Source organism: Salvelinus fontinalis, chromosome 12 (genome assembly GCF_029448725.1).
Source record: "Salvelinus fontinalis isolate EN_2023a chromosome 12, ASM2944872v1, whole genome shotgun sequence".
NCBI lineage: Eukaryota > Metazoa > Chordata > Actinopteri > Salmoniformes > Salmonidae > Salvelinus > Salvelinus fontinalis.
This window is the reverse complement of record NC_074676.1, coordinates 19,893,557-19,965,645: the sequence shown is the minus strand read 5'-3', so window position 1 is coordinate 19,965,645 and position 72,089 is coordinate 19,893,557. Positions and strand designations below refer to the sequence as shown.

Below are 72,089 nucleotides of genomic sequence, written 5' to 3'. Positions count from 1 at the left end.
CCGCCTGCGGCTATGGAACCCTGACCTGTTCACCGGACATGCTACCTGTCCCAGACCTGCTGTTTTCAACTCTCTAGAGACAGCAGGAGCGGTAGAGATACTCTCAATGATTTGCTATGAAAGGCCAACTGACATTTACTCCTGAGATGCTGACTTGTTGTACCCTCGACAACTACTGTGATTATTATTATTTGACCATGCTGGTCATTTATGAACATTTGAACATCTTGGCCATGTTCTGTTATAATCTCCACCCAGCACAGCCAGAAGAGGACTGGCCACCCCTCATAGCCTGGTTCCTCTCTAGGTTTCTTCCTAGGGTGTGGCCTTTCTAGGGAGTTTTTCCTAGCCACCGTGCTTCTACACCTGCATTGCTTGCTGTTTGGGGTTTTAGGCTTGGTTTCTGTACAGCACTTTGATATCAGCTGATGTAAGACGGGCTATATAAATACATTTGATTTTAAATAAATAAATTTGATGTAGTAGGTACTAAACGGTCAATAAGAACACATTGTCAAATTCAATTTCAAAAAGCTTTGCTGCATTGTGCACAAATGAAGATGACCCTTATATTCAGGAAGGGGTACATCCTGATCGAAAATATATTGTTATCCCTAGGGACAACACCAGAATCACAATATTTTTTCCATGGCAAAAATGAAAACACAAAGCAGGCCACACTTTGGTCCTTTAAAAACCTTCGGTATGTAAAATAGTGTGCTATAGCCTGGAAAATAAATCAACATGACTCTGGATGACAACATAATGACGTTTGTTTCCAACATTAGGGATGTTTTCCTAAACAAGTTAAATCCCCTGTGTTTTGTTTCCTTGTCACAACACTAACGAGTATCACAATATTTGTATTGTCCCAACCCTAGTCAGCTCTAACATTGCGGGCTAGATCTCAGAGAGGAAATGCCAGGAACTTGACTAATGAGATAAGGCCTATAATAAATACAAAGGTGAGGGTTTGGAAGAACAAAGGAGACATTGCACTAGTGTACTAAACTAATATCAGGAGGATTATTAGCAAATATTTTACAACAGATATTTGATACGGCTTTGAGATACAGAATGCACATTGGCCATTGCGATTGCATAGGCCTCATTGGGCAGTAGGCTACAACTGCAAAGTTTTTTAGGATATTACATTTATTAATAGACGGCTACTACCAGTCGGTATAATATTTAGAGTTGGCAATCTAGCTCATGTTTTTTAGTTTCCACTTACTCAGTTGGTGAATTACCCCCTAATAAATTAGCCTATGATATCAGTGCACATAAAGTCGCATGTAAATTTGCATCACCAGAGCATGGCAATGTGAAGGGGCATGCTCAGATGACTGTGACTGATTTAAAACACCTGAGGGTGTGTCACCGGTGACACCCACAGTTAATGTCCAAATGCCCTGAATGTGACTCAGACCGCATGACAGTACCACAGTCACAGGAAAGAAAGATAGGTAGACTTATGGGCCTAGACCTCAGTAGTCATGAAGGGAGGGATTTGAGGATACAAGTTTATTAAATAGATAGTATTGAGATGCAGGTAGCTTAGTGGTTAGAGTGTTGGGCCAGTAAACAAAATGACTAGTTAAATAAAGTTTCAATAAATAAAAAATGAAAAAGCCCTTGCTCTTACCTGCAGCTCACACCATGCCACCTCCACTGTGGTCTCTGTGTCCAGGCCCTTGTAGACAGTCTTGAAGGAACCACGTCCAATCTCAATGTCAAACTTCAGGAAACGCCCATCCGGCGACGTTCCCACCGCTTTCGTCTCTGCTTCCTCGATGTCATCCTGCACCTTTTTCTCTGCCTCTCTCTGTTCAGCCTCCACCCGGGCTTTCTCCTTCTCCTCCTCCCCCTCTTCCCTCTCCTTCACTTCACCGCTACTTCCAGGTTCTGTCGTTTGGCTTGGCGGTAGGGCAGCTAGACTGTTTGCTGGCTGAGCCACTACTGCATCCCCATCACAGATATCTTGTACTACGGCAGCCTTCTGCTCTACAGACACATCTACCTTCACTTCTCCTCCTTCGCTCTCCGTCACAGTCACACGGGGTGCAGGTCTTGGGGTAGGGGGTGGACCGGCAGGATGGGACACATCTTGCACGGGGGGTACAATGGGCGCAAAGATAGGGATTGTACTGGGTAAGGGGAGGTCAAGGGCGGTGGCATTGGAGTCACTGATGACGCTGCGGCGGAAGAATGGTCGATATTCGGCGGTGCAGCGATCGCGCTCCATGGTGTGGTGGCGGTGCCTCACCTCCACTGCCACCTTTTCACCAACAAGTGAGTCTGAGCCAGATCCGTTGTTTACGTTGCCATCACCACTCTTGGAAAGGGGAGCCAGGAACTTCACCATCTTGTCGTTGGGCTTTTCCGACATCCCACCACCCAACGCGAGAGTGAGCGGATACGATTCAACAGAGAAAAGAGAAGTCAAACTTCCTCCATACAGGCTTTGGAATGAAACAAATCTATCTGGTCAAAAAGAAAAAAGGTGTACAGGGCTCAGCGTCTGGATAGAGGGTGTTCTTTTGTAGATGGAAACGAACAGAACACAGTCACGGAACAGGAAAAGCTGATGCTGATACACAAGACCCTTTAGATCCACACCATCCATGCTGCAAGAAACCAGGTACAACCGCGGTCCATCATAAGGAGCCACCAGGGCAGGGGAAAGAGCTAGACTCTGCTCCAAGCACTGAGCTTCACTGCAGGCAACGACAGGCCACACACTGCCAGATGAGATCAAGTGTCACTGCAGGGGGAAAGAAGCAGGGAGAGATGAGATCAGTATTACAATAAAATTCAGGGGAGAAAGGGAAAACTGGTTTAAAGGCAGGCGGGGGGAGGGTTTGGTCAGAAAATCTAGAATTCCTGACTTATCAGGCCAAATTCCCTCAATGAGTGCAAAGAGAGGTTTGAGGAATGTCTGTTTAAAAAAAGTTGTTAAGAAGCAGTACATTAGAGTGAATATCTGTAGCTACCTTGTTGTGGTGGTCAAGTGGCAGACAGTTATCTCAAGCTTTACAGTACACAGCAGAGTAACAGTGATTCAACTAGGTAACTAAATATCACAATATTTACACATAATACGACAGTAGCTTCGTTGGCTTGTACGTTGTAGTCAACTGCATTCAACGCCGACCCAACAGCAGCTTTGAAACACTACAAGGTTTTATGCAACCCTCTGTCCTAGTTATGTCACACTGTTATGGGTCTAAACCACATTGATTAAACCCCCTAGAGTCGATTGACACACCTGTGCCTCACAAAGTGACGTCATTTTGAATATTGAATAGCTCCGTGTGTTTATGCTAGAGACTTACTGTTTCTTGTAGTGGCTGCAAATCAAGGCCCTCTTTCCGCCGATATAAAGTTTACACCTATTCCATAACATGGGAGCTTGTGAAAGTGGCCTTTTTCTACACGAGGATCCAGACAAGAAAATTATCACGAAACCGTCTGTAAAACCCGAACCGTCTGAGTTACAAACTAATATGTGACAGTGTCGGTTGTTTGGCTATACGACAACCACAAGCTTTACAACAGTCGTCTCAAATCTGTCACTGACGTCGTAATTTTGAGGTCATCTCACAAAACCGACTGTCCAGACTGAACCATCAGAGCTACACACCAATATCGAAAGGGGAGACTCACAAAGGTGTCGGTTGTTCTGCCTAGTGGTTAGAGCATTGGACTTGTAACTGAAAGGTTGCAAGATTGAATCCCCAGCTGACAAGGTAAAAATCTGTCGTTCTGCCCCTGAACAAGGCAGTTCCTAGGCCATCATTGAAAATAAGAATTTGTTCTTAACTGACTTGCATGATAATGCACGGCCCCATGTTGCAAGGCTCTGTATACAATTCCTGGAAGCTGAAAATGTCCCAGTTCTTCCATGGCCTGTATACTCAGCAGACATGTCATACTGTTGCGCATGTTTGGGATGCTCTGGATCGACGTGTACAACAGTGTGTTCCAGTTCCCGGCAATATCCAGCGACTTTGCATAGCCATTGAAGAGGAATGGGACAACATTCCACAGGCCACAATCAACTCTATGCGAAGATGTGTCACGCTACATGAGGAAAATGGTGGTCACACCAGATACTGACTGGTTTTCTGATCCACTGACTGGATTTTTGTTGGTCACAAGGTATGTGACCAACAGATGCATGTTTGTATTCCCAGTCATGTGAAATCCATAGATCAGGGCCTAATGAATTAATTTCAATTGACCAATTTTCTGTATATGAACTGTAACTCTTTGAAATTGTTGCATGTTGCGTTTATATTTTTGTTGCGTGTGAGATATATATACACAAACAAAATAACTGATTAAATATTGAATTTTGCATTTACTGCTATAGCCCATAGAAATGCATTGAGTAACACATTCATATTTGACAAAACAAAGTAAATTAATCATTAGGAACAAGGTTTTGAAGTGAGATCTATATCTGAGAGGGAAAAGAACTGAGAAAAAATAAATGTACACCCATGTTTGGTCATTATTCTTGGCACATTTTACCCCCAATGCATGTTTTACAGCCTGGTACTTGGTTACCTTCAGACCACTCCCCTGAAGATTACCTGCTGGCCACTAACAAGGATGTTAACAAATTTGTGCACAAAATTAGACCAACCTTTTGGTGCGTATTGAACATTTCTGGTATCTTTTATTTCAGCTCAAGAAATATGGGACAAACACGTTACGTTTTTATTTTTGTTCAGTATATATTTTTGTTATACCTACAGGGGTCCTAAAATCCAATGGCTAAATGATACATTTTATGACAATCTTTAAACAATTCTATATGCTAGCTTTGTAGATATTGCGGTCTAAGACCTACACGGCTTAATTTCTGAGCTTTGTAGAGAAAATCGTGTGATTCAATTCAGCACAACCTATTTGTGTATGTGCTACACTTATAAAAAAATGTGACATTGATGAGTCAGTTATCAATGTGAAATGCTTGACGTAAATGTGTTAACATTTTCTAACTAAATAGATAACATTAGCGACCAAATATACTCAACGCACAAACCGCAGAATTTCGCAACATCGCGAGACTTCCAGGAACGCTTGCGAAACAGACCTGGGTTCATAGTTTGATAAATCAATTAGAGAAGTGAAAGATTACTTCTTAGCTGTTCATTTTCTCGAACTCTAAAGTAACAACCTTGATTATAGCTAACGTCATAACTAGTTGATCACGTCATTAATCCCAACCTCATGAAAGTGAAATGTTTTAATTTCCCTAAAAGCAACTTGATATTGAAGGAGTGGCTTTGATTTTACAGCCTACATATGCGCAGTTCGGCGCGAGACGACCGTTACACCTATTTATACGCATGAGTTTAGCGAGCCAACGTCGCCTGCAATCAAAGATGTTACAGTTGCGATTGGAGATTTATATTGGATTAACAGTTTTAGCCTAACTTTTTTTATATTTTTCCCTAAAATGACATACCCAAATCCAGCTCAGGCCCTGAAGCAATGATATGCATATTCTTGGTACTATTTGAAAGGAAACACTTTGAAGTTTGTGGAAATCGGAATTGAATGTAAGAGAACATAACACAATAGATATGGTAGAAGAAAATACAAAAAAAACAAAAACGTTTAAAAATATCTGTATCTTCTTTCGACAAACGTTAGCTACTAGTTAGTTAGCTCACCATCATTCCATGGCGACTGCGCAGTTAGCTAGCTAGTATTATTAACTTACCTAAAAATTAGTGATAGAAATATAAAAAGTTTCTAAACCCAAAGGCGCAACATTGCAAGACCTCCGGGAATGCTTGAGAAACAGACCAATCAAACCAGAGATGTGAACAATTCTTACTTGGTTGTTCATTTTCTCAAAATCTAAAGGCGCAATCTAGATTCAAGGAAATGTCTTAAGTGGTTTAACATGTTATTACTCCAACCTCGTGAAACTGAGAAACTGGCACGTTTTCATTTTCGTAAAAAAACAACTTTATATCACAGGAGTGCCTTTGAGTTGACAGCCTGCACATGCGTAGTTCGGCGCGAGACGACCGTTAGACCCGATGACGTGTTTCTACGCATGAGCTATGGTAGCCAAGGTCCCCATGATATCGCCTACTAGTGTGATCGGAGAAGCAAATTTAGCCTACCTTCACACTGTACTGTCTTTGGAAATATCTCATAGTTAACTAACTACTTTAAGTTATCGAGCTACGATGGTGCTTGGTGGCGACTAGCAACTTAACAGTTAGCTACCCCAACTTGATAAAATAACAATTGATTAACGTTTGTCAAATTACATTATCGTGAAATCGAAACGATAACACAAAACAATAATAATACAAAGACAAAAAACGAACATGAGATTTGGCACTTGACTGTTTTAAATCTGTCTGATTCGCGTTGGCTAGCTGGAGCGAGAGTTCTTTGTTAGCCCATCTCCGCATAGAACATCGAAGGACAGTTCCGCGTTGCCAAAACTGCGATTTCTCTCCCGCTCATAGAATGCTAATAATAATAGAAATACTTTAATCGGTAGTTTCATTTACCGTTGTATGGTCAAGTTTCCATCCATAAGTAGCCATCAAGCTGTGAGAAAACTCTCCGAGACGTTTGTTTACCCAAGAAGGTCCTTGCCAAAGGAGCCGGTTGGAGCCTTCCAAACACAAACAGGCAGCGTCGATTCTTCTTCTTTGGGTTTATTGGCGAACTACACGAAAATTGTCACCACCAACTGGACAGGGGTGAAAAATTCACTAAAGAAAAGTAAATTACACTGTCTACAGCAAAGCTCAAATTAACATTATTCAACACAAACTACGAAAGAAAAAAAACTGTGTGTATATATATATATGTGTGTGTGTGTGTGGGCCAGTGACATTTAAAAAAAATTGATTTCATTTTAAATTCAAGCTGTATCACAACAAAATGTGGAAAAAGTCAAAGGGTCTGAATACTTTCTGAAGGCACTGTGTAACAGTATAACTTTAAACCGTCCCCTCGCCCCGACACGGGCGCGAACCAGGTACCCTCTGCACACATCGACAACAGTCGCCCACGAAGCAGCGTTACCCATCGCTCCACAAAAGCCACGGCCCTTGCAAAGCAAGGGGCAACACTACTTAAGTCTCAGAGCAAGTGACGTAACTGATTGAAATGCTACTAGCGCGTACCCGCTAACTAGCTAGCCATTTCACATCCGTTACACTCACCCCCCTTTCAACCTCCTCCTTTTTCCGCAGCAACCAGTGATCCGGGTCACGGCACCAATGTAACAGTATAACTTTAAACCGTCCCCTCGCCCCGACACGGGCGCGAACCAGGTACCCTCTGCACACATCGACAACAGTCGCCCACGAAGCAGCGTTACCCATCGCTCCACAAAGGCCGCGGCCCTTGCAAAGCAAGGGGCAACACTACTTAAGTCTCAGAGCAAGTGACGTAACTGATTGAAATGCTACTAGCGCGTACCCGCTAACTAGCTAGCCATTTCACATCCGTTACAACTGTACATCATTGGTACTGACTCGTGTGGTCCCATCCTGTCGAGCCTGAGCAGGGGATTTGAGGTTTCAAATGACTGAAGGAGCGGGAATATTTACAGTGTATTTACAGTATAATATGTACAGTGCCTTCAGAAACTATTCAGACCCTTTGACTTTTCCCACATTTTGTTGTGATACAGCTTGAATTTAAAATGAAATCTTTTTTATTTTTTTTTGTCACTGGACCATACACACACTATACCCCATAATGTCAACGTGGAATTATGTTTCTTTTACGAATTCATGAAAAGCTGAAATGTGTTTAGTCAATAAGTATTCAACCCCTTATCAGTTTAATTTTATGTGACTTGCTAATCACATATTTACTCCTGAACGTATTTTGGCATGCCATAACATGCCAAAATACGTTCAGGAGTAAATATGTGATTAGCAAGTCACATAATCAGCTGAATGGACTCTATGTGTGCAATAATAGTGTTTAAAATTATTTTTTAATGACAACCTCATCTCTGTACCCCACACATGCAATTATCTGTAAGGTCCCTCAGTCGAGCAGTACATTTCAAACACAGATTCAACCATAAAGACCAGGGAGGTTTTCCAATGCCTCACAAAGAAGGGCACCTATTGGTAGATGGGTTAATAAAAATTGGGGATTGATCAACAACTTTGTAGTTATTCCACAAATCTAACCTAATTGACAGAGTGAAAAGGAAGCCTGTAAAGAATACAAATATTCCAAAACATTTTGCAACAAGGCATTAAGGTAATACTGCAAAAAAAATGTGGAAAGGAATTAACTTTTTGTCCTGAAAACAAAGTGTAATGATTGGGGCAAATCCATTACAACACATTACTGAGTACCACTCTACATATTTTCAAGCATAGTGTTGGCTGCATCACGTTATGGGTATGCTTGTAATTGTTAAGGACTGAGGAGTTTTCAGGATAAAAAATAAATGGAATGAAGATAAGCACAGGCAAAACAATATAAGTGTGGAAAGCTCTTAGAGACAGACTTACCCATAAAAACTCACAGCTGTAATCGCTGCCAAAGTTGCTTCCACAAAGTATTGTATGTACATTTTATATTTCTACGTATCTAAAAAATATATTTCTGTATTTAATTTTCAATACATTTGCAAAAACTTTCAAAAACATGTTTTCACTGTCACCCATCAACCAATAGGTGCCCTTCTTTGCAAAAAAATCTAAATTGATTTCATTTTAAATTCACGGTGTAACACAACAAAATGTGTAAAAAGTCAAGGGGTCTGAATACTTTCTGAAGCCATTGTACATCATTGGTACTGTCTCGTGTGGTCCCACCCTGTCGAGCCTGAGCAGGGGATTTTAGGTTTCAAATGACTGAAGGAGCGGGAATATATATATATAGTTTTTTTGTGGTTTTTTTCATCGTTTGTGTGGAATAATGTTAATTTGATCTTTCCTGTAGACTATGGAATTTACTTTTCTTTAGTGAATTTTTCACACCTGTCCAGTTGGTGGCGACAATACACATTTTTTCGTGTAGTTCACCAATAAACCCAAAGAAGAAGAATCAACGCTGCCTTTCTGTGTTTGGAAGGTTCCAATCCTGTCCTTGGCAAGGACCTAGTATGTGTAGATGGGTGAGAAAAAAATTGAGTACATTTAATCCATTTTCAATTCAGGTATGAAAACTTTCTGAAGTTCGGAAAGTATTCAGACCCCTTGACTTTTTCTACATTTTGTTACATTATAGCCTTATTCTAAAATGTATTGTCACGCCCTGACCATAGTTTGCTTTGTATGTTTCTATGTTTTGTTTGGTCAGGGTGTGATCTGAGTAGGCATTCTATGTCGTTTGTCTAGTGTGTCTATTTCTATGTGTTTGGCCTGATATGGTTCTCAGTCAGAGGCAGGTGTTTGTCGTTGTCTCTGATTGGGAGCCATATTTAGGTAGCCTGTTTTGTATTGTGGTTTGTGGGTGATTGTTCCTGTTTCTGTGTTTGTTCACCATACGGGACTGTTTCGTGTTCGCTAGTTTATTCGTTATTTTGTTTGTTTGTTTCAAGCATTCTAAATAAATATGAATACTCACCACGCTGCGTATTGGTCCGATATCTCCTACTCCTCCTCAGACGAGGAGGACGAAGACAGCCGTTACATGTATTAAATAAATAAAAAATCCTCAGCAATCTATGCACAATACCTCATAATGACAAAGAGAATACAGGTTTTTTTGCAAATGTATTAAAAATAAACAACTGAAATACCTTATTTACATAAGTATTCAGACCCTTTGCTATGAGAATTGAAATTGAGCTCAGGTGCATCCTGTTTCCATTGATCATCCTTGAGATGTTTTTACAACTTGATTGGAGTACACCTGTGGTAAATTCAATTGAGAGGACATTATTTGTAAAGGCACACACCTGTCTATATAAGGTCTCACAGTTGACAGTGCATGTTGAAGCAAAAACCAAGCCATGAGGTCGAAGGAATTGTCCGTAGAGCTCCAAGACAGGATTGTGTCGAGGCACAGATCTGGGGAAGGGTACCAAAAAATGTCTGCAGTATTGAAGATCCCCAAGAACACAGTGGCCTCCATCATTCTTAAATGGGAGAATGTTGGAACCACCAAGACTCTTCCTAGAGCTGGCCGCCTACCCAAACTGAGCAATTGGGGAAGAAGCGCCTTGTTCAGGGAGGTGACCAAGAACCCGATGGTCACTCTGACAGAGCTCTAGAGGTCCTCTGTGGAGATGGGAGAACCTTCCAGAAAGACAACCATCTCTGTAGCACTCCACCAATCAGGCCTTTATGGTAGAATGGCCAGATGGAAGTCACTCCTCAGTAAAAGAAACATGACAGCCCACTTGGAATTTGCCAAAAGGCAGCTAAAGACAACTAAGACCATGAGAAACAAGATTCTCTGGTCTGATGAAACCAACATTGAAATCTTTGGTCTGAATGCCAAGCGTCACGTCTGGAGGTAACCTGCCACCATCCCTATGGAACATTTCTGGGATCTTTTATTTCAGCTCATGAAACATGTTACGTTTATATATTTTTGTTCAGTGCAGTGCCATTTGTCACCATTGCTATAAAAGCGACAAAGTCCACTTTCTTCAACGTTGATTCTGACAGACTAGGCGGGTCTTGATACTCTCGTGCCACCCGAGGCCTAGAACCTCCTCCTTCCCCTTAAAGACAGCAATTTACTAGCTAGTTTAAAACTGGGCACTCCCCCAAATTCATCCTGCTAGTGGCTACATAAGATACTACTATGTGAGGGCTATGGTCATTTGACTAAATGGCCTGAAATGTGGGCACCACGGCTTGCCAGTGATCATTAATGAATACTGCAACTTCACATAAATACTTACCTTACAGTGCAAGTTAAGAGAACTACCATAGCAGGTTAGGATAATTGAGGTGGAAGATTAGGAGGATAAAGTTAAGGTTAGGAAAGGGGTTAGCTTTGCTAAAATACGTAGCTGGTTTGGATAATACATGTGGCAGGTTAGTAGAATGAGGTTAAAGTTTGGAAAGGTTAAGGTTAGGCTTAGCTAAAATGACACAGTTAAACAATAAACTTGTCGTGCATCCCAATCAGCCACGCAAAACGATCTTGAGTGGCAAGAAATCTCCCAATTAGATGATTCGCTTTCAATACACCCACTTCTGTTGACAAGCCCACTTTCATACACACTCCAAGTATGCAGATAGAAAAATGAGCCAGATATTCCACCAGATGTATACATTTGAAGCATCCGGTTGGTGGTTCCACTAACTACCAAATATGTTGATAAGAGGAATCCCAGTGGCAGGCGGTTGGAGAAGATGGAGTGAGAAGGATTTTGGCTGACATTCTGCAAATGTTCTTATCGATTAAACAGGTTTCTGTTTCCAAAACTAGAATCGGAAACAAACCGAGAAGACTGTGTTTTGTAGACTTCACCCGTTGCCAACGTTTTAAAAAATTGCGAGAAGGAGTGCAAGGGAAAATTGTGTTATTGCAAACATGGTAGGCGTTCCATAAAGGAAATATGCAAATAAATGCTAGAACGCGCCAATAGGATCTCACTAGCTCGTGCTTGGCTCTGCCCACCTTCTTGCTTGTTCTGCCCACTATGACGCGACCGGCTTTGGTCTATCTTGGGTTAGTTATAACAATCTTTGGCCAAATATTGGCGCTGTCCCTGCCATACTATAGGCCTACTGCCCTGTCCAAAACTGCGACTGCTGCTTCGGAAAGACACGAAGACCCGGCGTAAACCTTTTGATGATGAAAAAATAAACAAGAGCACCCCCTTCAGGTGAAAATTAAATGTAGGCAGAGTTTTAGAATGCTTAATGTTCCGTTATCTATATATCATGACACGTTTGTGATAATGTAGAATAGAAAATCACACAAGACAACAATGACAAAACGGGACAAAACAAACCAAGAATTTGAGTAGACATTGTACAGGGAAAGTTCAATCGCTTTTGGTTCAAGGGACAGTGGACTTGAGGCCTCACTTTTATCATAAGGGCCTCTAGTCACTTCGTAGGTCGAATTCGTTGTTTTTTTCAATATGGCCCATGCGGTGATTGAGTTTGACACCCCTGCTTTAGAAAGTTGGGTTGCCTCCAATGATTTATATATACACTAGATCAGGGGTTCCCAAACTTTTTAACTCGGGGTCCCCCTTTCAGCACTGGGGAACATCCCGTACCACGCCTGCGCGCACAAGCACTGTTCATGACACAAACTGTTAACAGCCCTCGTTGGTGGAGAGAATTTTGAAGGTTTCAAGTTTAATTCCTACAATTCTACACATTTTGTCATGGGGTGCAAAGAAAATGTTGCAACTGTGAAGCACATTTTCTTGCAATTCTATACCATGTCTAATTTGTATTAATTTGATATTTGAGTGACAAAAGAATTACAACAATATCTATGGGCTGAACAACCTAAATAAAAAAACGTTTGCTGACATGGGCTAGTTGATGACAAGTTATAAAAAGCTCTCTAAGGTATGCAATGACTAACATGACAAGAGGAACTGATGACGCACTACCCAATTTTGAAATGGCACCTTGTGCATTCTCAGGGGTGCGTTCTCAAGTATGCGTACTTAGTCCCCTCCTGTACTCCCTGTTCACTCATGACTGCATGGCCAAGCACGACTCCAACACCATCATTAAGTTTGCTGACGACACAACGGTGATAAGCCTGATCACCAACAACCATGAGACAGCCTATAGGGAGGAGGTCAGAGACCTGGCAGTGTGCTACCAGGACAACAACCTTTCCCTCAACGTGATCAAGACAAAGGAGCTGATCGTGGACTATAGGAAAAGGAGGGCTGAGCACACCCCCATTCTCATCAACAAGGCTGTAGTGGATCAGGTTGAGAGCTTCAAGTTCCTTGGGGTCCACATCACCAACAAACTATCATGGTCCAAACACACCATGACAGTTGTGAAGAGGGCACCACAATGCCTATTTCCCCTTAGGAGACTGAAATGATTTGGCATGGGTCCTCAGATCCTCAAAAAGTTCTACAACTGCACCATTGACAGCATCCTGAGTGGTTACATCACCGCCTGGTATGGCAACTGCTCGGCATCCAACCGCAAGGAGCTACAGGCCATCATTGTAAATAAGAATTTGTTCTTAACTGACTTGCCTAGGTAAATAAAAGGTTAAATAAAAAATTAAATAAAAATACAGAGGGTAGTGCGTGCGGCCCAGTACATCACTGGGGCCAAGCTTCCTGCCATCAGGACCTCTATACCAGACGGTGTCAGAGAAAGGCCCTAAAAATGGCCAAAGGCTCCAGCCAACCTACTCATAGACTGTTCTCTCTGCTACCACACGGCAAACGGTACCGGAACGCCAATTCTAGGTCCAAAAGGCTTCTTAACAGCTTCTACTCCCAAGCCATAAGACTGCTGAACAGCTAATCAAATGGCTACCTGAAATATTTGCATTGAGCCCGCCCCCATTTTATTTACTCTTCTGCTACTCACTGTTTATTAACTGTGCACAGTCACTTTACCCCTACCTACATGTACCGTACCAGTCAAAAGTTTAGACACGCCTACACATTCAAAGGGTTTTCTTTATTTTAAAATATTTTCTACATTGTAGAATAATAGTGAAGACATCAACACTATGAAATAACACATATGGAATTATGTAGTAACCAAAAAAGTGTTAAACAAATAAAAATATATTTTATATTTGAGATTCTTCAAAGTAGCCACCCTTTGCCTTGATGACAGCTTTGCACGCTCTTGGTATTCTCTCAACCAGCATCATCTGGAATGCTTTCCCAACAGACTTAAAGGAGTTCCCACATATGCAGAGCACGTGTTGACTGCTTTTCCTTCACTCTGTGGTCCAACTCATCCCAAACCATCTCAATTGGGTTGAGGTTGGGTGATTGTGGATGCCAGGTCATCTGATGCATCACTCCACCCCTCTCCTTCTTGGTCAAATAGCCCTTAAACAGCCTGGAGGTGTGTTGGGTCATTGTCCTGTTGAAAAACAAATGATAGTCGCACTAAGCTCGAACCAGATGGGATGGAGTATCGCTGCAGAATGCTGTGGCAGCCAAGCTGGTTAAGTGTGCCTTTAATTCTAAATAAATCACAGACCATCACACCATGTCCTCCATGCTTCACGGTGGGAATCACACATGCCGAGATCATCCATTCAACTACCCTGTGTCTCACAAAGACACGGAGGTTGGAACCAAAAATCTCAAATTTCGACTCATCAGACCAAAGGACAGATTTCCACCGGTCTAATATCCATTACTCGTGTTTCTTGGCCCAAGCAAGTCTCTTCTTATTATTGGTGTCCTTTAGTAATGGTTTCTTTGCCACAATTCGACCATGAATGTAATGGCTTCCGTCGGTAGAAGGAGAGGAGGACCAAAGCGCAGCGTGGTATGTAGAGCCTCCCGGGTGACGCAGTGGTCTAGGGCACTGCATCGCAGTGCTAGCTGCGCCACCAGAGTCTCTGGGTTCGCGCCCAGGCTCTGTCGCAGCCGGCCGCAACCGGGAGGTCCGTGGGGCGACGCACAATTGGCATAGCGTCGTCCGGGTTAGGGAGGGTTTGGCCGGTAGGGATATCCTTGTCTCAGCTATGGACAACGAACACAATTGCATTTTATTGATGGCAATTTGAATGCACAGATATACCGTGACGAGATCTTGAGGCCCAATGCAAGGCCTATTTTTAAGCTATTTGTGACCAACAGATGCATACCTGTATTCCCAGTCATGTGAAATCCATAGATTAAGGCCTAATGTATTCATTTCAATTGACTGATTTCCTCATATGAACTGTAACTTAGTAAAATATTTGAAATTGTTTCATGTTGCGTTTATATTTTTGTTCAGTATATTTTATGGAAAATAGTATTACCATGCGGCTCAGATTACTGTTCGATTTAAACTGGGAAGGCCTCCCTCACCGGTTTTGCCCCCTTACGTTACGGGCCATAGCCCAGTGCAACACGGGCTAGCTCAACAGAATCCCCTCAGTGCCTCAGCATCAGTTGAGTCGACCCCCTCTATCTTACTCTTTCTGGTTTTTCAGATGGCCATTTTAACCTGCCCTAACAAGCAGTTCATGAGGCAGTCCATCTGCCTGTTTGCCACGCTGTACTTGGGCCCCCCAACGTACAGCTGCAGGGTCCGCTCCATGCCCAGCCCCTCACACCATCTATCTAGGCCCATGAGCGAGAGATAGAAGGAGAGAGAGTTAAACAAAATGTCAAATAAGATGTACCTAGCATAGGTCTAGACCTATCCAAGAAGAATGCCCACTGGCTTCATAACCAAACCGAGGAATTATGTCAGGTATCAAACATCTGACTCAAACATTTATTTAAAGGAAATTAATTCATTTTTACCATCCTCCTCTTGGTGATTGCAACCCTAAAATTGGTTCTCAAACACTTTAGGCCTATCTGTTGAAACAGTTCTAGGCTACACAAAATAACACACTTAGGTAAAAAGGCTAGTAAATTAATTGTAAAGTAAACGGACTTTCTGTACGTTATGGTATGTCGTCGGGAACACGCCTTTGGGATTAAAGTGTAGCGATGACAGTCGTGAACGCGCATCGCGGGCTTGACGTCACTGAAGCGCCCAGGCTCTCCAGAGCGAGAGCCGCTGGTTGTGTTGGCAAAAAATATGGGAAAATTAGATAGAGGTATGCTGGGGAAATAATGGAAAATGTCCGTAATGTAGCCGTTTTCCATTTGACGCAGGATACAACAAACTGACTTGACTGACCCCCATCAGACAGAGCTACAGCACGGTAGGCTAGTTCACTCTATAAGTGATTTTCGTCATCATTGTGTTCATTTCTAAGGATTCTGCTTGACCATATCATATTTATGAATATGTATGCATCAGAATATTATGACATTTTTGGCAAAGAAAATAACGGCATTATTGTTAGTTTTTTTTAGGGGGGAGCAAATTTCTTTAAATGAAGGAAAACCCCGTAAATGATGTTCAGCTCTACAGCAATGGAGGAGGAAAAGAAAGGGACATTTGAGAGGGAGCGATTGGGTGGACCCTGTATTTAACGAATATATATATTTTTAGATGTTGTCCATTACTAAAGATTTTAGACGTCTTGCCACCCAAGTTGACAATCGTATTACCTTCAGACCATTTATCAGTTTTGTTAGCAGTCTATCTTGCATCCATGAGGTTTTTATTCCCCAATGTTTAAATGGCCAGCCCTTTCAGTCATAGCTAACGTAGCGAACAAGAAACAATGTAGCACACTACCTTGCGCGATATAGGCTAGTGCAAGATCCATCCATCTACATTCAATTTCGGAACAGTGTTACATTGCAATATTTTTTTTTGCGATATTGCAGCAAAACGTTACATTGTAACGCTTGATAAGTCACAATAGCGTCATATTTGCTTTTAGCTAGGCTGCCATTTGAAACTCCTACTAGCTATGGATACATTTATGAGGAGTCTACAATCGAAATGGTCCGTGGTGAAATGTATCACGGATAAAGATAGTAAGTGGGGTTTCTTAGGAAATTCTGTACTATCGGTCGCATTTTTGGGCCCACAACTCGCAGTCATTTGATACAATTGAAAAGGGGCGCTCCTCCCTACATTAGCCAGGTGACGTGACACATACAGTACCATAACGTACCAGCGTCCCTACATGAAATTCTATCTTTGACGCTGAACGTAAGGGAAAAAAATCTAAATTATCTATACAAAACGGTCTTTGCAGAGCCTACTATTGAACTGTAGGTGTAGCGGATTTCACATATGTATTGATACAACTGTCCATTCATTCATAGGAGCAATAGGCCTACAATAACACGGCGATATGGGAATTATTCCATAGTAGCCTTTATACATTGGCTAGTAGAAATAAAAATGTTCAACTAACCTGTTCTTGCCTATACTTTATTCGTCTATTGGGAAGAAACGTATTTTACATGTACGTGGTCAGTTGCAGGTGGTTCTCAAAAAATCTGAGAATATTCAGAAAGATAGTGAAATTCATATTTTTCCAACAAGTAACGTTAAGGAGTTCCCTCCTTTAATCATTAGGACATCTTGCATTTCCCAAAATATTTTCAGGAACAAGTCGGCGAGAAGTCGGAGCAAAACAGGAAAAATAACATACTTGCTTTATGAAACATAATACACAACATCCGGTACTAGCATTAGCCACTGTAGCATGGTGGGGGAAAAGGGTGTTTCATAAAGAAAGTATGCATATTTTCCCCGTTTCTTTTTGCCTTCTCGCCATTAAGTCGAATGAAGGCGAAAACCAACGCATTTGCAGCCTTGAAGGGACAATGTTTTATGTACGAACCGGTCCAAGGGGGATACGAGTGTATAGCTGGCTGCATACATTCCCTTTGAATGGTAAGATGACATGACTCTATCGACATCGTTTCTATGCGACACAGCCGTGGCCATGTGTAGAAAGAAGTAGATGACAGTGCAACCAAAACAAAAATCAACACAAATGCAAGAGGGGCGCCCTAAAGCTCAAGTGTGAGTGCTACGCCACTGCTTATAAGTTAATTTATTTGCCACATCTTAGATAGTTATCTCCAGTTCAGGGTTCCAGCTATATGGTTTGCTAACGTTCTATCTAAGTGGCAAGCTTGCTAGATCAAGTGTCTTGGTTACAGCAAATCCCTCTTGGATCAAGATCTCTGCTGCCTAAATTAGTTTTGTGTGCACTACTGGTAATACTGTATACCCTGGTTTGGTAAAGGAATGGTATGAATATCTGGATACCGCCCAACCCTATTTCTCACTCCATACAAAATGTGGATTTGACAATTTTTCTTTATATTCTCTTGTTTTTGGAGAACCGCCTGCAACTGAGCACAGACAAGATACATGCTTTGTTCTCGATTCGGTAGAAAAGTGTATCGGCTAAAACAGGTTCATAGAAAAATTGCTTTAAACACTTTTTACTAGCCACGGTATAATGGCTACTATGGAATAATTCCCATATCACTGTTTTAATGGATATCTACACCCAGTTGGTGGGCTGTCTATATGGGAATTTCTTACTGGACACGCTCAAAGCATCTGCCAAAATGCATTGGCCCTTTGAAAAACCTTAGAGCGGGTTTTATTGCAAGATTATGCCTATGGTTGGTAGTCTGGTTTCCACTCTGGTTTCTCCTTTAGTCAGCTTGTCTTTGTTGTATTTGGAAAGGCAACAATGTAGTGTTGTTGAATGCAGAAACATGAGTATGACCTCTTCTGGAGTGTATGGTACAGACTCATCTAGAGTCTGCTTCTTCCTAGTTCCTGCCTACTAAGTTTTCTTTTCTTGCCACTATACCCTCTGCTTGCTCTTTGGGGGTTATGGTCTGCATAGTTGTGACATTTGAGGTACTCATCCTACACACTTGGTGTAGGGACCCTGGATGTACAGTCGTGGCCAAAGTTTTGAGAATGACACAAATATTAATTTTCACAAAGTCTGCTGCCTCAGTTTGTATGATGGCAATTTGCAAATACTCCAGAATGTTATGAAGAGTGATCAGATGAATTGCAAAGTCCCTATTTGCCATGCAAATGAACTGAATCCCCCAAAAACATTTCCACTAAATTTCAGCCGTGCCACAAAAGGACCAGCTGACATCATGTCAGTGATTCTCTCGTTAACACAGGTGTGAGTGTGGACGAAGACAAGGCTGGAGATCACTCTGTCATGCTGATTAAGTTCGAATAACAGACTGGAAGCTTCAAAAGGAGGGTGGTGCTTGGAATCATTGTTCTTCCTCTGTCAACCATGGTTACCTGAAAGGAAACACGTACCATCATCATTGCTTTGCACAAAAAGGGCTTCACAGGCAAGGATATTGCTGGCAGTAATATTGCACCTAAACCAACCATTTATCGGATCATCAAGAACTTCAAGGAGAGCGGTTGTTGTGAATTTTCAATTGTTGTGAAGAAGGCTTCAGGGCGCCCAAGAAAGTCCAGCAAGCTCCAGGACCGTCTCCTAAAGTTGATTCAGCTGCGGGATCGGGGCACCACCAGTACAGAGCTTGCTCTGGATTGGCAGCAGGCAGGTGTGAGTGCATCTGCACGCACAGTGAGGCGAAGAATTTTGGAGGATGGCCTGGTGTCAAGAAGGGCAGCAAAGAAGTCACTTCTCTCAAGGAAAAACATCAGGGACAGACAAATATTCTGCAAAAGGTACAGGGATTGGACTGCTGAGGACTGGGGTAAAATCAGTTTCTCTGATGAATCCCCTTTCCGATTGTTTGGGGCATCCGGAAAAAAGCTTGTCCGGAGAAGACAAGGTGAGCGCTACCATCAGTCCTGTGTCATGCCAACAGTAAAGCATCCTGAGACCATTCATGCGTGGGGTTGCTTCTCAGCCAAGGGAGTGGGCTCACTCACAATTTTGGCTAAGAACACAGCCATGAATAAAGAATGGTACCAACACATCCTCCGAGAGCAACTTCTCCCAACCATTCAGGAACAGCATGATGGAGCACCTTGCCATAAGGCAAAAGTGATAACTAAGTGGCTCAGGGAACAAAACATCGATATGTTGGGTCCATGGCCAGGAAACTCCCCAGACCTCAATCCCATTGAGAACTTGTGGTCAATCCTCAAGAGGCGGGTGGACAAACAAAAACCCACAAATTCTGACAAACTCAAAGCATTGATTATGCAAGAATGGGCTGCCATCAGTCAGGATGTGGCCCAGAAGTTAATTGACGGCATGCCAGGGCGGATTGCAGAGGTCTTGAAAAAGAAGGGTCAACACTGCAAATATTGACTCTGCATCAACTTCATGTAATTGTCAATAAAAGCCTTTGACACTTATGAAACGCTTGTAATTATATTTCAGTATTCCATAGTAACATCTGACAAAAATATCTAAAGACACAGAAGCAGCAAACTTTGTGACATTAATATTTGTGTCATTCTCAAAACATTTGGCCACGTCTGTACAGTACCAGTCAAAAGTTTGGACACACCTACTCATTCAAGGATTTTTCTTCATTTTTACTATTTTCTACATTGTAGAATAGTAGTGAAGACATCAAAACTATGAAATAATAAAAATATATTTTATATTTGAGATTCTTCAAAGTAGCCACCCTTTGCCTTGACAGCTTTGTACACTCTTGGCATTCTCTCAACCAGCTTATTGAGGTAGTCACCTGGAATGCATTTAAATTAACAGGTGTGTCTGTTTTAAAGATAATTTCTGGAATTTATTTCCTTAATGCGTTTGAGCCAATCAGTTGTGTTGTGACAAAGTAGGGGTGGTATACAGAAGATACCAATTCCATGTTATGGCAAGAACAGCTCAAATAAGCAAAGAGAAACAACAGTCCATCGTTACTTGAAAACATGAAGGTCAGTCAATACGGAAAATTTCAAGAACTTTGAACAATTCTTCAAGTGCAGTTGCAAAAAACCATCAAGCGCTATGATGAAACTGGCTCTCATGAGGACCGCCACAGGAAATTAAGACCCAGAGTTACCTCTGCTGCAGAGGATATGTTCATTAGAGCTCCCAGCAAATTGCAATCCAAATAAATGCTTCACAGAGTTCAAGTAACAGACACATCTCAACATCAACTGTTCAGAGGAGACTGCTTGAATCAGGCCTTCATGGTCGAATTGCTGCAAAGAAACCACTACAAAAGGACACCAATAATAAAAAGAGATTTGCTTGGGCCAAGAAGCACGAGCAATGTACATTAGACCGATGTAAATCTGTCCTTTGGTCTGAGTCCAAATTTGAGATTTTTGGTTCCAACCTCCGTGTCTTTGTGAGACGCAGAGTAGTTGAACGGATGATCTCCGTATGTGTGGTTCTCACCGTGAATCATGGAGCTGCGGGTGCTTTACTGGTGACACTGTCAGGTGATTTAATTAGCATTCAAGACACACTTAACCAGCATGGCTACCACAGCATTCTGCAGCGATACGCCATCCCATCTGGTTTGCGCTTAGTCCCACTGTCATTTGTTTATCAACAGGACAATTGTGTGCTGCCCTATGGGACTCCCAATCACGGCCGGTTGTGATACAGCCTGGAATCTAACCAGGTTCTGTAGTGACGCCTCTAGCACTGAGATGCAGTGCCTTAGATCGCTGCGCTACTTGGGAATGAAGGAAAAGCAGCCAACAAGTGCTCCGCATATGTGGGAAGTGGGAACTTCTTCAAGACCGTTGGAAAAGCATTCAAGGTGAAGTTGGTTGAGTGAATGCCAAGAGTGTGCAAAGCTGTAATCAAGGCAAAGGGTGGCTATTTAGAAGAATCTCAAATATAAAATATAGTTTGATTTGTTTAACACTTTTTTTGTTACTACATGATTCCATATGTATTATTTCATAGTTTTGATGTCTTCACTATTATTCTACAATGTAGAAAATATTAAGAAATAAAGATAAACCCTTGAATGAGTAGGTGTGTCCAAACTTTTGACTGGTACTGTATGTTAGGGATATTCAACTTGTTCCTCATTTCATGCATCATGGCTAGACCGATATTACAGTAAAGCAGCGACGGTATGCTTTTGCCTTTCGGTGTATGAACTTTCTCATTTAGCCAACTCTGTTCCTTCCAGATCAGTCTCCTGTGTATCGACCCTCTGAATGGTCGTTATCTAACTCCAAGAGCAGCTGTCACTCAGTCCCTTCTGAGATCGAGAGAGCGCTCAGCTGTTTCACATGAAACAAGCGCTCACTTACTTCAGTTGAGTCTGTTACACACTAGACAAGGCTACATCTCCACGTTTCGGACACTGCACCTCTTCCCACCATCCAGCCGTCCACTCCTCTGCTTCAGCAAACATGTACGGCAGCGCCCGTTCCGTTGGCCGAGCTGATGCCAACCACAGCGGAGGAGGGAGAGATGGGGGGAGCAGCCAGGGTTCTGGGCGCTCCCCTCGTCTCCCCCGCTCACCACGGATGGGCCACCGTCGCACCAACAGCACGGGGGGCAGCGGAGGATGTCCAGGCGGAGCGGGGGGTAAGACCCTCTCCATGGAGAACATCCAGTCCCTCAATGCAGCCTACGCCACCTCAGGACCCATGTACCTGAGCGACAACGAGGTCGCCATGTCCGACCGCGTTAACAAGAGTGGTCGGGAGATGACCACAATGGGGCGACAGAGAGTGACATACGGGTCGAGGGCAAGCGCAGGTGGGGGTGGAGGCGTGGCAGCCAGCACGCCAAACATCGCCACGTCGGCCCCAGCCAACGCTGGGCTCCCTGGGGGTATGATGGCAGGTGACTCCCTGGCTTTTGGAGATCACCACATGGCCTCTACGGTGCCCCACTCCCTCAGACAAGCCCGGGACAACACCATACTGGACCTGCAGGCCCAGCTCAAAGAGGTCAGTAGCCCCAGTTGCAGCTATCTAATTTACTTATTTGCATATTTTAGTGAGATTGGAAGCTGTGATGTCATAAGGACATTTTGCAATGACACGCTTGACATGACCGTATTTTGAGCAGCGCATCCAGTTGGACTTTTACGGAGTGTCTGCCATACAAAGGTTTGTGTGAGAACGATTCGGTGCAGAGTGTGTGAGTGAAAGTCAGATTGTATGTTTGACTGACTGAGTCTCCTGGTCCCTCAGGTACTGCGTGAGAACGAGTTGCTGTGTCGTGAGGTGGAGGTGAAGGAGAGCAAGCTGAGTTCCTCCATGAACTCCATAAAGACCTTCTGGAGCCCTGAGCTGAAGAAGGAGAGAGCCCTAAGGAAGGACGAGGTGTCCAAGATCACTGTCTGGAAGGAACAATACCGCGTGGTGCAAGACGAGACACAGGTTGGTGTGGGTGATATTTTTCATCCATGTAATTGTTAAAGAAAGAATTGGGGGTTAGATAATCTGATCCCAGATTTGTGTTTAGGGGCAATTTACTACCACGAGCAAAGGGCAGGTTAGAGCCTATTGGCTGTGTGTGTGACAGGGGAGAGACGTAGGCTCTAACCTATCCTGTAGCTATCGGCTGTGTGTGTCTGGGGGAGGATGTGTAGCTTTAGCAACATCAGCTAATCCTCTTATATGCAGCTATGTGCTCATGCTACATACTGCAGATGAAAGAGGGGTGTTAGTTTAATGGCTGCATAAGTCTGTACACAACATCCCCCTTTTGTTAAAGGAATGGGAGGATGTAGTGAGCAGATATGAGAGGAAACCTGTGAAAAATGAGCTTCAGATTGAGCTAGGGGGATGTTACAACGCTACTGTACTGTACCTGCCTTAGAGAGAAAATAAATAATGGAAACAGCAGAACAGCCTCTTGGGGATAAGACATAAAGTAAATAGCAGGCTCTTGGGAAAAGCATATAAAAGCAAGCGTTTAGTCCCCCCCCCCACCCCCCTGTGTGTGTGTGTGTGTGTGTGTGTGTGTGTGTGTGTGTGTGTGTGTGTGTGTGTGTGTGTGTGTGTGTGTGTGTGTGTGTGTGTGAGAGAGAGAGAGCTTTTAGTTTCCTCACATTGGTGTCTTATGTGGTGACGGCTCACAACTCGGCATACGGAAGACGAACTTGCTAATCAGAGACCAAGGGCTCTATTTTTGGCTGCCGCTACGGCGGTGCGAGTACCAAGCACACGTTAGTTTGCATTTTCAGCATGTAAAAACTGGCCCCATGCACCAGGTTCATGCCTAATATCAGCTCACTTGTGCTGAGGTGGGAGAGATGGCAATATTTGAGGTGTGTCCTTGAAAACAAGCACAAAACGGAATTTAATGCGGCGCATATCGGAAGATTTAAGACCAATGAAAAGCAGGTAGCTCTTAGCGGTAACGCGGTTGGTAAGGGCATGGATTTTGTGAGCGGAAGGGCAACCAATCTAGCCGTGACGCACAGTGCCCTTATGCTCATTGAACAGGAGAGGGGATGTGCTTTTTGTTCCGGTAACCCTCGGGGCGGTAGGTAGCCTTGTGGTTAGAGCATTGAAAGGTTGCTGGATCGAATCCCCGAGCTGACAAGGTAAAAATCTGTCGTTCTGCCCCTGAACAAGGCAGTTTACCCACTTCCTTAGTAGGCCGTCATTGTAAATAAGAATTTGTTCTTAACTGACTTGCCTATTTAAATAAATAAAGGTTAAATAAATACAATAATAAACCAAGCATATAGCCTCCCCTCAATTAATGCTGCTTTCAAGCCTGAAAGGGTTTGACTCGTGAGACTGCTTTGAAATGAATCTTAATCTCCAACGCTTTATTCAAATATCAAGTTTGGGAGCAGCAAAACAGTGAGTGAACGTCCCCTTTTTATGTATTGTGTAGGCCTACATTATTTTAGCCAGCTCTCGTTTTGGGTGTGCATAAACCACCTCCAAATAGGCTACCTGTGTCCATATGCCCATCACGAAACGAGATATGAGATGATGCTGGTGCCCCTTGTGTTTAGAACTTATTTTCCTCGAACAATTGCTTGTTTTCAATTTCACATGATTAAAAACCATTCCCTCCGTAGGCTACCCTTACCCTAGACCTATACGCTGTAACAAAGGCTGGTTCAACAGCCATCCTTCATGTCTTTTTTATCCTGTTGGTTTTATGATATCATGGTTCTGACCCCAAGTTATTTAGAAATATTGTTGTAAAAAAAACAAAACAGTGATTTTGTTTTAATTTGATTAAAAAACCAACTTATTAGAATGATTCACCGTCCTAGCTTTGTGATGAGATCGTCCAGCTCACATGCAGTGGAATTTAGGAACCGTCTGCTATTTCTGGAGAAGTGTGAATTCCATCTGTAAAATGGCTCCATTATGTTTCTAAAACATATTTGGGAGCAGTTTAACGGTTGACATTCTCTTTATATTGGAGTTTTGTCCAGGATGTGTGTAAAACCTTCCATTGTCTGCATTGCCTTATATTATGCTCATGGGAACAATTATGGTGCCTGTAACTATATTTATGCATAGCCTATTTTAAAACAAGTTTTGATTTTAATTTAATTAAAATGTTTTGCTCTTTTTAGGCCTTATAGTGAATTCAATCTTGCTTATTGACTTCGTTTGGCATGTCCTTGGCTCAGACATAATGCAATTTACAGTAGTCTTATCCCCTGATTCAGAGGGGTTGGGTTTGTATTATGTATTTATTTATAGACAACAATAATTTTTTTGACCTTACGAATTCAAAAGTACAATTCTTGTCTTTCATAATTCGGTGTCAGCGTTTGTTGCTGGCATGTCATCCCTAAGTTTGCTTATCTTGCCAATGGAAAAAGTAATTAAGTAGTTTACGATATCAGTGGGCTTTGTGATGAATGAGCCATTTGATTCAATGAATGAAGGAGCCGAGTTGGCTTTTTTCCAAAAATGTCATTTAAGGTGCCCCAAAGCTTTTTACTATCATTCTTTATATAATGTATCTTTGTTTCATAGTGTAGTTTCTTTTTCTTTAGTTTAGTCACATGATTTCTTAATTTTCAGTATGTTTGCCAATCAGTTGGGCTGCCAGACTTAATTGCCATACCTTTTGCCTCATCCCTCTTAACCATACAATTTTTTCTCATCAATCCAAGGGGATTTAACAGTTTTTACAGTCATTTTCTTAATGGGTGCGTGGTTATTAGTAACTGGAATAAGTAGTTTTATAAATGTGCCAAGTGCAGCGTCTGATTGCTCTTCAGACCAGCAAATATTCTTTACATCATCAACATATGAATCACAACAAAACTTGACCTCTTATACACTATATTAGTCCCAGCCTTCGGAACTTTGGTTTTCCTAGATATGGCTATTATATTGTGATCACTACATCCATTGGATTTGGATACTGCTTTAAAGCAAATATCTGCAGCATTAATAAAGATATGATCAATACATGTTGATGATTTAATGCCTGTGCTGTTTGTAACCACCCTGGTAGGTTGACTGATAACCTGAACCAGGTTGCAGGCAATGGTTACAGTTTGAATTTTTTTCCTGAGTGGGCAGCTTGATGAAAGCCAGTCAATATTTAAATCACCCAGAAAATATATCTCTTTGTTGATATCACATACATTATCAAGCATTTCACACATGTTATCCAGATACTGACTGTTAGCACTTGGTGGTCTATAGCAGCTTCCCACAAGAATGGGCTTTAGGTGAGGCAGATGAACCTGTAGCCATATTACTTCAACGGTATTTAACATGAGGTCGTCTCTAATCTTTACAGGAATGTGGTTCTGAATATAGACAGTAACACCGCCGCCGTTGGCATTTCTGTCTTTTCGGTAGATGTTATAACCATGTGTTGCTACCACTAACATCAAAGGTATTATCTATGTGAGTTTCAGAAATTAATCAGAATATGAATGTCATCTGTTACAAGTTATTGACTTCATGGACCTTGTTTCTTAGGCTACATATGTTAATATGGGCTATTTTTAGCGCTTTTCTGGGTTGTTTGATTGTTTTTAATGCTTTACTGGGAAGCTTATCAGAGGTAGACTTACTCATGTTATTTACATTGGAGCTGATAGTGCAGGGTGAGCTGCATAAAGATGTCTTCCTACTAGGGCACATCGCCTCAGTGCTAACAGTGTAACTCTGGTTTATAGGCTCATGATTAAATGCGGAAGACACATTTCAGTTGGACAACTGACTATGTATCCCACTTTCCTTTCCCTATATTAGTAAGAATGCTATGTTTTAACAATATATTTCCATATTGAAGCCATTCAATTACTTAGAACAATGTGGACTGCAAACTTGGTCAACATATTATGCAGATGGGACAGGCCCACATTTTGTTTCTGTAGGCTATTTAACAAACTAGGCTATAAAAGACTAACATTCGAATTGGAGTTGATGACAACATGGTACATAAGACTGTAAATACACAAGTTGAAGCAACTGCATATTTAGCCAAGGAGCACATTCTGATTGGCCAGTGAGGGGTCAAGCCTCCAACTTATTTATTAATCAAAACTCCTACTTTAGCAGTCAATGGCATTTGATTCTTACCCCCTCCTGTCTCCTTTGGGGTTGTGCCAAGTTCAATTCCACATCAGGTGCTTTAAACACAGCTACCCACCTCTCTCTCTCCTGCTCTTCAGAGTGAGTGAGAGGAGACGCTGCCTCTGCGTTTAGGATAATGCTCAGCTCAGCACCCCATCACTGCGTGTGTATAATGTGTGAATGCTGGCAGGGGGATTTTCTGCACTCCAACCTTCTGTCATCGTGTGTGTGTTAACTAGCAACAGGATATTAACTGTATGAGAAATGGGGATCAATTCTGTTTCAGAACTAGTGTATTTAGGAAATCATCTATAATCCAGATGTCTGGAAAACATGGATGATTTTTCACTTCATGTTTTGGACTTCACTAATCAAATGAATGTATTTCCCCTCTGAACACTGGCATCCTGACATACGGCATGTCTTTAATGATTAATGGCCTGATCTGGATAATTTGGTGTTTCTTTTCCTGCCCATTATGCCTTGCTGAGTCACACACACACACACACACACACACACACTACGGGAGAGTGGCTGTGTGAGGGGGCTGACGGTTAGACGGACAGGGTAATTACCCAGATGCCTGTGCAGTGGGGGGCTGACAGTCTGAAAACAGCCATCTTTAAATTAGAGCACCCGCTGATTAGCCCTACAGTTGTGAGGCTACTGTAGGGCTAATCAGCGGGTGCTCTAATTTAAAGATGGCTGTTTTCAGACTGTCAGCCCCCTCACACAGCCACTCTCCTGGTGTGTGTGTGTGTGTGTGTGTGTGTGTGCGCGCATTGGTTGCAGCTCTTGTCATCCCAGTAGAAAATAGAAGACATTGATCCCCTTCATCCCCAGTGATAAGTGACTGCTATTAGTCTCAGAATGTGTGGTGAGCGCTGTAAAATGGCTGTCATCTTCCATCTCCTACAGTAGTACGACTGATACTCAGCTATTTAACATCGCCTGTTACTCACTAAACACCACTCCCCTCTCCACTCAGATACACCATTTGCCATGTCAGAATGTTAAAAATGCTTAATTGGCTCATATTAAAGTGGATGTATAATATATTTGCGGTAAGATAGGGAATGAATACAAATGGGAGGGAGGGATAAATATTTAAAGAGAGAGGGAGGGAGTGTCAGTGTTGATATGTTAGTGTTTATCGTATGTTTGACCCATATATAGCATTGCACTGCAGTGTGTTGTGCTGCAGAGCTTTGCTTACTGTGTGTGTGTTCTGTTTAGATCAGCTTGCTGTATCCAATCTCTTAAACGCCTCTCTGTTGTCTCTTCTCATGAGGGAGAGGAATGGAGCGAGGGATCAGTGAGTCAGACTTAGTCACTGGGTCTGGGAGGGGCGAGGAGGAGAGAAAGAGGATGAGGGAACGTGTGAGAGAAACGGGAGGGTGAGGAGGGGAGTGAAAGAGACAGAGCGAAGGAGAGCGCGAGTGGCAAAGGGATGGGGCGAGGGGTACAGACACGGACTTGTCTTTGTGCTGTTGTCTGAAACACCTCCCAGCTGATCCAAAGCAGAGAATAGAGCACAGCATTGTATTTCTGTCACATAGCTACTCTGTCAAAGAACTGTGGCAGTACAGGCTGCAAACAATGAATGCTGGCTGATTTTGCTTTTGCACTCTGTATTTCACTACATGGGAACGCCAGAATGTCCTGATTGAGTAGGTGGTATATTTGTTGCTGTACCCACCGATCCTTCTCTTCTCTCCCCTTTCCCACCCTTTTTGATACATATAACTTCTCCCCCTATCTCTTTGCTCTCTCTCTAGCACCTCCACATGACGGTCCAGGCCTTGCAGGATGAATTGAGGATCCAGAGAGACCTGAACCAGCTGCTCCAGCAGGACCCTGCCAGCCAGGGTCGCGAACTGGCTCTGAACTCTGAACCAACGGAGGAGAACTACCGGCGGCTTCATGGGGACCACGAGCGTCAGGCCAAGGAGCTGTTCCTGCTCAGAAAGACCCTGGAGGAGATGGAGCTGAGGATAGACACCCAGAAACAGACCCTGGGCGCCAGGGACGAGTCCATCAAGAAACTGCTGGAGATGCTGCAGAGCAAAGGTGGGTTACTGGGACACACACGCAGCGACCCATATTAGTAATTTTCCAATGTTAACGCATCTTCTAAATGACCATATTATTGTATTCCAGGGCCGTCGGCTAAGGCCTCAGAGGAAGACCAGGAGAGAACAAGGAGACTGGCTGATGCTGAAATGCACAGACACCATCTAGAGTCCCTACTGGACCAGAGAGACAGAGAGACGACTGCTCTACGAGAGGTGAGGGACACTGGGAGAGATGAGGAGGAGAGAGGGGAGACGGAGGAAGGTAACACATAGAGGGGCTTTAGTTGGGTCACAATATAAACCATTTGGGATTGAGTGTTGTGTAGTAGACAATGTGTGTGAGGTGTGACAACTTTGTTCTCTTTAGGAGCTGCATCGTCGATATGAGGGAACCCCAGAGTCCACCAAAACCAAGGCTCTCCAGACAGTCATCGACATGAAGGTACCCGTCTCTGTGTGTGGCTGTATCTGTAAGTGTGTTTATGTCTGTGGCTTAACCCCTTATCTCTCCGGTGTGTGTCAGGATGCTAAGATCAACTCTCTGGAGCGAGGTCTGAGGGACATGGAGGAGGAGGTGATGATGCTCAAGTCCAACGGCCTGCTGAGCTGTGAGGAGAGACAGGAGGATATGAAACAGATGGAGGTCTACCGCAGCCACACCAAGTTCATGAAGAACAAGGTTAGATGGTCACTTCCCCTCAGTTCCCATTGGTCTGAATTCAGTTGTCCTTGGTTCTGATAGGTCAGAATTCAGTTCCTTCCAATCAGCTCAATATCAATCTGTTCTATAGTTGTACGTGTTCTCATTATGTTCTCTTCATAGCCATGCACTCCTTCCTCTCCCTCTGCTCATCACCCGCTACTTCTCTACCATTCCTCTTCTCCCCTCTCCTGCTCTTGTTTTCCCTCTTCCTCCACCTCTGTCTTTCTCTCTCTCTCTCTCTCTCTCTCTCTCTCTCTCTCTCTCTCAGATGGACCAAGTAAAGCAGGACATGTCCAGGAAGGACACAGAGCTGCTAGGTTTACAGACCAAGCTGGAGACTCTGACCAACCAGTTCTCTGATAGCAAACAGCACATTGAGGTCCTCAAGGAGTCGCTGACCGCTAAAGAACAACGAGCTGCAATCCTACAGACGGAGGTACACACACACACACACACACACACACACACACACACACACACACACACACACACACACACACACACACACACACACACACACACACACACACACACACACACACACACACACACACAGAGCCAGTAGGCTGAGCGGTTCCCCTCTGCTGGCCAGGTGGATGCGTTGCGTCTGCGTCTGGAGGAGAAGGAGACCACGCTGAACAAGAAGAGTAAACAGATCCAGGAGACGTCTGAGGAGAAGGGGACGCTCAGCAGAGAGGTACACGACCTCAAGGACATGCTGGAGGTCAAGGAGCGCAAGGTCAACGTCCTGCAGAAGAAGGTGGAGCTTGACTATATATCACGCTGTATAATGCAATAGGATACAAAGTCATACAACGTCCTGTTTAGTAAGCGTTTTGTGTATGTTTTTTGTCTAGCTCACCTAATTGTGTGTGTGTGCCAGATTGAGAACCTGCAGGAACAGCTGAGAGACAAGGAGAAGCAGATGAGCAGCCTGAAGGAGAGAGTCAAGTCTCTACAGACAGACACCTCTAACACAGACACAGCTCTTAACACACTGGAGGAGTCCCTCGCCGAGAAGGTACACACACACACACACTAGAGTCCTACATTGGTCAGCCTGCCACATCAATTCCGATACCTACCTGACATCAGGACAGGTTGTTCTCCCCAAACCGACCCACGCGCTTAGTATTGTTCCCGAGAGCCGGTCCATTACCCGCCAAATTGCATCAATTTATTTAATTGTTTTTATGACTCCAGACAGTAGGCTATTCCTTTTCCCTGCTAGAATGAATTTGTCTGCATGTCTATTCAACAGTTGGATGAAAGAAACCATGCGGCACATTGATAACTCAAATAGCTTTGAAAAAGAGCCTTCTTACCTAAGGAAAGTTATAGGCTTAGCCTACATAACAAAACATGACCTTTGCATTCAATATTGTTTTGATTTTCAAATAGTTTAATTGAAACTTAAATAAATAATTGCCCGAATTTTTAATATAGACTACAAAAATACTTAAACCTTTACCAGCCATATTGGTCAAACGCAAATTATATGGCCAGTGTATGGTGAATGAAAGTCTGAATTGCGAAAGCCACTGCACGTGGACAAATTAAAGTTCTTCAGCCCCAATAACGGACAGTTCCCTGCTCCACACTCTCACTGTGGCTGAGTCTTGCACCGCTCACACAATGGAATTTACACCAATAAAACAAGCTGCTGGGTTTGTACAAATTGTATAAGCATGATTTAAAACATTTCCGACCCGCAATATAATTGTTCTGAACTGCGAGCCAACCCACGGGTTCAAGGAATGCTTTCATTCCACCCGCCAGCAGATTTTTTTGTTGTTATGGGTCACCCGTGGGGAACCGTCGGTACCCGATGCAGTGCTCAAACACACACACTGTCCAACTCCGGCAGAGACTCATGAGCAGTGCTGTTTCTGTCCGGGGTGTTTGTACTCTCATATGGGCTCCGAAATGACACACGTCTGTAGGAGCGCATCATCGAGCGTCTGAAGGAGCAGAGAGACAGAGACGACAGGGAGAAGACTGAGGAGATCGACAGCAACAAGAAAGAGCTGAAGGATCTGAAGGAGAAAGTCAGTCTGCTGCAGGGAGATCTGTCTGACAGAGAGGTACACACACACCCAAAATGTAGTGACACTGTTGACACTTTTGATTTTTTTCTTCATTATTATTATTTTTTCAAAACGCTATATCAACAAATGTTTCACATTTTGTTTTTGTTTTTTCATAAATGATTGCTTATGAGTACCTTCGTGTGTGTAAAATATTACAGATTTTTTTATTAAAAGATTAAGAATATTTTTTTGTTGGGAAAAACACTATATATCCATTGTTTAGCTGGAACGGAATGTTCATATCCTGTATATTTGGCTGTGATTCGTGGTTGTCTCACCTAGCTATCTTAAGATGCATGCACTAACTGTAAGTCTCTCTGGATAAGGGCATCTCCTAAATGACTAATGTCAAATGTAAATGTTTTACATAGAGGTCATATTACTGTATAGAATTATTATTTTTTAAATTGAAATATTGATGTCACAAATGTATCAACAAAACAAATGTAATGTAGTTATTTGTTCCATTTTACTATGTAAAACCTAGCAGTACTCCTTGTTTCCCTGAGAGTCATTTACACTGAGTGTACAAAACATTTCCATGACATAGACTGACCAGGTGAATCCAGGTGAAAGCTATGATCCCTTATTGATGTCACTTGTTAAATCCACTTCAATCAGTGTAGATGAAGGGGAGGAGACAGGTTAAAGAAGGATTTTAAAACCTTGAGACAACTGAGACATGGATTGTGTGTATCATTTAGAGCAGGGGTCGGGAACCTTTTTGACTAAGAGAGCCATGAAAGCAAATAATTTGGAAATTTATTTCAGTGAGAGCCATATAATATATTTTAAAAGTGAATTCAACTAAATGTCAGTATAATAAGCCTCTGAATTTGTCGAAGTGCCGCTTTACATTCGACCGTTTCATCGATGTAATTTTGTCATTGCAAATTAGACACACCGCAGAACCTGCTCTCTCCACAAAGGCGAATTCTTCGGTCCATTCGTCCTGAAATGTACGATACTCGTCATCTTTTTTTCTTTTCGCCATCTTCTTCGTCGAAGGGTTAGCTTTGAGCTAATGACCGAGCAGACTGATTCAAAAGGAGTCGTTTACCTGTTTTACCTAGCAACGGCCAACGTAGGCCAGTATCATTTAATTAAAATAATGGACAATTGCTCCTGCAGCCCTGAACAGGACATGAGCAGTGAAAAATCGATGGATGGATTAAAACAAGTGAGAATAGGCCTCCCGGGTGGCGCAGTGGTCTAGAGCACTGCATCGCAGTGCTAGCTGCGCCACCAGAGTCTCTGGGTTCGCGCCCAGGCTCTGTCGCAGCCGGCCGCGACCGGGAGGTCCGTGGGGCGATGCACAATTGGCTTAGCTTCGTCCGGGTTAGGGAGGGTTTGGCCGGTAGGGATATCCTTGTCTCATCGCGCTCCAGCGACTCCTGTGGCGGGCCGGGCGCAGTCCGCGCTAACCGAGGGGGGCGGGTGCACGGTGTTTCCTCCGACACATTGGTGCGGCTGGCTTCCGGGTTGGAGGCGCGCTGTGTTAAGAAGCAGTGCGGCTTGGTTGGGTTGTGCTTCGGAGGACGCATGGCTTTCGACCTTCGTCTCTCCCGAGCCCGTACGGGTGTTGTAGCGATGAGACAAGATAGTAATTACTAGCGATTGGATACCACGAAAATTGGGGAGAAAAGGGGAGAAAATGTTTTTTTTTTAATCGGCGAGCCAGATGCAATCATCAAAAGAGCCACACCTGGCTCGGGAGCCATAGGTTCCCGACCCCTGATTTAGAGGGTGAATGGGCAAGACAAAAGATTGAAGTGCCTTTTGAATGGGCATGGTAGTAGGTGCCAGGTGCGCCTGTTTTAGTGTGTCAAGAACTGCAACGCTGTGGGGGTTTTCACGCTCAACAGTTTCCCGTATGTATCAAGAATGGTCCACCACACCCAGCCAACTTGACACAACTGTGGAAAGCATTGGAGTCAACATCCCTGTGGAAAGCTTTCGACACCTTGTAGAGTCCATGCCCCGACAAATTGAGTGCAAAAGGCGGGGGTGCAACTCAATATTAGGAAGGTGTTCTTAATGTTTTGTACACTCAGTGTATGTAGCATTGAGCAAAAAAACATGATTATTTGTCTGAAATGAAACCATCAAGTGATAGACATGTATTTGTTTCAAACCTGTCATTGAACAACCCCATGCCATGATTAGATAGTGAAAAAACACACATCCCTTTCATAATTTCTTTAAACAATAAAAACTAATTTACCAACATTTCTGAAAATGGATATATAGCATTTTGGAATGAAACTCTTTCATTTATTAACCCCCTATTCCTCTCTCCAGACCAATCTGTTGGACCTAAAGGAGCATGCATCATCCCTGGCCTCCTCGGGGCTGAAGAAGGACTCCAAGCTGAAGAGTATGGAGATCTCTCTGGACCATAAGAAGGAGGAGTGTCTCAAACTGGAGAACCATCTTAAGAGGGTGAGATGTTGCCCCTAGACAATGATCTAAGGCCACTTTTACTTACTTGTCTGATCATAAAAAAGTAAAAAATTGGGCTGACTGTGTTTTCAGGCCCAGAATGCGACGTTGGAGGCCAAGGCGAACACAGAGCTGTCGGAACGCATCACCTCCCTGGAGCAGGAAGTGACCCGACACAGAGAAGATTCTGGCAAGGCTCAGGCGGAGGTGGACCGGCTGCTGGAGATCCTGAGAGAGATGGAGAATGAGAAGAACGACAAGGACCGCAAGATCAACGAGCTGGAGAAGTATGTGTATCTTTCTCTGACCCTGACTCCACTTGTTTGTGACTAACGCAGCCTCTGTAAACAGCAGTTTATCTATATACATGTGGACCTGGTCTAATGTAGGTGTTTTCTTCTGAAATACCACACGGTCCTCCTCTTCTCCTTCCTTTCATCTTGTCTTCCTGCTCTCTGAATCTGTTTCTCTTGCCTTCTTGTCTTTATGCTGGAACTCTCTTGTCTCCTCTCCAGTCAGTCCTCCAGGTTAGTAACATGTTCTCTGCTCTGTCTACTGGCTGGACTTCCTACCTTTCCCCCACCCCCACTCTCTTTTAATCTCAATTGCTTTTGCTCTCCCTTCCCTCTCACTTTCACCACTCTCTTCACTTTTCACTTCACCCCCCCTCTCTCTAACACCCTCTCCCTCTGTGATGCTTTAGTGTAATGAGTGTAACCTTATGGGAATGTCTTTAACCCAGTCCTCTTGTGTCCCATGGTGCCTTGCAGGCAAACCAAGGACCAGAGTAAGAAGGTGGCATCCCTGAAACATAAGGAGCAGGTGGAGAAGAGTAGGAATGCCCGACTGGTGGATGAAGCTAAAAAGAGAGAGGACAACATCTCAGAGAGCTCTCAACAGGTCAAGGTAAGGTGTGTGTGTGTGTGTGTGTGTGTGTGTGTGTGTGTGTGTGTGTGTGTGTGTGTGTGTGTGTGGGGGGGGGGGTCTATGGATGTGTGACTAATAACACTGGTAAAGAAAGCTCTTCTTGTTGCACAATTTTTTTTAACATACAGAACCAGTCAAAAGTTTGGACACACCTACTAATTCAAGGTTTTTAAAAAATATATATTTTATTTTCTACATTGTAGAATAGTAGTGAAGACATCAACACTATGAAATAACACATATGGAAGGATGTTTTAACCAAATAAGTGTTAAACAAATATATTTTAGATTTGAGATTCTTCAAAGTAGCCACTCTTTGCCTTGATGACAACTTTGCACACTCTTGGCATTCTCTCAACCAGCTTCATGAAGTAGTCACCTGGAATTCATTTCAATTAACGGCCTTGTTAAAAGTTAATTTGTGGAATTTATTTTCTTCTTAATGCGTTTGAGCCAATCAGTGTTGTGACAAGGTAGGGGTGGTAAACAGAAGATAGCCCTATTTGGTAAAAGACCAAGTCCATACTATGGCAAGTCAGCTCAAATAAGCAATGAGAAATGACAGTCCATTGTTACTTTAAGACATGGTCAGTCAATCTGGAAAATTTCAGGAATTGTAAAAGTTTCTTCAAGTGCAGTTGCAAAAACATCAAGTGATATGATGAAACTGGATCTCATGAGGTCCGCCACAGGAAAGGAAGACCCAGAGTTACCTCTGCTGCATGACCTCCAGGCTGTGTAAGGGTTATTTGACGAAGAAGGAGAGTGATGTAGTGCTGCATCAGATGACTTGGCCTTGACAATCACCTGACCTCAACCCAATTGAGATAGTTTGGGATGAGTTGGACCGCAGAGTGAAGGAAAAGCAGCCAACAAGTGCTCAGCATATGTGGGAACTCCTTCAAGACTGTTGGAAAAGCATTCCAGGTGATGCTGGTTGAGAGAATGCCAAGAGTGTGCAAAGCTGTCATCAAGGCAAAGGGTTGCTACTTTAAAGAATCTCAAATATAAAATATATTTTGATTTGTTTAACACTTTTTTGGTTACTACATGATTCCAAATGTGTTATTTCATAGTTTTGATGTCTTCACTATTATTCTACAATGTAGAAAATAGTAAAAAATAAAAACCCTTGAATGAGTAGGTGTGTCCAAACTTTTGGTACTGTAAATATCCTTTATGTAAAATATCTTTATCTACCTCAGTCTTCTCTCCCCTCCCATCTAGGACTCTCTGCGGTTGAAGACTGAGCGTATCGAGGAGTTAGAGGAGGCTCTGAGGGAGAGTGTTCAGATTACAGCAGAGAGAGAGATGGTGCTGGCACAGGAGGAAGCTGCCAGGAACCACCAGGAGAAACAGGTACACACACACTTAACACAAGTGTACACACACATGCACAAACACCTGGAGGAGGTGTTGGAGATGAAGTAAGACGCACACGTACAACACAAGGGTACACACGCAAAACACACGCACACATGTGCAACACAAATACACACGTATGTACAAAGCTACACAGACACACACAGCTTCTATATCCTTTCTCCTCTCATCCCATCTACTGGCCACGTTTCACTCTGTCCCTCCCTTCCTACCTGCTGTCCCTCCTTTCCTCAGCTTTCTTGTCTCATTTTCTCCTGTTTTCTCTGTTACTTACTGCCTCTCAGAAGCACTCACACAAACCAATGCATGAGTCCAACCACGTCCACTTTAAGTGGTCTAAGGTATGACGTAATGATCCTCCTCTGTTGTATTTCACCCTTTTGGATCAGTAGCTCTTTAGACCATGTACCATTTACCTACTATTCACTTCGAAATTACATGGGGTAAACTAAACCAGAACTATCTGATACTTGTTTCTCGTTGACGCCAATCTGTAACTTGTTGGTAACCAATGATACCAACATTGCACCCCAGAGAAAGTCAAGTTATTATTTAGCAATGTTGGGTTGTACTATTAACCATGTGACTTCTAAGTAAATGTCAGTTAAATGAAAGTACTACAGTGAAGTAGTACCTTTATTGCTGTTTAGATCTGTCATTGGAGCCCCTTGTTGTATGTTCAACACCTCAGTGGGGTTGGTTCCAGAAACAACCCCTAGCCCTGTTCACCATATTGCTGGTCTATTACCCATCAACCCGTTCAGATTTACACTAGTACCTAGGTGCTATAGGGTGTAAGAGCTAGTGCCAAGGGGATAGGGTGTAAGAGCTAGTGCCAAGGGGATAGGGTGTAAGAGCTAGTGCCAAGGGGATAGGGTGTAAGAGCTAGTGCCAAGGGGATAGGGTGTAAGAGCTAGTGCCAAGGGGATAGGGTGTAAGTCAGGAATCATCAACTAGAGCAGCCGCGGGACCATTTTGTTTCTTGCGCGGATGTTCGGGGGGCCGGAATCTAATTACAAATCATTTGTAGACTGCAAATTGACCACAAGAAGCCCAAACCGACGTAATGTTTGACTAAAACATAATCATTTCAGTCCTTGCTTATAGTTGTATATGATCATGTGTGTCTCTCTATTTTCCGTGGGAATACTTGGGAACAGATTTACAAAATTATTTAACTTGGAGCTGATTTCCTGACTTTTTCCCAGTCTTTTATGTCCAACAATGAACATTAGAAAACTTATGGGTGGCAAATATTTGGCCTGCAGTCTGCCAGATGGGGAACCCTGGTGTAAGGGCTAGTGCCAAGGGGATAGGGTGTAGGGGCTAGGGGTTCTTTGATTGACGGCTCATCAAAATGGGGCTGTACTTGAGGAAGGTTATGTCTTTGAATGATAAACATAATCTAATACATTTTCACTCTCTCTGCTTGTCTTTGTATTGTCTTATTTTTATTATGTGTGTACAGATTGAGGAGCTGCTGGGGGCCATGGAGAAGGTGAAACAGGAGCTGGAGTCTATGAGGGCCAAGCTGTCATCTACCCAACAGTCCCTGTGTGAGAAGGAGACTCACCTGACCACTTTGAGAGCCGAACGCAGGAAACACCTGGAGGAGGTGCTGGAAATGAAGTAAGACACGCACGAAGACACACCCATCATACACATGCACGTACACACACACACACTGTATATACACCCATTCCCTCCACTTTCACACTTTGCAACATTTCTGCTGACTTGGTAGTCAAGTAATGCTGTAATACAGTCAGGTAATAGGATATCCTGTAAATGACTCATTCTAAAATGCCACCCTGTAATACCACCTTGATGCAGACAGGAGGCGCTGCTGGCAGCCATCAGTGAGAAGGACGCCAACATTGCCCTGCTGGAGCTGTCCTCGTCCAAGAAGAAGAAGACGCAGGACGAGGTGGCTCTGCTAAAAAGAGAGAAGGACCGTCTGGTACAACAGCTCAAACAGCAGGTAGGGATCAATCCCTCGTCATGTTACCTAGGTCCAGCCACATAGGCCTCTGTAAAGTCACTTCCTCTACTCATCTCCTTCACCTGAAATGGGGGGGAGACTAAACAGACCTCAGATTGTTTATAGGTATAGGTTTTAACTTTGCAGCAAGTGTCAAAATCAAACAGTAGGCAGCCATAAACTTCTCTCGGCACAGCTGTCTGCTCAATGCACCATGATTATGGTGGCAGGTAGCGTGGCGGTTAAGAGCATTGGGCCAGTAATCGAAAGTTCGCTGGTTCAAATCCCCAAGAAGACTAGGTGAGAAATCTGTCTGTGCCCTTGAGCAAAGCATTTAACCCTAATTGCACCTGTAAGTCGCTTTGGATAAGAGCATCTGCTAAATGACTAAAATGTAATGTAAATGAGTATGCTGGTCAAAAATCCCTTTAGTCTCCCCCTGAAATCTTGTCCTTTCTTTCTCTCTCTTTCAGACTCAGAACCGTATGAAGCTAATGGCAGACAACTATGAGGACGACCACTTGAAGACCGCCCCCGACCAGACCAATCACAAACCTTCTCCAGATCAGGTGGGTACACAGTCAACCAAACAGAATCATATATTTTGCAGTCGAAGGCTGTCTAGGTGCTATTATTGTGTGAACACATGTGTAGCTTAACCAGAATAGACCATCTTTCTCCAGTATATAAAGTTATCACGGCCGGCCAGCTCATTAGGCAGGATTACACCTGCATGCTTGCTGTTTGGGGTTTTATACTGGGTTTCTGTTCAGCACTTTGTGACATCAGCTGATTACAGAAGGGCTTTATAAATACATTTGGTTGAAATTGGATTAGGCAGCCACCTATGGCGGCATCGTCTGACCTAGACACACCAACAACAAATAAAACCTCACATAATTCTTCCCAAATACAATGACAATTTCTCTCAACCAGTGGCAAATGGGATTTTTAGGTGATCGCTGATGCCGCCCTGTGATAAGTAGTGCCCCTTTGTCAAAGGCAGGGGCGCAAAATATTTTGCTTCTCTATTCCCAGCGTGCCTCTCCAGGGTGCTGTTGGAGAGACTCACCGCTGCGGTGCTCCACCAATGTTCCGTACTCTGATATAGGATATGGTAGAAAGAGTATGTGGCCTTTTCTGTAGCTTGCAGGCTGGAGATAAAATATTTGACAATGTAATGAGACGGACACTTTTTACATCATGCAGGTTTCTCTGGTCAATTTGCCTAACTAACTTAAATGGCGCCCAATCAAATAAAAAGTGTGCTGTCATTTTAACAAACAACATATCCTAAAAATAGGACAGGTCAGACAATATGGAATGGACAATCACAACTGTTGTCCAGGAGTTTCACCCCTTTGTCATGATCAGTGGTTTAAAGTTTGTATCCGTCAATTTTTGACAAGCTGTTCATAGTGAAAAAGAAAATACTTCTGCTTTTCCCGCTGTGTAAACACATTGCAAATAGGCTCACGATAACTCCTGATAAAGTTGGTTAGCTGATATTCAGAGCTTAAATAGCCAAATTGATTATTCACAGGAATCAGGACTAATAAAGCCAATACAACAGCCGGCTTTACAAATGGTGGTCCTACCACATGAATGGGCATTTATAACATGCAGACATGGTAGGCTACACCTCAGTAAGCACGGACTGACGCAGATGCTTTGTGGACATCTTTTTTTGGCGCGGTTCAGACCGGCCTTGATTTCAACGTCCACAGACATTGATTTTTGGTCAGTTTTCTGTCTCGCACTCCTATTTTTCTCTGTCACACTCTCTCTCTCACACACACACACACACACACACACACACACACACACACACACACACACACACACACACACACACACACACACACACACACACACACACACACACACACACACACACACACACACACACTAACCAAGTGTTCTTTTCTAATGCTGCAATTGGCTAAACCATCTGTCCAATAGGATGATGAGGAGGGTATTTGGGCATAGCCAACCCTGCGCCCACCTCCCCTCTCTCTCTCAGCCATTTTGTTCAGAAGGGTGAGAGCACAAATGAATGTCCGAGTCATCTGTCCATTTTCACCACCTTCCTGGCATGTATGCCCGTCTCTCACTCCATCGTCAGTGTGTCCCGTTTTGCGCCTCCATTTTGTTTTGTCGTCCGTTTCTCCTCTCACCATTTTATGTTGGTGCAGTGAGTTGGTCCGTGCAGTGTTTGGTACATGTCATCTGTTCTCATATTTGTATTTTCTGCGGGAATGTGTTACCTTGGATGGTGTTTCAGTGTTTGTCTGCCCACCATGTACTGTAGCTTGGACACTGTTTGTGAACAACGGAGTCAATCAAATAGGCAGACATACACACACACACACACAAGACACACTTCTGTCCCACATACCAGACTCCACAATCGTTTCTCCTTGTGATCTAATGCATGTGAGATGCAGCCTTTTCCCTCCTTCTGCATGCTCCATGATTCTGGTTTAGTCTCTGAAAACACACAGGGACCTAATGTCATTTTTCTTATCTCTCTCTTATCCAACTGGCTCTTCCCTTTCCTCTCCCCCCTTGCATCTCTCCCCTCCAGATGATCCCCCCTCTCCTGTCCCTGAGTGAGAATCGCAATAAGCTTAAGCTCTACATTGCCCACCTGACTGACCTCTGCCACGACCGAGACCCCAGCATCCTCAGTGTCCTCACCCCACCGACCCACTATCACCACGCCAACCCACCAGCCTGGGAGGAGGAGCTACACAAGATGACTTTGGAGCAGGTAACAGAGGAGTCCCTCCCTCTGGGGTTTTCTCTCTCTTGTTCCCCGTCTCTTTCTCACCCTCTATCTTTCTTTCGGTGCTCTGTCATATCTTCCTCTTAACAGGAATGAGTGAAGTTTTTATCGCCTCAAGGGAGATGGTGGGGGAGGAGAAGTATGCTAACTCATTATCTCTCCCTCTGTCCCTTTTTCTCCCCCCTCCCTTCCTCCTTAGTTGGAAATGGAGTTGGAGTTGTGTGAGAAGGAGAGTGGGGAGCTGCAGGAGTATGCCAACTCGGTGCTGCAGCAGATCGCTGACTACTGCCCTGACATCCTGGAGCAGGTGGTCAACGCGCTGGAGGAGTCCTGCTGAATTCTCACCTTTACAGACCACCCCCTGATGACCCCAGGACCCTGCATGAGCTTCAGACAACCTTCCTCCCATCTATCCACACATGTTCTTGGCGGAGGGAGGACTGCGCGATCATACTACACCCCCACATGCTCAATTCTCATTCCTGGGGAGATTCACCAGCCTGAGGAGATGATGATGATGATTAACTGATGAAGAACAGTCACACAGTGGGCTAATGGTGGAAGGATGTAGATGCATGCTGGTCATGGGTTGTGTTCAGTAGTGCACATCGCACAAAAACGTTTTGAAAGAGAAAACAAAGTTAAGGTAGCACCTCCCTGTTTCATTTCTTTCAAAGTTTTCGCAGTTTTCGTCCCTACTGACACAACCGTAGTTTTCTGAATGGTGGGGAGTCGTGGCATGGAAATGTTTAGAAACCAGTGACCATTTAAACAAAAACATTTAGCATATATTATGTGTTATTTCCTATGTTTGACATTAACAATCTCCTATGTGAGTTTCTGGACAACAAAACTTTTCCCATTTTCCCTCAACCACCCAATTAGATCTATGGAGAGAGAGAGAGAAACACTAGCTGGGTTTTAGGGCTTGTGGGGCTTTATCTCTGGCTGACTTACTGCATGTTCTGTGAACGGATCTTAAGATATAAGAGGGAGGAATCCTAACTCAATATCCTAACTTGAACTTCCACACACATCTCCCATTGACATCAGTGTCTGATTTACGTCAAATAAGGAGTTGGACCAGAGGGAGAAGGGGAGAGAGAGAGAGAGAGAAACAGAGGAGAGGGGGGTAGTGGTTTGTTTTAGATGGTTTTGCACACAGCACCCTCTTCAATATGAGGTATGCAACATTAGTTTATTTTAGCCACGTACACTTCTAGTAGTGCATCACAGGAGGTTGGTGGCACCTTAATGGGGGAGGACGGGCTCGTGGTAATGGCTATAGGGGAATGGTATCAAACACATGGAAACCAAATCCATTCCATTTACTCCGTTCCAGGCCTTATTATGAGCCGTACTCCCCTCAGCACCCTCCACTGTAGTGCACTATATGGAATATGGTGTCATTTGGGATGGTACGATAGAGTGGCCTTTGAGTGTGCAAAGGGATCAGTACTGGACGTACATGAGGGACCTTTTTATTCCTCAGTTCTATTGGTGCTACAGCTTGACATATGACATGAAGAGATCTACTCCACCAGTCACAGGATCTCATCCAAAGTTTCTATAGATATGACTTTATAAAACATTATCATTGTTTAATTTTTGATTGAATTATGTTCCCTGAGATTGATGTTGCCAATTTTGTGCATTTTTCCAAAGCTTCAGGGCGTGCGGTTCTTGAAATGAAATTATAGTGAATCCTACTTAAAAGGATGTGGAAGTCCCTTCCCAGTGGGTTTGAACCTTTTTTAAATCAATTTGTAAATGACTCATTAAATACATAGTGACTAGGGTTGAATATTTTCCCCGTTTTTTTAGAAATGTTCCATCCCGAAAATAAATCCCTTTTCTCCTGGGTAACCTGGTGTTTCCCACCAAAACCGGAAGTTTCATTCAAAAGAATTATAAAGCATATATGTTTGGAGTTGATTATAGCTTTGATCAGCATGAAAATTCTAACCTGAATCTACCTGAGCCTGATGAGCCATATATTTTTAAAACATTTATGAGCCCTACATTAACAACGTTTAATGAGCTTAAGCCCAAAAATGCCCAAATGATTATGCCATTATCCAATACATGTATGATAAAGCCTACTGCACATTATGCGTGACAGAAAAACATAGAAGCCCCTAGATGTAGCCAGCTATAACCTATGCTCTCTTGGGTAAATAAATTAAACTAGCTCCAATAGGCTAATCTTTTTGAGTGTGAACTGTATTGTATTATATGGACTGGAATTAGGCACATCGTTGAAACCATGATGAAGCAGAAGAGAACATGCAATTCTGGTGCAGCACATGCGGCCTACAAAGTTAAAAGTATTGGCTAGCGAATTTGATTTTAATTTTGAAATATAATTGGGCCTATTTGTATAATTAGTATGCTGACATATTTCTATACCTACCTTTTATATACCCTGAATGTTCTCCTCTTTCTCTCATACCATCCGCCCTTTCAACAATTAAATGAAATACGTTTCGTTGTCCTTATCTTCATCATTCTAATGACATCCTTGAATAATATATGACTAGACTTAGATGCAGACTGCTTTCACTTCTCTTCATGAAGATTGAATGGTTATGGGTCTGAATAAATAACTGCCATCGCGAGTTCGCTCATCTTTCAAATTACCCATACGTTCTATTGGCTTCTGTGTATAACATTCAGCTAAAAAGAGCTTGCATCCCTCTTCGAATAGTCTATTGGTATGAAAAATGCTCAAAACATTATGTCCAGCAAGCTATTGTGGTCTAGATTTTCCTGCATGGGACTCCAAGAGCTAAGGAGCGTTTTTTTAAGGAGAGAGGCCAGCGGAGCACAGGTGCTTGCGTATTGGATAAGATACATAGGTTATAAGTTAGAAGCTTATTATGCATAACCCATAATTAATTAGCTAAATATAAGGCTTATACGGCATTGAACGTATTACCCGTAGAAGGTAGGCTAGAACATCTCTTATATATAGGGCTATATATCAATCTAGAACAGGATGATATATTTTGGATGGAGTTGATGGAGAGCGACAGAGAAAAGACCCACGAAAGCCAGAAGGAGATGGGTAAATTAGATACGCATTAGATCTTTATATTACTGTAACATAGGCTATGCTGCAGCAAATGAAGTCCTACCTGTCACAAGAACAAAAAGTTGAGATGATAGGTCTACATGCATTATGAACTGTACTCCATACTGAGTTGGGCTGTCTGTCCCCACCCTGAGCGTTGATTCATGCAGAGGCCATAGAGAAGCCAGATTTAGATATCGCATATAATATAACAGTTCCATTTCACACCATGCTGTTCATATAAATAATTTATTATAATTTACCGGTTTCTCGCAGTTATTTATCCCAGGGAAAAGCGAGTGATTTTGAGAGATAAATCCCGGTAACCGGGTTCCCGCCGTTCAACCCTCGTAGTGACTACATAAATGTAACCCAGTGGAAGATGTTGTGAATTCTGTAAAAAACAAAGTGAGAAGCTAAAAGCAGTGCAGTTAGTTGTCTATTGTGTGTGTGTGTGTGTGTGTCTCAATTTGTCTGAAGACAAAAGATATGACCGTACTGCCATAAATTGCGGAAAGTCATGTTCTATAAATATATATACATATAAAGTATGATGTTGACCATATGGATATATATGCATTGAATGTTTGCACAGAATCGTGAGGAGCAAGACTCTCTGAACAAAATGGCGGACCGTTCTAGTGTCTTCAGCTAAAACTGGAGAAATATTTGTAAAAAAAAAAGAAAAAAAACTTTTATATGTCAAATTATGTGTAAACTTCAAACGTTTTCAAACTGTGACTGTGTAGAGGGAGAGTACTTTTTATTTTCTTTCATTTATTTATATTTCTTGAATTTTTTTATGCATACTTTTTCCACATGATGTAAACGTATTACCCTGAGGTTCCAGTGTTTAGTTATTTCATATATCCGAGATGTTTGTGGGAATGACGCCCCCTAGACTGTGTTCCTCTGTTCTCCACTTGTCTCACACAGTAGTCTGACCGTTTAGGACAGAACGGTCTCCAACCATGGTTCTCCTGATACTTATTCAGTGGCCTGATTTACAGAGAGCACGCTGCCAGTCTCTGGCATTTAGAACTGCTCTGTACAGTACATTTCTATTTCAATCTGTCCATGGTTGAACAATAAGCTACAAATCAGCTTGGTCTCCAGGACCAGAGTTGGAGACTAGGCTACTGTTTAGATTCTATAATCATGCCCCTTGTCCATAAAAGCCAGGATGCGATTCCAAAGTACTCTCTATGGCCATCTCCCTTTCCAGAAGTTATTACTGACCTGACAAAATCGTAGAGGTAAAAGCAAAGGGTTTCACTGGTCAGCTTTCACCTATCCAGGTCATGAGAACAGTTTTATTTCAGGAAGGAGGAAAAAAATGTGTCTTTCAAAAAAGTTGCAACAGGGCCCTAGCCTGTGTATCCCTGCCCTTGCCTTAATGTCTGTGGACTCACCAGTCTGTGATAACTTTGTTTTAAACTCTTCATTCAGGAACACAGTGCTGTTAAAGGGGCTACTTCTAAAGTCATGGTTCTAATTTTATTTTTTTACTTTCATTTGCATTTGTTAAAGAAATGTACTGCCTTCCGTCTGTGTTAATGATGAAAAAGGTTATCTATGAAAAATTAAAGCAGAACAGACACATTTGAGTATTTGCATTTTGTATGTATGTAAATAAACATATCCTATCAGTCTTTCACGCTCTGTGGTGATTTTTGTTTACAGGACTACCATTGTGCATATTTATCAGCATAATTAAGTAACATAAAACAAAATGATTTGTCACACACCGGATAAAAGGCAGTGATGCTGAAACGTTTTTTTTACCCAATAAATTACTGGGAGGTTATACATATGAAGTGTGCGACTCTCTTTGTAACACACCAGATAGGTGCAGTGAAATATGTTGTTTTACAGGGTCAGTTATAATAGTACAGCACACCTGGAGCAAATTAGGGTTAGGTGCCTTGCCTGACCCTAATTTGCCCAATCTTTTCCGCTCGGGTAATCGAACCAGTGATCTTTAATTTACTGGTCCAACACTCTAACCGCTAGGCTACATGCCACTCTAATAGCATATCTTGGAATACCTTAATACATGTGTCATTTTATACCTAATAGCTGTCTCAGTTGCCAAGAATGGTTTTCATGCCCTCATATTTGATTTGACTGTCCCGCTGTGGATTCGCTAGGGAGATGAGGTCAAATGTGATTGGCAACCCTTCGCCTCAACTCGACTTCTGAATGTGTGTAAAGAGTGACAGAAACTCATCCATGGTAGGTGCTAATCCACTATTTCACTTAATCTATCCAGTTCAGACCTGAAAACACCAGGGAGATAAAATCTGTCCTTTTCTTTCTATGTCAATCTGGTTGTGCAACCCCCAAATGGTTGTTTCTGGACCAGCATAATTTATATTAGAGTAAGATAATGGAATGGCCCCTAATGTTCTGAACACCCTGCACCTTCTGCCATATTTAGTACCTGCTTTTTCATAGTAAGGCCCTCCTATAAACCTCAAATGGGTGACAGAACTCAAAATAAACAATTTCCCAAAAAAAACATTCAGCATTTTTATTAATAAATATCACTGTTGTATGAATATAAAACCATTTTAAATTACCCTTTTTAAGAAACACACCAATGATCTTTCCTTGAAGGCTTTACAGGAGAAAATATGATATAGGTTATTGATATGTTGCATACAGACTTCAAATACATGCTCTTGATAACCAAGGGCAAGATAGTCTATTTTTACACTCTCCATTCTAAAGTCCCCAGGGGGGAGAAGGCAGATAGTTCACCCCTGTCATATCCACACTGTTCATGTTTACCAGAAGGAATTAGGAAAGGCAGATTACAATGTTAGATACAGTACAACTCCTCAGGCATGGAAACTACCAATTCAAAAAGGTGTACTTCAAAAACAAACAATTCACTTCAATTTGAAGTACAATGTTCTGGCTTACAGCCATTCATTATAAAAACTATATTTATTAACATAAGAAAAATACTTCTTAGTCAAAACTTCAATCCAAGGCATTAAAGCCTTAATGTGCAGTGTTAAGATGGACTGTGTTAGAACATAGTTGTTTTGCATGAGTTGTCTATCATCAATACTGGTAAACAGTTAAAGGGAAAGTTGAAAAATGTGGCATATATCCCATTTTTTTTTTTTTTGCATGGAAAGACAGTGGGGTTGTGTCCCAGGCACTCCAGTTTCTTCAATGAATGAGGTAGCTAGTAAAAAACTTATAAATGTGATACAATGACAGGATAGTTAACATGGAAATATGTGAGAAAGCAATTATACCAAAATAAGGGGTGGAATAATGCTATGACAGTGAATGTTTAAAAAGGGTTGATCCCTTCTACTAAAATTAAGGTCACAGTATTATAGTTATTAAAAGGTAATGTAATAGTCTACAAGCAGTTCCGCTCAGGTATTCTATGAAAAATAATACACCTTCCACGGTGAAAACCACCACTTCTTCCTCCCAGCTTGGCTTTCACCTCACTTTCTCACTCTCCGTCATCTGCCAGAGTCCCAGGTTTAACACTTTAAGGCACGGGAGCTGCGTTATCCTCTCCAGACCCCGCTTGGTGATTTTGGTACACCCGTACAGGTCGATACCGGTGAGCTGCGTCAGGTGGTCGGCGATCAGCTCCAGCCCCTTGTCAGTGATGCGTACGCACTGCCCGATGTTCAGGGTCTTGAGCTCGTGCATCTGGCGCACCATCCGGTTGATCCCGTCGTCACTGATGTGGCAGGAGCACAGGGACAGAGACTTGAGCTGGTACAGCCCCTGGGCGATGTAGGCCAGGCTCTGGTCACCTATCTTGTCGCAGAAGGACACGTCGAGGCCGGAAAGCTGTAGAGACCCCATTGCCAGGTGCATGATGCCCGTGTCACTTATGTTGTCACACGACCGCAGGTTGAGGCTCCACAGGTGAGTCATATTCGACAGGTGGATCATACCGGCGTCCGATATTCCTCCGCAAAAGCTGAGGTTGAGCACCTTGAGATTGGCCAGTCCCTTGGAGACGTGTTTGAGGGACAGGTCCGTCAGCTTTTGGCAGTCCTGCAGGGTCAGCTGCTCCAGAGAGAGACAGCCTTCGGCAGCGCTTCGGGTCATCCCAGCCAGGTGACCGATGCCCACGTCTGACACATGCCTGCAGCTCCGCAAATTAAGGCTCTTGAGTTTGTGCAAGCCCCAGGCAATGAGCAAAAGGCCTGTGTTGGTGATGTTACTGAGGCCACCGAGTTCCAGGACCTCCAGATTTTTCAGATACTGGGCAATCCTGCCCAGGCTTGAGTCTGTGATTGGTTTGCAGAGGCTGAGGTTGAGGATCTGCAAGGACGGGATGTCCTGAACAAAAGCATGTCCGAGCCCGTTGTCCGTGAGGTTAAAACAGCCGCATAGGTTAAGGCTTTCAATGTTTGGCATCCCCTGGATTACGTAGCTCAGGCTGCGCCGCAGGCTGAGGATCTGGACCTTCTTAATGCCCCGGGTATGGAGGCTGGGGAACAGGGACGGATTGGCCCTACGCAGATGAAGCTTCGCTTCCACCCCCCTCCACACAGACTTGTGGTACGAAGCGTCCCTCCAGGCCGCACACACTTGGGCCACCCTACCTTTGTCCCTTACGTCCAAGTAACTGAAAATCATAGCTAAAATTTCCGGGAAGAGGCCAGATATGTGTGTCTCCATTTCAAACATGTTTGGAAGGGGAGAGGTTAGCCAAAACGAACCAGGTATACGATTATTCGAGTAGGCTAGCTAACGTTATCTGTTTGCGAAGTTAGCTAATGTAACTCAGAAAAATAACATGTTCAAAGTCCAGGCATCCCAAGCCATCTTTACATAATACACATCTGAAATTCCAACGCGAAGTTTTCAGGTTGTGTTATATTATTCCAAATCAACTGAGATAGTTAGCCAACTACTTCCCATGAAAACGTAGACAACTAGCTGACGTTAGCTTGCCTGGCTAGTAGCCTAGGCTAGCTAGCGAACCATAAGGCGGAAAACAGAGACCGTCAGGCGACTCTACCCATGTTCAAGTCAGATGACGGTTGTCGTTCTTCAAATGGATCCAGTCGGTCGTTCATTTTCAAAATAAAAACTGAAAATGTATCTCTGAAACCCGCAGTATTCTTTTCTTCTGTAAAAAGGCACAGTTTATATTAGCATTTCAGTTCTGTTGATGGATTCATGGCGCTTCTTCCCGTGGCTGCGCTGTGCTGCCTTTGTCTGGCCAACCATTTCAAACTGACGACGTAGGAACAGCAGTGCTTTGGGGGGGGGGGGGGGGGGGGGTGTACAAAAACAATCCACAGAAACAATTGACATTAATATGAGAAGACGTAATAAATGTAATTGTGCGGATTTAATAACATAAATATGAAAAAGTTTGATATTTTATACATAATCACTTTTCTCAGAAATTATTTTAAAGATAATAACCTTTTTTAGGACCACCACATTTTTTTATTCTTGGTTTCGCCCAATTCGCTACAAGTTAGCAGTCCTCTGGAAGCGACTATAAATCAATGAAATCTTTTTTTGTATCCACTGTGAATGATAATATTTTCTCACAGTATTTAAAAAGGCCTCGGTGTGAAATAGTATAATGTAACGCTCTGAGGATCCCATATAGCCAGTGGAAATTTCATAAAACACCTGAAAAATTTCCCCACAGATAGAAAGGGTAACTCAGACACGTCACGTGGGCTATTAACCGTTTAGAACGTTTTCTCACCATCAAATATGGTAGTGAGAGGAAGTTCAGTCGCGGGTAGTGGGAAAAGATGGAACTAGGTGAAACTGGGCCGATCTTCTGCACATTGTCTCATCGATGAAACATCTGATCTCAATACATTTTTCTCTTCCCAAAACTACAAATCTGTTACGAACACAGTGCCCTAAGTTTTCTAGACTTGACACTATGCCAAAGATTTTTTAGCAGTACAAGGTCGAATTGAGTTTGTGCGCACGCGCACTTCGCAGAGGAGGCGTTCCCTAACGGAAATATGCAAATTCTTGCTACAACGCGCCAATAAACTCGTGCTTGGTTTTGAACCTCCTTGCTTGTTCTGTTCACGATGCTTCATTTGCTCCCATGTAGACGACAGAGATTAACTATTTTGGGTTAGTTAAACATTTATTTGATTTACCTTTTCAAAAACAGCTGTGTCTGTCCAGAGATCACTGGCACGGGGAACTTTGATGGCCCGGAACAGGACATCAATATCCCGTTATTTTTCGGGATATAAAAGTATTCTGTTTTTGAGATAAGCACAAACACCTTGTATCCAGGTTATGTTAAACCAGGACAAAATGCCTGGGGTATGCTGATTTTAACGGGATGCTGTGGCATATAAACATTTTATCCCGTGTACTGTTGTTATTCGCGGTCTACGCAGGTTCAGTTGCGCATATCCTGGGTGTTGTGCAGTCTATGGTGTTGTGTTATGATGTTTTCATCTGATTGTCAAACAAATCACTTAAAAAAGTAGTCTACCTGCAGTTCGATCCACCATAATATACCATACTCGCTACTTTCAACCCTAATTTACACACGTTCTTGCTTATAATTTCCGACATTTGGTAGGCCATATTACAATTTTGGACATTTGGTAGTCCATTTGTTTGTCAACTACAATAGTTAGAAATAAAAAATATTTCTCCACTTCTGTTCCTGAGACAAAATGTAACCTACATTTGTTGTTTCATTTTACTGCAAGAAATGCATAATTCTGCTGGAGTTAATATTATATTACGCTACATATAAGAGGTTATAGGCCTAAAGTCAGTGTTCAGTCAGTTACTATTCCATTTAACCCATATGAACTTAAATGAGGAATATTCTGTTTATTCAAGGTACAGGGATACTGTAGTTAGATACGTGAAGCTTATTTTATGTCATAACTCCAAAACAGTGGAAAGTTTGGTCCTGTGCTAAATGTCCAATGTCATCTGTTTGACCAATTTTAAGGACATTAAAAGCTGAGAAAAATGATTATTAAACATGTTTCTGATAAGACTTCAGTTCGTCTTGGGTGCATATTTTATGTGTTGAAATACTGTCTGCTTGCATAACAGTCAAAGATTACCCATTAGGCTACATGCACCTTTGCATTTTCTCAAGAGATGCTGATGCTGAAAGAAAGAAATCATATTTCTCCACTCCTGTTCCCGAGACAAAATTAACATTTATTGAATCCTTTTACTGCAGGAAAGGTATAATTCCTGCCTCCCGAGTGGCACAGCGATCTAAGGCAATGCAGTGCTTGAGGCGTCACTACAGACTCGGGTTCGATCCCAGGCTGTGTCACAGCCTGCAGTGACCCGGGGTCCCATAGGGCTGCGTACAATTGGCCCAGCATCGTCCGGATAGAGGAGGGTTTGGCAGGGAGGGATTTACTTGGCTCATTGCGCTCTAGCGACTCCTTGTGGCGGCTGAGCACCTGCAGGCTGACTTCGGGTCTTCAGTTGAACATCTTTTCACCAGCACTAATAATCGGGCTGGTGTAAAGAAGCGTGGTTTGGAGGGTCATATTTTGGAGGAGGCATGACTTGACTTTCACTTCTCTCAGGCCGTTGGGGAGTTGCAGCATGAGACAAGATCGAGAATGGGGAGAAAAAATACAAATATATATATATATTTTGCATAATACCATATGAACTTCCATAAGGAATATTCAGTTTATTCACAGGTATAGGGATACTCGTGAATGGGTTATCAAAGGTGCATGTAAACAGCTTATCCCGAATGAGACCTTAAGCAGGATATGAGCTACTATCTGGAATACTATGCGCATGTAAATGTGGTACCTGTTGCAAGTTCGCTAGCAACAGCATTGGGCTGGACCTTCACAGTCATTGGGCTGGACCCAGTTGATTGGATAGACTACAATGATGCGCTTCACTAGTGATAGCTCAAGTTAAGACAGAGCCACTCTTAGAAAAAAGGGTTCAAAAATGTTTCTTTGGCTGTCCCCACAGGAGAACCCTTTTTGGTTTCAGGTAGAACAATTTTGGGTTACATGTAGAACCCTCTATAGAAAAGGTTCAACCTGCAACAAAAAATAGTTCTTCAAAGGGTTATCTTATGAGGACAGCCAAAGAACACTTTAAGGTTATAGATAGCACATTTTTTCTAAGAGCGTAGAAATGGAAGCAGACAGGCGAAGTAGAAAGATGAATGTGATTGAAAGAACCTGCATTTTCATCAGGATATTTCAGTTTGTATTTGTTGTTGTTTTTGTAGGCTATTTTTAATTAGTTGACAATTATAGGCCTACTACTACATTGGCCTAGGCTATCTCTTAGTTCCATGTGCTCATGGTGCATCAATGTGTCCATATGGCAGAGGCTGGTGCTCACCCATTAGTGGAATTTTAACTTTAACTTCATCATTTAAATTCGATTATTATTAATCAAGTGACAATGATTTTGAGAAAGAAAAAGTTATTATTGAAATGAAACTGTTCCAACAAAATGCACATGTGAAAATCATGACTGGATCGCAGATTGGTAGAAATTATAGAATAAATTAAATTGTAAGCTTCCCCAAACTTGAAACTCACAAACTTGAAACTAAGGTGCAGCCTAGGATTAGACAATTCTGAACAGAGCGCACATTTCTTTTTACTGCATAATTACAGGTGTACAGTTGAAGTCGGAAGTTTACATACACCTTAGCCAAATACATTTAAACTCAGTTTTTCACAATTCTTGACATTTAATACGAGTAAAAATTCCCTGTCTTAGGTCAGTTAGGATCACCACTTTATATTAAGAATGTGAAATGTCAGAATAATAGTAGAGAGAATGATTTACTTCAGCTTTTATTTCTTTCATCACATTCCAAGTGGGTCAGAAGTTTACATGCACTCAATTAGTATTTGGTAGCATTGCCTTTAAAATGTTTAACTTGGGTTAAAAGTTTCGGGTAGCCTTCCACAAGCTTCCCACAATAAGTTGGGTGAATTTTGGCCCATTCCTCCTGACAGAGCTGTCAGGTTTGTAGGCCTCCTTGCTCACACACGCTTTTTCAGATCTGCCCACACATTTTCTATAGGCTTGAGGTCTGGCTTTGTGATGGCCCTCCAATACCTTGACTTTGTTGTGCTTAAGCCATTTTGCCACAACTTTGGAAGTATGCTTGGGGTCATTGTCCATTTGGAAGACCCATTTGCGACCAAGCTTTAACTTCCTGACTGATGTCTTGAGATGTTGCTTCAATATATCCACATATTTTTCCTGCCTCATGATGCCATCTATTTTGTGAAGTGCACCGGTCCCTCCTGCAGCAAAGCACCCCCACAACATGATGCTGCCACCCCGTGCTTCACAGTTGGGATGGTGTTCTTCGGCTTGCAAGACTCCCCCTTTTTCCTCCAAACATAACGATGGTCATTATGGCCAAACAGTTCTATTTTTGTTTCATCAGACCAGAGGACATTTCTCCAAAAAGTACGATCTTTGTCCCCATGTGCAGTTGCAAACCGTAGTCTGGCTTTTTTATGGCGGTTTAGGAGCAGTGGCTTCTTCCTTGCTGAGCGGCCTTTCAGGTTCTGTTGATATAGAACTCGTTTTACTGTGGATATAGATACTTTTGTGCATGTTTCCTCCAGCATCTTCACAAGGTATTTTGCTGTTGTTCTGCTATCGATTTGCACTTTTCACACCAAAGTACATTCATCTCTAGGAGACAGAACGCATCTCCTTCCCGAGTGGTATGACGGCTGCGTGTTCCCATGGTTTTAATACTTGCGTACTATTGTTTGTACAGATGAACGTGGTACCTTCAGGCGTTTGGAAATTGCTCCCAAGGATGAACCAGACTTGTGGAGGTCAAAAAAAAAATTCTGAGGTCTTGCCTGATTTATTTAGATTTTACCATGATGTTAAGCAAACAGGCACTGAGTTTGAAGGTAGGCCTTGAAATACATCCACAGGTACACCTCCAATTGACTCAAATGATGTCAATTAGCCTATCAGAAGCTTCTAAAGCCATGACATAATTTTCTGGAATTTTCCAAGCTGTTTAAATGCACAGTCAATTTAGTGTATGTGAACTTCTGACCCACTGGAATTGTGATACAGTGAATTATAAGTGAAATAATCTGTCTGTAAACAATTGTTCGAAAAATGTATTTTGTCATGCACAAAGTAGATGTCCTAACCGACTTGCCAAAACTATAGTTTGTTAACAAGAAATTTGTGGAGTGGTCGAAAAACGAGTTTTAATGACTCCAACTTAAGTGTATGTAAACTTCCGACTTCAACTGTATGTGTGTGTGTATGTGTGAGAGAGATCATGAGTGGGGTGTTGTCGCTAAGATTGTGCCTATTAAAATTGAGCACAAATGTACAGCTATGCTATTTATCCCGGAGAAAATCGCAGAGATTTTCACCTCGATCCACCTCGATCCAGCACCAGTGGGAGGAAAGCACCTGGTGGAAAACAACACGCGGAAAGCACAACACACCACCCAGCACTGTGTTGCTTGCTACACTAGTGGGCTAGTACATCTACATGTTTGATATGGGCAGGAGCAGGCCTGCGAGCCGAAGTCGACATAATTCCATGTTCCTTATTTGATATTGTTCTCATTCCATTTTCGCCAAGTTTAGAATTGTAAACTAATAGAAAATACAAGGGGAAACTATTGCAAGCACTGCTCCAGATCACTTGATATCCACCACATGGGGGAGATAAGAGAAGAGGGAGAGAGAAAGGGAGACAGAGAGACCCGACTTAACTCAAACTAAACTGTATATAGCAGAGCGTGTCGGACTCCAAAGCCCCACAACTGAATAGATAAGAGCATATCATGAGTGCACTACTTACGAAACAGAGCTGAGAGCTCCCTAAGGCAGAATGGGGCCCATATATAAATAGCCCATGTTTTATTTCTCTTCCCTACTCCAATACCATTATCATGTATATCAATAATGTATCAGAAAAATAGTTTAATATTTTTTTGTTTGTAACAACACAAATTCTTGCAGTTTTACCATCTCACTAACAGGGGATGCTGTAGCACCTTCAGCACCAGTACTTCACTCTGCTCTGTCAATTGATGTTTACTGATCATGAAAAATATGCAGTTACTTGCTTTATAATGATAGGCCTAGAGCTAAATGTGCGCAATTGTTTTTCATTAAATAATCAGAAATGTGTATTTCTGACTCTGCTCTTCAAGAGGTGATGATATTAAAAACCAAATAGTTATACAATTTATTTAACAATCCCTTGAAAACTGCACACAGTTGTCAATTATTTTAATGGAACTTGGGGTCTCCTTGCCCTCCAGCAGGAAAATCGACTGCTCTGCACCTTATTGTGACGTTTGATAACGACTAATCAGAAATGTTGAAAAACCATGGAACATGGTGAAGCCCCAAAATTGCCCTCCTGAAAGCCTGTGTTTCAGACATAAGGAAGTGGATGCCGGCAAATGTTCTACTGTTAAACTCTGACAAAACAGAGATGCCAGTTCTAGGTCCCAAGAAACAAAGAGATCTGTTGAATCTGACAATCAATCTTGATGGTTGTACAGTCGTCTCAAATAAAACTGTGAAGGACCTCGGCGTTACTCTGGACCCTGATGTCTCTTTTTACGAACATATCAACACTGTTTCAAGGACAGCTTTTTTCCATCTTCGTAACAATGCAAAAATCTGAAACTTTCTGTTAAAAAAATGATGCAGAAAAATTACTCCATGCTTTTGTCACTTCTAGGTTAGACTACTGCAATGCTCTACTTTCCGGCTATCCAGATAAAGCACTAAATAAACTTCAGTTAGTGCTAAACACAGCTGCTAGAATCATGACTAGTACCAAAAAATTGGATCATATTACTCCAGTGCTTGTCTCTCTACACTGGCTTCCTGTTAAGGCAAGGGCTGATTTCAAGGTTTATCTGCTAACCTACAAAGAATTACATTGGCTTGCTCCTACCTATCTTTCCGATTTGGTCCTGCCGTACATACCTACACGTACGCTACGGTCACAAGATGCAGGCCTCCTTTACTGTCCCTAGAATTTCTAAGCAAACAGCTGGAGGCAGGGCTTTCTCCTACAGAGCTCCATTTTTATGGAATAGTCTGCCTATCCATGTGAGAGACGCAGACTCGGTCTCAACCTTTAAGTCTTTATTGAAGACTCATCTCTTCAGTAGGTCCTATGATTGAGTGTAGTCTGGCCCAGGAGTGTGAAGGTGAACGGAAAAGGACTGGAGCAACGAACCACCCTTGCTGTCTCTGCCTGGCCGGTTCCCCTCTCTCCACTGGGATTCTCTGCTTCAAACCCTATTATAGGGGCTGAGTCACTGGCTTACTGGTTCTCTTCAATGCCGTCCCTAGGAGGGGTGTGTCACTTCAGTGGGTTGAGTCACTGACTGATCTTCCTGTCCGGGTTGGCACACCCCCTTTTGGGGGAGATCTTCGTGGGCTATACTCGGCCTTGTAAGTTGGTGGTTGAAGATATCCCTCTAGTGGTGTGGGGGCTGTGCTTTGGCAAAGTGGGTGGGGTTATATCCTGCCTGTTTGGCCCTGTCCGGGGGTATCGTCGGACGGGGCCACAATGTCTCCCGACCCCTCCTGTCTCAGCCTCCAGTATTTATGCTGCAGTAGTTTGTGTCGGGGGGCTAGGGTCAGTCTGTTATATATGGAGTATTTCTCCTCTCTTATCCGGTGTCCTGTGTGAATTTAAGTATGCTCTCTCTAATTGTCTCTCTCTCGTTTTCTCTCTCTCTTTTTCTCTCTCTCTCTCTCTCTTTATTTCTTTCTTCCTTTTTTTATTTCTCTTGGAGGACCTGAGCCCGGGGACCATGCCTCAGGACTACCTTGCCTGATGACTCCTTGCTGTCCCCAGTTCACCTGGTCGTGCTGCTGCTCCAGTTTCAACTGTTCTGCCTGGAACCCTGACCTGTTCACCGGACGTGCTACCTTGTCCCAGACCCTCTGTTTTCAACTCTCTAGAGACAGCAAGAGCGGTAGAGATACTCTGAATGATCGGCTATGAAAAGCCAACTGACATTTACTCCTGAGGTGCTGACCTGTTGCACCCTCTACAACCACTGTGATTATTCTTATTTGACCCTGCTGGTCATCTATGAACGTTTGAACATCTTGGCCATGTTCTGTTATAATCTCCACCGAGCACAGCCAGAAGAGGACTGGCCACCCCTCATAGCCTGGATCCGCCTTTCTACACCTGCATTGCTTGCTGTTTGGGGTTTTAGCCTGGGTTTCTGTACAGCACTTTGTGACATCAGCTGATATAAGAAGGGCTTTATAAATACATTTGATTTAAAAATTTGATTTGATGTTCCTGGGATCATATGGTACCACAAAAATTCTAAATCGTTTAACTGAGGTTCACACCCGTTCCAGGAGGTTCCAGGAAGATCAATATGGAGTAATGAGAGCAGCAGCTGCCTGTCTGCCAGGGTCTAGGACTTTTAGATTTAAAGAATCACTGCTGGCCTCATACAATCACTATCATATCTCTGTTGAGGATGCTGAATTGGCAGTGTTTATTCAGCAACTGCGTCGAAAGTGGTGGGAGGTCAGGAATTCCCATCCCTTATTGAAGTTTTGGACAGCTGCAGCCCTGACATTTTCCCCAACATCAATAGACTACTATTCCATTCTCAAACTTCCTATGACTTCATACTGTTGAGAGACTCTTCTTTACTACAGGTCGTATCAAAACATTCGTCAGATCTTGCATGCTGACTGTATGTCTCAACAATCTAGTCCTATTGTCATTTGAAAGGGAATACAGTGACTCTTTGTACTATGAAATAATCTCCATCTTCAACACCAAGCCTAGGCGTCTACGCCTTCTGCTGTAAAACGTGAAACACACAAGAAGCCTGAATGCTGTTTATTTATGATTTAGCCTAATGTTTTCATGCCTGCCTTTATGTGTTTGATTCAGAGTGAACTACTGTATTCATACCCGCCGTGATAGTAGGCTATGTATGATGATTTCATGTCTTCATGCCTGCCTTGGTAGGCATCGTTGATATTTGCTGATTAAAGTGAGATAGTGTATTCATATCCGTTGTATTATGTATAATGATTTTCTTTTTTCATGCCTCAATGCCTACAGTAGCGTTTGCTTATTCAAAGTAAGCTATTCATTTCATACTCGCCACACAGTTCAAGATATAGGTCCAACGTGTTTGTATTGTTTTGTGTGTGGCTGTTTCCACATGGCAAAAAAGTGTGCACTTTTTGGGCTAAATTAAATTAAAACACTCTTTCTATTCTTTGTGCATTAAGCTGTTTGCGCATATTCCAATCCAGCGCCAAGTTGGTGTCCAGCTGATGCGCTGACTATGTCCCTGAATCTACCTGTTGTGCCTGTACTGTAGATCGCTCCTTTGAGTGGAGTGGTCGATCTGATCTAATAATATGTGATTATTTAATGAGGTTGTACTGTCGGATTGAAAACTTCATCCATTATCCGTATTTTCTGACAGTATAATCTTCCCCATTTTATCACTGCACCTGTTGCTTTCTCTCTCTCTCTCGCTCTCTCTCTCTCTCTCTCTCTCTCTCTCTCTCTCTCTCTCTCTCTCTCTCTCTCTCTCTCTCTCTCTCTCTCTCTCTCTCTCTCTCTCTCTCTCTCTCTCTCTCTCTCTCTCTCTCTCTCTCTCTCTCTCTCTCTCTCTCTCTCTCTCTCTCTCTCTCTCTCTCTCTCAACATGTGCATTTCATTATGTTTGTTGACTCGGACAGTCGGCCTGTTTTGTCAGCAGTGTTGTTGTAAGCGGCTGTGTAGTTGCGCATGGGGCTCGTTGATAAGGGGAATATGTGGTGTTTTTTGTTCGCATTTATCCTGTTTTATGTGTTAAATCATGCAATGTGATTCCACAAATTTTCACTTAAATATGTCGGGGTAATTTTGCTGTATACTTGCTGGAGAATGTTTCCCCAGACATTTTTACTTATGCCCAGGCACACAGCAATTTCTGCCTACAATGTCATTCATTCTCTTTCCTCAATTCAGTCCCAGGAGAGAGGTATAAGGCTAATGTGAGAAAAATATAGAGATGGTGTCACACCCTTTGTGATTGTCTCCACCCCCCTCCAGGTGTTGCCCATCTTCCCCATTATCCGCTGTGTATTTATACCCGTGTCCTCTGTTTGTCTGTTGCCAGTTCGTTTTGTTTCGTCAAGCCTACCAGCGGTTTTCCCTCTGCTCCTGTCTCTCGATTGTTCCTGTTTCCTTGTTTTCCCGGTGTTGACCATTCTGCCTGCCCTGACCCTGAGCCTGCCTGCCGTCCTGTACCTTTGCCCCACCTATCTGATTACCGACCTCTGCCTGCCCTTGACCTGCTTTTTGCCTGCCCCTGTTCGATTAATCAACTGTTGTTACTTCGCCGTTATCTGGGTCTTACCTGAAACATGATAGATGGAAATAAGTAAAACATTTACAACATAGATGAAACAGTCTTTGGATGCCCATTGACTGATAATGACCTGACACTTGGTCTAATTAATGAAACATACAATTGTAATAATATAACCTTTTTAGTGTGTATTATTGACTGATGATTAGAGTAAACATAATATCTGTGTATCTGACAGCACAGATGGTAGAACAAAAAACAGATTCCCTGTTATTCATCCTCCTCTCTCTCTCTCCTATCTTTTCTGCCAGTGCCTGTGGCAAGGACGAGGCAGATAGTGGCTATGTCCAAATTATCTCTCCTTCCTCCCAGTGTGCTCTTGTTCACTTCCCTTCACTGATTTGAAAGGAAATTATTGGTAGAAGAAATATGGTGGCATTTCGCACTAGCCCATGCCTCCACCAATCCACTGCTTTGTGGGAAGTAGTAAATGAGTGCACACCTTGGGAAAAAATACATATTATTGGGATTCCCAGACTCCGATCTGCCCCCAACAAACTCATCCAAATTACTACTTTACTCAAAAATTATCTACATTTTTTTCTCTAAACAAGTGGATTATTTATCTTAAGGCTTTCCTATTTATATATTTAAAAAACAATTATAGATCTAACTTCATTGGAATATATCTACAACTTTTTCACAAATGTAAAAAAATTAGATCAACGTACTGCAAAATCATTTTGATATTTTTTTTTTAGGTATTTACCCCCTACTATTCAATTGCTAGTGTACCTACTCATGCGTTTAACAGTCAAATTGCCAGGTTTAGAGGTTCCAAAACCCTTTTATGGATTATATGTCTCTGCCCACCACAACGCAACAAGCTATTCTGTTGGTTCCACAGATAGCAGAAAGAACGATAGGAGTAGGGAAAAGGTGCTTGTGCATTGATAAGCACACCAAAGATGGCATTAACGATAAGTAATACAACAAAGACGACACTTCTAAAAGCCTATTTCACACCATAGCCTGCTGAATGGGCAAGATAACTTTTCTTTCATTTAGATTTTGGCACAAATAAACATGTGGCACTGACTCGCCCATGGATTGATGTTTTAGCATTGTCTCAATGAAGAGTTCGGCATTCGACTGGCCATGTGCAATATGCATGCGCAGTTACAAGCCTGCTAGAGTTAGTGGCAGGTGTATGAGCAAAGGGCACTAGGGGGTAACCCACCCTGTAATTCACAATAAGACCACAAGATATCACCAAATTATTTCCCCAACACTTTCCCTGGCTGCCACTGCTCTTGCACAAATATTTCCTCTGTGTCTTCACAAGTTTTGGAGATATTTCAACAAAACTATTTAGTGGTCATTTTATCAAATTTTCAAAATTTTGAAAAAGTTTAGATATATTCCAACGAAGTTAGAGCTATAATATTTTTTTTAAATATACAAGTACTAAAGCCTTTAGATAAATTATTCACTTGTTTAGAGAGAAAAGTGCAGATCATTTAGAATAAAGTAGTAATATGTTGGATGAGTGTGTTGGGGGCAACTGGCCCCTGGGGTCTAGTTACCCCTTTATGGTTATGAATGTGTTTCTACCTGTCATTTAAAAAATGACTAGCCCAGTTAGTGCTAGTTTATGCTAACTTGCTAGATAGCAACTTCACTAGCAGTAAATGCTAGCCAGCTAGCAAGTTGTGTGCTACCTAGCTACCTAGCAACCTTACTACCAGATCGTCTGATGTAAAATACATTAAAAACATAACGTAACTTAATTGCATTTGTAAATGTTTCCGCTAGTGACTGATAGCCTTACAGTTAATGTTACGTTATAGCCTTTTAGCTATTTTAAACAGCATTTTATGTCACATTGCTAGATAGCTAGCTACGTTTTTAAGCGAGAGCTTTTCAATTGGCATCTCTCCCCCTGTTTTCAGTCACATGTGGGGACTGGATTACGTGTGAGCAGTGTAGGAGGGTGTTTTATGAGTTGTGCTCCAATTTTACTAGGGATAGCTGTATTTATGACCTATGTACAAATTAGAATGCCACAATAGCAGAGCATAAGAGAGTTGCCACATCAATGTTACACTGAATTAATTAGTTACGTTATTGTTATTAAATATTATATTCCAATATTATTTAATGTTATTAGTTAGGCAGTGCGAATATTAATGGTGACATGTGCAACACCACCCCCCCATATTTCTACATAAAACTGATTAAATGGATTTTAACACACATTTTAACACCCCTTTTTTAAAAACAACATTTCATGAAATAACAAAAAAAGTTTCAACTGTAGCCATTTATTTCCCTTTATAGTTTATTTGCCTAAACATGACCTTCATCCACATACCAATTTATTTCCAAACATTGCTTTTTTGTTTTAGCAATTAGACATTGTTTTTAGGGGGGACTAGTTACCCCCTAGTACCCTATCCATTGTGTAGTATGGATGAGGCCTGACCTGGAATGTGAAGCATATTCTATTAGCTAGAAAGGTATCTTGGCGGCGTAGAGAACATTCTGCTGTTGTAAAGCACATTTTCGGCAATTCTACAAATGTTTCTATTGAGCTGAGAAAATGATGCCATTTTAAAGCTAATTTACTGCAATATTATGTATTTTGTCATTGCTAATGCTGTGTTCCTGTGCTCATACATTATAACAACATCAATGCGTATGTTCCCTGAATGCCCAGATTTTTTAATTTTCTAGCTTTTATTTGATTTGTTAGTCCTTAAAGATGGTATTATAAAAAAATATATATACACTACATAACCAAAAGTATGTGGACACATGCTCATCGAACATCTCATTCCAAAATCATGGGCATGTTAGTCCCCCCTTTGTTGTTATAACAGCCTCCACTCTTCTGGGAAGGCTTTCCATTAGATGTTGGAACATTGCTCCGGGGACTTGCTTCCATTCTGCCACAAGAGCATTAGTGAGGTAGGGCACTGATGTTGGGCGAGTAGGCCTGGCTCGCAGTCAACGTTCCAGTTCATTCCAAAGGTGTTCGATGTGGTTGAGGTTAGGGCTCTGTGCAGGCCAGTCAAGTTCTTCCACACCAATCTCAACAAACCATTTCTGTGTGGACCTCGCTTTTTGCTTGGGGGCATTGTCATGCTGAAACAGGAAAGGGCCTTCCCCAAACTGTTGCCACAAAGTGGGAAGCACAGAATCATCTAGAATGTCATTGTATTGCAGGGTTCTCTAACTGGCGGCCCGCAGGCCGGTGGTTTTATTAAGGCCCCCGAGTTTTCTGAGCAAAACATTTTTTGAAATGTATGTGGGATTTTCAATGTTGGACATAAAGGACTATAAAAAACACCAGCAAATCAGCTCCAAGTGATTTTAATTGAAGAAATCTGCTCCCAAGTATTCCCACACATAATAGAGAGACACAGCGTGATCGTATAGAAATGTAAGCAAGGTTTGAAATTATCATGTTTTAGTCAAACATATCAGTTTGGGCTTCTTGGAGTCTACATATTATTTGCAATTATGTTCCGACACCCCGACCATCCGCCAGCCCGCAGAGGAATCTAGTTGATGATCCCTGTTGTATGTTGTAGCACTAAGATGTTCCTTCATTGGAGCATGAAAAACAGCCCCAGACTTTTATTCCTCCACCAACTTTACAGTTGGCACTATGCATTTGGGCAGGTAGCCTTCTCCTAAAATCCACCAAACCCAGATTCGTCCATCGGAAATGCAAGATGGTGAAGCATGATTCATCACCAGAGAATGGGTTTCAACTGCTCCAGAGTCCAATGGTGTTGAACTTTACACCACTCCAGCCGACGCTTAGCATTGCGCATGGAGATCATAGGCTTGTGTGCGGCTGCTCGGCCATGGAAACCCACTTCATGAAGCTCTCAACTAACAGTTCTTAACAGTTCTGCTGACGTTGCTTCCAGAGGCAGTTTGGAACTCAAAAGTAAGTGTTGCAACCGAGGACAGACGGTTTTTGATCCCAGACGTTTCCACTTCACAATAATAGCATTTACAGTTGTCCGGGGCAGCTCTAAAAGGGAAGAAATTTGATGAACTAACTTGTTGGAAAGGTGGCATCCTGTGACGGTGCCACGTTACTCTTCAGTAAGGTCATTCTACTGCCAGTATTTGTTTATTGAGATTGCATGGCTGTGTGCTCGATTTTATACACCTGTCAGCAATGGGTGTGGCTGAAATAGCCGAATCCACTAGTTTGAAGGGGTGTCCACATACTTTTTGTATATATAGTGTAGGTCAATATCTTTTATGTATGCTTTCTATCTCATTGTAGTTGCTTAAGCTGACACTGAAACTGTTGTTCCATCCCAAAAATGTACACTTTGACGGCCCGCCTAAGAATGTTCTATACAGAAAACCCCTGTAATTAGCTCAAATGACAGTCATTTTCTCCATATGAAATGGATAGGTCACTGAAAGGTCACTGGTTTAAATCCCCGAGCTGACTAGGTGAAAAATCTGTTGTTGTGTCCTTGACTAAGACACTTAACCATATTTGCTCTTGTAAGTCGCTCTGGATAAGAGCGCCTGCTAAATTACTAAAATGTAATGTAAAAATTGTATACACAAAGGTATTCTGTTACAGCTAGCAATATTAATAAAAAATATATTTTTCACATAAAAAATGTATTTTACATTCACAGACCCCCTGCAGTAGGCTATCTCCGCGGACATCTAGGGGGCTGCGGACCCAAGTTTGAAAACCCCCGACTTAATCTATTTAAAGACAAGTCTACTATACACAATGATTACATTGGTAGAGTTTGTTTGAATGATTTTGTGTAAGTACACAAGTGGACCACTGACATATGTATTGTTTTAGATTACTGTACATCTAACAGGTTCATTCAGGAAATCTGTTCCCAAGTATTCCCACAAATGAAAAGAGAGACATACAGTGCCTCCAGAAAGTAGTCACACCCCTTTACCTTTTCCACATTTCGTTGTGTTACAGTCTGAATAAAACATTTATTAAATTGAGATTTTGTCTTAATCTCCTTGGCCCTCTCCTCCACTCCCTCTCTCTCTTCCACAATTGTTCTCTCCCTGTCTCTTGCCCCCTCTCGCTCCTTGTCCATCTCAATCTTCCTTTCTCTGTCTCCCTGTCTCTCTACCTTCTTCTCCCCCTCCTTCTTACCCTCTTTCTCCTTCTCCCTCTCTCCCAATCTCACCTTCTCCTTCTCTTCTTTCTCCCTCTCTCTGTCCCCCAGCCTCTCTCTCTCCCGCTCCATCTGGCTTATCCTGCACTCCATGCAGGCTCTCTTCAGCTGCTCCACGGTCTCCTTTAGCCTCTGCACCTCCTTCACCGTCCTCTCCAGGGGTTATTCCTTTGAAAGTTGCATCATACAGCAGGTACTGGGTGCCGCAGAATTCTATGGCACGTTATTTAAGTGTCAGCAATTGTTGACATTAATGCTAGTTAATGCTGGTTTGACCACCAGAGGGCATCTTTGAGAAGTTAAGTTAATGAAATGACATGGAGCTGTAGACCTAAGAGTCCTGTTTACTGTACAGTAGCTGTTTTAGCATAACTTACTTATTGGCATACAGACCTACTTCAATATACAGTATATCAATCATTCATTCATTTGCCCATGTCATCACACAGCGTAGAAGTCATCCATGTCTTTAAATACATGCAAGCATTTTTGTTATAAAATGAAATAACAAAGGTAGCCTTGAATATTTAAACAAGGAATAAACCTCAATATGTTGGCTAAAGTGATTGAGTTCAGGAATACATTTGACTGTTTTTAATATTAAGAAAATATGGCGCTGTACAATGTGACCAAGCGGGAGTAGGACTTGGCTACTAAGTGACTGCGAGTGAAGAGCAAAATAATACTAACATTTCCACACCCTAAATGTAGGCTAAATAATACCCAAACTGAGATTCTGTGAAAATAAAAACCGCATTGATTTATCAAGACCAGTCCCCATGCTTGTCTCAGAGAAGCACAAAACGGTGCTGAAATAGTTGACCACACGCAGGTAGGCTATTGCTTCAAATCCTATTATAACAATTGGATGACATTGGGAGTTTCAGTAAGCAACAATTTGTTGCCTTCATTAGCCTACTTTATTCAAATGTTTCTGTCATTCAGTGATATTTATTCCCATAGTAATTCGTTATGGATCCATCCAGATGTGGTTAGAAAACAGTGCATTTTGTGGACTCAGTGTCATGCCTGCTCCCTCTCTCTAAAAGGCATCAGGCTGCCCTTCATTACGCCCTGTCACCATCATTACACGTATTAGCGCTCACTGGACTCACCTGGACTCCTTCACTTTGTTGACTGCCTTCCCTATTTCTGTCTGCTCCTCAGTCTGTTCCCTGTGTCAGCTTTAATGTCGTTATGTGTTCATGTCCAGACGCTGTCCTGTCATGTTCCATGTCCGTTGCTAATTAAATGTTCACTCCCTGTACTTGCTTCTCGTCTACCAGCGTCAATCCTTACAGAATGCTGACACCACTAAAAGAAGCATCAGGGAGTTTTTATTTTTGTTTTGGTTGGTGACGTCGGGTCCGGGTGCCGTTGCCGAGGGAACCGGAGGTGCCTGAGCTAGCTCGTTGGCTGGCTGAGAGGTCTTCTTGCCTCGGTGGGCTCGGCAGGCGCTCACTCCACATCATGCTTCAGCTGGTCCATCAGGCTCCCACGCCTCAGTTGGCTCGACAGGCTCCCACGCCTCACCCGGCTTGTCAGGCTCCCATGCCTCTGCCGGTTCATCGGGATTCTACGCCCCCAGCCGGCTTGTCCAGCGCCCATGCCTCGACCAGCCCATCAGGCTCGCCCAGGTGGGACGCCGGGTGCGCCAGAGAGAATCTCGGCTTAACATGAATCTTGGCTTAACAAGTCCGTATAATTCACCATATTACAATACATTCACTCCATTACAATAAGCTGCCATGTCTTTAACATGAAACATACTTTTTTTTAAATCATAAAAAAATGTATTTAACCTTTATTTAACTAGGCAAGTCATGAAACAATAACGCAGTGCACCATCATTTGCTAATTTTCTCATTCAGTTGAGGAATGAATCTTTAATAGACATCGGAGATGCACATCGCCAAACGCTGCATAAATATGTTTGACATATGACTATGTGTAAGGACAGATGCTGGAAGACAGGAAGCAAGTACAGGGAGTGAACATTTAATAAATAACAGACATGAAACAAAACAAGGACAGCGTCTGGACAGGGGAAACAAAATGACATTAATGCTGACACGGGAATCAAACTGAGGAATAGACAGATAAAGAGGAGGCAATCAAGAAAGTGATTGAGTCCAGGTGAGTCCAATGAAGCGCTGATGCGGTTAATGATGGTGACAGGTGTGCGTAATGATGGGCAGCCTGGCGCCCTCGAGCACCAGAGAGGGGGAGCGGGGGCAGGCGTGACACTATGACTATCAACGTGTAACCATTTTAATCATTGCGGACAGTCGTCTACATTTGACGTAGCTCATGAAATCCCATAGTAAAACAGAGCGGGACTGTTCTAGATTCTCCAGGGACAAACGCATGTATTTGTATGTATGGCTGATCATGTAGGAAGCACATCGGAATGAGAGCCTTTGGGCTACTAACGAGGTGTCAGCCAGCGCAGAGAGAAAGGCAGAGCGATAGAGGGAGAGAGTGAGAGAGGGGCATCACCTCGGCAAGAGTCTTTTGTCCTGCTGATAGCCCATCAAGGGTGGAAGGTTTATTTTGTATTTTTAAAAGAACTCCAGCACAGAGAACAGAAAGGAGCCTTAAATGATTCACGAATGCATTTGACTGTTTTTAATATTGGCCATCAACCAAAAACACAGAAGCTGGCATGATGAAAACTATGTCCATTTAGTCTGTTCTCTTTGGTCGCAATGTCATTTTTTTTAAAGATAAACAGCTCGTTTTTGAATGGTAACTGTGTTTAGGGTGGAGTTTGGGGTGGGGTGAGGAGTACTGGAAAGGTGTGACTCCAGGTTACAATAGGCCATAAGTATACAGCAGATCACCTATTGTCCTCACTTTGATTATGCTGTAACCACATACTGTAGCACCATGACCTGGATCCCTATTCATTTAAATGAGCAGATTAGTATCATTCAGGTAAGACCCAAATGCAGACTGTGTTGAAGTAACAATGTTTATTACAGCAACAGGGGCAGGCAAACGACAGATCAAGGCAGGAAGAGGTCGATAATCCAAGGTAGTAGCAAAGGCATTGGATGGGAGGCAGGCAAAGGTCAAAACCAAGAGAGTGAGAAAAAGAGAGACTGGGGAAAAGTAGGAGCTGAGACAAAACGCTGGTTGACTTGACAAACAAGACTAACTGGCAACGGACAAATAGAGAACACAGCTATAAGTACCCAGTGGATAATGGGGAAGATGAGAAACAGGAGACAAAGAGCCGTGAGACATGAGTTTACATCTAGACACATGACAAGTAGGAAGTATACAAAAGGGTACGGGGAAACAGAGGATGAACAGCAGAGGGGCTGTCACGTTCGTTTAAAGATGGATTGGACCAAGGTGCAGCGTGGTAGGCGTACATCATACATTTATTAAATGAACACCAAAAACAAGAAGGAATAAACGACACGTAAAGTTTTGTAGCGCTAACACAGCAACTAACCAAAAACAAGATCCCACAAACTAAAGGTGGAAAAAAAGCTGCCTAAGTATGATCCCCAATCAGAGACAACGATAGACAGCTGCCTCTGATTGGGAACCATACCCGGCCAACAAAGAAATAGAAAAACTAGAACGCCCACTCAAATCACACCCTGACCTAAACAAATAGAGAAATATAAGGGATCTCTAAGGTCAGGGCGTGACAGTACCCCCCCCCCCCAAAGGTGTGGACTCCGGCCGCAAAACCTGACTCTATAGGGGAGCTGTTCATCCTCTGTTGCCCCGTGCCCTCCGTATACTTCCTACTTGTCATGTGTCTAGATGGAAACCCATGTCTCACAGCCCTTTGTCTCCTGTTTCCCATTTTCCGGGTGGGCATCTAGCCTCGGTGGCGGCTCCGGTTCGGGACGTAGACCCCGCTCCGCTCGCTGATCCCTCCGCTTCCGTGGAACCGGACCGTGGATCGTCGCCGGAGGCTCCGGACCGTGGATCGTCGCCGGAGGAACCGGACCGTAGATCGTCGCCGAAGGAACCAGACTGTAGATCGTCGCTGGGGTCTCCGGACCGTGGAACGTCGCCGGAGGCTCCGGACCATGGATCGTCGCCGGATGCTCCGGACTGTGGATCATCGCCTGAGGCTCTGGACTGGGAACCCCCGCTGGAGACTCTGGACTGCAGACCGTCGCTGGAGGCTCTGGACTGCAGACCATCGCTGGAGACTCTGGACTGCAGACCGTCGCTGGAGACTCCGGACCTTGGATCGTCTCTGGAGGCTCCGGGCCATGGATCATCACTGGAGGCTCTGGGCCATGGATCATCACTGGAGGCCCCGGGCCATGGATCATCACTGGAGGCTCTGGGCCATGGATCATCACTGGAGGCTCCGGGCCATGGATCATCACTGGAGGCTCCGGGCCATGGATCATCACTGGAGGCTTCGGGACATGAATCATCACTGGAGGCTTCGGGCCATGGATCATCACTGGAGGCTTCGGGCCATGGATCATCACTGGAGGCTTCGGGCCATGGATCATCACTGGAGGCTTCGGGGCATGGATCATCACTGGAGGCTTCGTGCCATGAATCATCACTGGAGGCTTCGGGCCATGGATTATCACTGGAGGCTTCAGGGCTTGGATCATCACTGGAGGCTTCGGGCCATGGATCATCACTGGAGGCTCCGGGCCATGGATCATCACTGGAGGCTCCGGGCCATGGATCATCACTGGACCGTGGAGGCGCACTGGAGGTCTGGAGCGTAGAGCTGGCACAACACATCCTGGACAAAGGACCACCTTCGCATGGCAAGTGCAGGGAGCTGGCACAGGATGCACTGGGCTGTGAAGGCGCACCAGAGATACAGCGCGTAGAGCCGGCGAATATCCTGTTCCGAGGAGGCGCACTGGAGACCAGGCGCGCTGAGCCGGCACCACCCGTCCTGGACAGATGCCCACTTTAGCCCGACAAGTGCGAGGAGCAGGCACAGAACGCACCGGAATGTGGAGGCGCAGTGGAGACACGGTGCGTAGAACCGGAAAACATGGCACCTGAACGCTTACCAACTCCACACGGTGAGTACAGGGGGTAGGTTCTGGTTTAAAACCTGGCTCCGCCAACCACCCCCGTGTGGCCCCCCCCAAAACATTTTGGGGGGCTGCCTCTCGGGCTTCCTTCGTGGTCGCGAACCCCGGTGTCGTCGTTGTTCCTCCCTCGCTGCCTCCGTCTGCTCCCATGGAAGGCGATCCCTTCCGGCTTGGATCTCCTCCCACGTCCAGGATCCCTTACCATCCAAGATCTCCTCCCATGTCCAGGATGTCTGCTCCTCCTGGCCACACTGCTTGGTCCGTTTGTGGTGGGATCTTCTGTCACGTTCGTCTAAAGATGGATTGGACCAAGGTGCAGCGTGGTAGGCGTACATCATACATTTATTAAATGAACACCAAAAACAAGAAGGAATAAACGACACGTAAAGTTTTGTAGCGCTAACACAGCAACTAACCAAAAACAAGATCCCACAAACTAAAGGTGGAAAAAAGGCTGCCTAAGTATGATCCCCAATCAGAGACAACGATAGACAGCTGCCTCTGATTGGGAACCATACCCGGCCAACAAAGAAATAGAATAACTAGAATGCCCACCCAAATCACACCCTGACCTAACCAAATAGAGAAATTAAAAGGCTCTCTAAGGTCAGGGCGTAACAGCTAATGACTCTGGAGCAGGGGGAAAAGGTCTCAGCTTCCGGGGGGTGTAGCCGCGGGGCTATAGCGGCGTGCCAGCGCCCCTGGCTTAACATCCTTGGGTACCGGTCGGTGTTGTGGAAGCGAAGTGGCCCAGGCCTTACTGAACCCCTCCTGTAGGTCTTGGTACTCTGTGGGAATGGTGGAGAGTTTTGGGGCAATTTCCAAGCCCCCAGGAAGACGTCCCGGAGCAGGCAGAGCTGATTTCAGCAATGAGCGTGGTAGAACGGGCTCCAGCCCACATTGGCATCAGTAGACCAGTCAATCGAGGGATTGTATCGCTGGAGCCAAGAGAATCCCAATATCACAGATACCTGTGGAGACTCAATTAGCAGGAATTGGATAATCTCGCTGTCGTTCCCCGACAGACGTAGGTTGATGGGGTGGTATGGTGGGTGACCTGGCTCATAGAGCGCCCGTCCAGCTCTCTAACATTCATGGGAATGGAGAGGGGTTGAGTAGGGATGCCCATTTCGGACGCCAGAGTAACGTCCATAAGACTCATATCGGCCCCCGAGTCGATGAGTATCTGGAGTTTCTTGGACTGGTTGCCCCACCGCAAGGTGGCATGGAGAGGGGGGCGAGTAGGGGGAGTATCAAAATTATCCTTAAGACCCACCAGAGTACTCATTCCTACCAAAGAGGTAGGTCTCTTGAAGGGAAAGGTTGACACATAATGACCGGCAGTACCGCAATACAGACAACTCCGGGTGTTAAGTCTGCGTACGCATTCGGCTGGAGACAGCCTAGCCCTGTCGAGCTGCATCGGCTCAGGAAGAGGCAAATAGGCAGTCATCGGAGGCTCATGGAGGAACTCGGGTAAGCTCAAATCCTCTCGGGGACTTCCGGAGTTCATTAGATGCAAGGTGGGATCCTTGAGTGAGCAATTGGGACCACAATCAGACCTCTTCTCCCTCCTACGTTCCCGTAGCCGACCATCGTTAAAGTGATGAGTGAGTCGAGATCCGTCGGTAGTTCCCGGGCTGCAAGCTTGTCGTTTATTTCCTCTGATAATCCGTGCAGGAACGTGTCAAACAGCACTTCTGGGTTCCAGGCACCCCCCGCTGCTAGCGTGTGGAAATCCACTGCATAATCTGCCACACTGAGGGAGTCCTGCTGAAGCTGGAGTAAATTCTGGGCAGCCTCTCTCCCGGGCACCGGAGCCTAGAAAATGTTTCTCCCCTCCGCCACGAATACCTCCAGACTGAGGCAGATGGTGGATTGTTGCTCCCACACCGCCGTGTCCCAGGCGAGTGCCCTCCCGGACATCAGCTTAATAATGTACGCTATCTTTGAGCGGTCCGAGGGGAACGAAGAAGGCTGCAGCTCGAAAACGAGGGAGCACTGGGAGAGAAAGGACCGTCAGGTTTTGGAATCTCCATTGTAGCGCTCCGGGGAAGGTAAACGGGGTTCCCGGGAAACCG

At 43.4% G+C, this 72,089-nt stretch overlaps 3 protein-coding genes across 11 annotated transcripts in view; 1 reads left to right on the top strand and 2 right to left on the bottom strand.

Annotated features, from left to right (window-relative positions):
* Positions 1-6,700, bottom strand: part of LOC129866931 (serine/threonine-protein kinase WNK1-like) — a 57,819-nt gene extending 51,119 nt beyond the window's left edge. For all 6 annotated transcript variants that reach the window (XM_055939971.1, XM_055939973.1, XM_055939972.1 and 3 more), the window contains exons 1-2: positions 6,549-6,700; positions 1,646-2,764 (exon numbers count right to left, since the gene is read on the bottom strand). In XM_055939971.1, coding sequence (XP_055795946.1) covers positions 1,646-2,389 — 744 coding nt within the window. In that variant the 5' untranslated portion in view covers positions 2,390-2,764; positions 6,549-6,700. The remainder of the gene's footprint in view (positions 1-1,645; positions 2,765-6,548) is intronic.
* An 8,912-nt stretch (positions 6,701-15,612) lies between these two features.
* Positions 15,613-46,080, top strand: LOC129866934 (ELKS/Rab6-interacting/CAST family member 1-like). 4 transcript variants are annotated; one of them, XR_008761553.1, is made up of 21 exons: positions 15,613-15,816; positions 21,617-22,388; positions 22,635-22,823; positions 28,745-29,036; positions 29,127-29,254; positions 29,409-29,483; positions 29,565-29,720; positions 30,013-30,180; positions 30,337-30,504; positions 30,628-30,765; positions 31,688-31,828; positions 34,136-34,276; positions 34,370-34,563; positions 34,792-34,803; positions 35,047-35,182; positions 36,431-36,562; positions 38,055-38,215; positions 38,420-38,567; positions 39,041-39,136; positions 40,530-40,607; positions 41,155-41,244. XR_008761553.1 is itself a non-coding variant. In XM_055939981.1 (21 exons), the coding sequence occupies exons 2-21, from the start codon at positions 21,843-21,845 to the stop codon at positions 41,690-41,692; spliced, it is 3,345 nt and encodes a 1,114-aa protein (XP_055795956.1). In that variant the 5' UTR covers positions 15,613-15,816; positions 21,617-21,842; the 3' UTR covers positions 41,693-46,080. The 4 variants fall into 4 exon arrangements, 2 of the variants coding, with proteins under 2 accessions (XP_055795956.1, XP_055795957.1); XM_055939981.1 differs by lacking the exon at positions 40,530-40,607 and adding an exon at positions 41,555-46,080 and having other exon boundaries at positions 41,155-41,340; XR_008761554.1 differs by lacking the exon at positions 34,792-34,803.
* An 866-nt stretch (positions 46,081-46,946) lies between these two features.
* LOC129866943 (F-box/LRR-repeat protein 14-like) lies at positions 46,947-49,662 on the bottom strand. Its single transcript, XM_055939996.1, has one exon. The coding sequence runs from the start codon at positions 49,106-49,108 to the stop codon at positions 47,897-47,899; it is 1,212 nt and encodes a 403-aa protein (XP_055795971.1). The 5' UTR covers positions 49,109-49,662; the 3' UTR covers positions 46,947-47,896.
* Positions 49,663-72,089: the final 22,427 nt, after the last annotated feature.

What these genes read in the sequence shown, in the direction of transcription:
- LOC129866943 (XM_055939996.1), bottom strand. Translation starts at nt 49,108, where the DNA reads ATGTTTGAAATGGAGACACACATATCTGGCCTCTTCCCGGAAATTTTA.
- LOC129866934 (XM_055939981.1), top strand. Translation starts at nt 21,843, where the DNA reads ATGTACGGCAGCGCCCGTTCCGTTGGCCGAGCTGATGCCAACCACAGC. An exon ending in TCAACGTCCTGCAGAAGAAG is followed by an intron (nt 30,505 to 30,627) that starts GTGGAGCTTGAC and finishes TGTGTGTGCCAG; the next exon opens with ATTGAGAACCTGCAGGAACA. An exon ending in GAGGAGGTGCTGGAAATGAA is followed by an intron (nt 38,216 to 38,419) that starts GTAAGACACGCA and finishes ACCTTGATGCAG; the next exon opens with ACAGGAGGCGCTGCTGGCAG.